The sequence below is a fragment of the Pholis gunnellus genome, assembly GCF_910591455.1.
Source record: "Pholis gunnellus genome assembly, chromosome: 8".
Taxonomy (NCBI): domain Eukaryota; kingdom Metazoa; phylum Chordata; class Actinopteri; order Perciformes; family Pholidae; genus Pholis; species Pholis gunnellus.
Window position 1 is genome coordinate 10369785 of NC_136534.1, and position 70902 is coordinate 10440686.

Genomic DNA, 70902 nt, shown 5'->3' on the forward strand with positions numbered 1-70902 from the left:
GAGTGACTACTACTGCTGTCACCAGATACAGACCTGCAGCTCACAGAGACTAGAAGAAAGAAAGACACAAACAGTGAAACAGTTAAGTAGTCAAAGCAGTCAGACCATTCTGTTAAAACACATTGCCAAAGCAGAAAACTGACAGATGAAAGTACTCTGTATCCCGTACTACAATCCCAACCAGCATACCACACACCTAGTGGAGAGGAGAGGAGACCTTAACCTACTTCTTGCTTTACCTCAGAGTGAAAGAAAGAAATGTAAGATGAAGCAAGGAGAAAGAGAAAACAAAAAAAGAGAAAAGAGCAAAGATCAATGAGGCATGACACAGGTGTCGTTCCACTGACCGAAGCACGTTATCTACACTGAGTGAAAGGAATATTTGGAACAACATTCTTTTCATGAAATACTGACAAAATGCAAAATGCTGTTGATGTGCAACTTTGCAGATAGAAAATTGAAATAAATCAAATTTAAAAACAAAACAATAAGAAGTGTTTCATGACACTTTTGCTTATAAGGCCTATCGAACCATTTATTTGTGTTTCCATGAGTCATTTCCAACTTCCAAACACTCTTCATGTACCACCTCAACTTAATCAAAGTGTTGTTGTAACAGAATCTCATTCCTCTCGCTCCTCAACACTTTTTTAAACCCATCATTCCTGTTTCACAACAAAAGACTCTTGCTGGATGTTGGCAGCCAGCCAAACACCATTATAATCCGGCCAGTCTTTGTTTTTCATCATAGTAATACAAAAACATTGATGCTTCTGTTCAGTCATGTTCATTTCTTGTAATATGGAACATTGATCCCTTGGACTTTCATGAATGCACTGCACTGTCATTTGTGCTTATTATTATAATTATTAATATGTATATATTTTTTAAATATGTATGTGTAACTAGTATATTTATACATTTATCTAAAGGTATCGAGCATCTTAAAATATCCTTCAGGATGGATAAAGTTGAAAAACCACTGTGAATTTTGATGTGTGTTGATCTGAATATTTGTGAATTAGTTTTTGGGGATAATCATTATTATTAGTAGTAGTAGTAGTATTATCAGTGTCTCTGTAATGTATTTAAGTCGCTTTCAAGTTATACAAATTAAATATGCATAGTGACAAAACTAAGCAAGTTTATACTGATCAGAAAGGTGTAGGCTTCATGTACAAACACAAACAGGGAGGGTTGCGATAAGTGTCCTAAAAGAATGTTTGTTCCAGTAGAACCAGTTAAAAAATGATTTTGTACTTTCCTCACGTGTCATGTTCTGGTAAGTTACACGGATGCCACAGTTACTGTGAGGAACTTTGACTATTAATTAAACTGTCTCAATTTAATACAGATGCTTCTATATGACCTTCAAAAGTAAACAAGACCATCAGCGAGAAAACGGCTATTTCTATATAGTTCTCATTAATGCTTGTCGGCGGTGCCACTCAGATCCACTGCAGCCTTTCGACCTGCAGTCGGAGCTCCGGTGAGAGGAGAGCAGCAGCGGCTCTTCCTCCAGCCAGGAGCAGAGGTTCGCCTTGCTGCTCCGCCAGAGCCCGCTGGCAGCAAACACAGAGCACCACGCTGCAGCGGGCCCAGGCCATGTTGCTGGGCCCGCTGGAGGATAGGGAGGCATGAGAGATCCAGGACTGCGCAGAATCAGAATGGTTTATTGCCTAGTAAGTTACACATACAAGGAATCTGACCAGGTGAATGGTGCACAACAATAAACATTAAACACAATGCAAAGGCACACTGTCAGACCCTACTCCAGTTAAATGAGAGCTTTTCTAAAGTGCATCTGGTGCTTGAAAACACTGCTGCTTTGTCTGCAGGGACGTCAAGATCAACACAAAATTAGAGTTCATCACAGCAGCTTCAAGGACTTTTTGTCCATGATGTTTCCAACAAGGGATTTGTTTTGAGACGTTGTTTTTTTAACCCTCTTTTACCCAACATGGGTGAGATGTGCTTGAAGTGTTTAGAAATTATTTATATTTTTAACATTTACATTTCCATGACAACTGGGCAAACTCTTTCTGCAAATACAGAACATGTGAAAAGAATGAAAGCTCCAGAACAGCTGCTACTAAATGGACCTTGAGGTGAGATTGCTTTAACAACTACTTTTCCAACGCTCAAGAATTAACTTTGAAATCCATTTTAGTGACCCAAAATAATTTAAAATGATGTTACACAGGTTTTAGCAGCAAATGTATCAAGAATGTCACAGCTCAATTTGAACTTAATGAGGTAATTTATGAGATACAGATTAAAGAGAGAATCACCAACTGGTTTAGGTCGGTGAATCACAATGAATGCCTTTCCCGTAAGTGCGATGCAAACTAACTTCCTGAACTGAAACTTCAAGTTGATTTTCTCTTCCTGGTTCAAATTCTAATTGTGCGCCTGCTATTGTTCAGCTGTCAGATGATGTCTAGTAGGAATGTTAGGGGATGTGTGTGCGTGCGTTGTGAGGGACGGACACATATATATAAGTGAGTGCCAGTTTCTCAGTGTCATCTCATCCTCTGCTCAGGACTTAAGCTGTTTTCAGGAGATCTAGACTTCAGGTGAGTTTCAACATCTGTATCTGCACGTTTTAACTGTGACGTTTATTAGCATTTTCATGTCGAAAGAATTATTGAAATTATAGGATGATAATGATGATGATGAATTGGTTTCTGATTCCAGTGTTGTCTCCGGACGTCTTCACACACCAGAATGTTTTCCTTCCTGATCGTCACTGTGCTCTTCGCCAGCTGCCTGGCTGGTAAGGTTTCAACCCATCTTCAGTCTTTTTATGCCAATTTCATACTTTTTACACAAACATCTCTGTAGCTTCTAATAAGATCTTTGTATATTAACAGTTCAGTCAGGTTGAGTCAAAGAGCAGTAGCTTCCTCTTGTCCATCACTTAATATCTTTGTTTTAATTCTCCAGCTCCCATGAGTTCCTACTCCTACTCTCCTTCTGTTGGAGGAGGTGCTGGCACTTCTTTCTCCACAGCAGGAGGAAACGGAAACATCCGAGCGATCAGAGTCTGGGAGATTAGTAGCGCTTACATCACTGGGTCAGTCTGTCTTCCCTCTTGTCCAGATGTGTTAAGGACTGTAAATAAATGATTAAGGGGGTGAAGGGGTCAAAAAAGAGGGAGTGTTATGTATTTTCTGTTTGAGCTGAAGGGAGGGTGGTCTGAATTTTTTTTCTCAGAGCAGGCATGTGTCATTTATTAATTGTTCTGCATTAGATTTATATCTTATTTCAGCTAGACCAGAGCCTGTAACTGACAGTGACAGGAGCTGCTCAGTTATAGCTCTTGATCAAAAGCACAGTAGCTGTAGCATTTGGTTAACAATCTATTCTATGTTCCTTATATTATCTGTGTTTAATTAATTTGGGGTTATATTGTGAAAATGAATTAATAACAAGTTAATGAAATACTATTTTGAATAATTTATTCACCCTACATTGCTATGATTAAATAAGTTGTACTAATTTAATCTTATTAGGGCCCGAGCACCGACAACGTCGGGCCGCGAGGTCCCTGTTGAAACTGTATTATTATTATTATTATTATTATTATTTTTCTCTTGAATGAAACACGTTTTAGGAGGCTTTATCATGTCCCCAACCTCCACTTATTTGGCAAGCATATCAGGACTGCAGGAAAATTTGATATTTTATGGGTCCCATGCTCGAGCATGACAAAATTGCTCGCTAGCGCCCCCTAGAAGTTGGAAAGGCAAGCCCCCTATGTGTCCAAATGACTTCAAATGTTACGGACATGAGCAACTGAATGAGTTCTACAAAAAATCCTCTTGGGACCCTAAGCTCCGCCTACCAATTATTACCACCTATTTGACATTTACATGATGTGGTCTGCACTTGATGTAGAGCAACATTATGTATGTTTGTACGTGTTTTCTAGCACCACATAGTGGATAGAGTAAGTGGTGTAATATTTGCACGAAATAATTTCCAGCATCACACAGTCCACACTGGAAAAATACGTTGAACTCCGGGACACGTTGTCCGATGGTCAAAGACATTCCCGCCCGTGAAGGTGCGAGGGCCCGTACATCGCTGCTTGCAGCTTTAATATTGCTGTATTATTATTGTTAGTTGGAAGGGTGATGCAGCTTTCTCTTCTTAGTCAAAGGGAGGGTCTATTGAAATTATTTTTTTCAAATGCTGGAGACGGTCTTGCTCTTTTGAAAAGGGAATCATATGTCTCAGCCTCTTTTTACCCAATAACCTGCTCTTTAAACATTTGCTCTATTTGTCAACTCGTTGTACGAAGATCCAGCTACATTATGACTGTGCATAATTTGTTTCTACCTGATCATGTCCTCTTCTGTATATAATCCGTGTGTTCCCTCTCTCTTGTGTCTGACCTTGCAGTATCCAGGTGCGCAACGGTGCCATTTGGGGTAAAAGAGTTGGTCGCGTAGTAGGCTCTGCACAAGAGCTGATCCTCTTTGATGGAGAGACCATTGTTCAGGTCAGAGAGTCACCGATACAAAAATATTAGTTTAGTCTGAACAGAGATAAGACAACCTCGGTAAAGAAACTTTACATTCATAGATATTTTAATGTCTTTATTATCATACACATTTTTTCATTATTCCGGTCCAAGGAATATTACTGAGTAGCATTTATTACATATTGGATATATTTTATAATATTTATATTACACTATATCCATTCATGATTATGTAATATATATCATTTTTTTACTCATCGAGGTCTAACCATATGTACCAACTGTGTTAATGAGATCTCACTGTCATGTTTCAGGTCTCTGGAAAATACCACAGCGTCTACATCTATCAGATATATTTCGTGACCTCCAGAGGGCGCACTCTGGTCGCCGGCCAGCCAACAACTGTAATTATCTTCTATCCTTTGTGTTTGTTACAATTATCAATACTAATACTCATGGTCATGTGTTAACTTTTAACTTTTGATGCTTTGTTACAGAACTCCTTTAACTTCTACCCAGCAAACCCGAAAGCAGAGCTCAAACTGCTCAGTGGCCGCTTCAATCATGCAGGAATTACTTCATTGGGTGCTCACTGGGACGTCATGGATCGAAACCAAACCACCTACGCCTGATGAACAGCAATTAATAATCCAATACTGATTAATAATCATTGTGGGAGAAGTCAACCAATATTTATATGAAGAAATTATTTAATCTATCGTGCTACATGTATTAACATATAAAGGTAATATTATACCAGAATGGTTTATTAACTAAACAAAAACAACAGAATAACTGGTGATTGTTAAAGATCAACTACTGAATACCAAATGTATGTTGAGAAATGCTAACAGTACAAGATAAATGACTGTGATTATTATTTCTGTGGGTCTTTAGTGGTGAGAAAAATGTTTTGTCCAAGCTATATTAAATGATGTGGCAACATACTCCTGTATTTCATGTAAGACACAAATTAAAATAAAATTAAAACCTTAAAATAACAGAAAACCTGATCTATGTACTAACGAAAAAGAAAAAACTATGAAACATATTTAGGGTAAATCATTTTAAATAAGCAGAATCTGGTTGTCTGTCAAACAAAGTATACTCAATGTCTCCTTTTTTTTGTCCTATTTTTTGTTTTTAACCTCACACGAGGGAACTTAAATGTACTGAAATGTACAAAAAATAAAAAGTCACTGGTAGCATCATTGTAGACAGATGACTGCTCATTCATGTGTGTGACACTACAGTACATGCAACCTCAAGCATACAACAGCAAACATGCTGAAAATATTCATTGTCATTGTGCTATTTAGCTCAGAATCCACTGTTATTTTGACTACCTCCCTCTGGAACTCACTCCCCATACACGTCCGAGACTGTACTGACCTTTCCATATTCAAATCCCAAATCGAAACCCACCTGTTCAAAACTGCTTTTAATGTGTGACCATTTTTGTGTTTTTTTGTTTTTAGTTTATAGCTTTTATATATGATGATTTTAATGTAAAGTGTCTTTGAGTACTATGAAAAGCGCTATATAAATAAAATGTATTATTATTATTATTATTATTACCCTATGTCCTCAATGAGCTAAACTTCACTACTGTTTCGTTACATAGTCCACAAAAGCTTGATGATAACTTACAAAAGGCCCCTAAAGGACTTAAAAAATAAGCAACTCATCTGTATAGCCTAATATGTACTGTGTTCTTCTACTTCAGAATGACGTTGTAGTACTATTTACCTGACAGAGAAATGTTACTGATCACGTTGCTGATTCTGATTTGACTCACAAAGTATGACAATTAAAATATATTAATTATTCTTCTTTGAACTATCCAGCATTATATTGAAATTGAATGCTCCATCTTCAATATAAATTAAATAAATGCAATTTTTGTATTAAATTGACTCAATGATGTTGGGCTCATAATATCTCTTTCACTCTTCACTTGAAGAAAAAGTTTGAACACAGGATCTTACTGCGTGGTATTCACAGTTTTAGTATTAATACTTGCCAATACCAACAATCCCAGTCAGAGAAATAGTGGAAAGTAAATTAGTCTGGGGCCCTCCACGCCCGAGTCACGGTTACTCACGGCCAGAAACTTAATGGAGGTAGGTGTAGGCTGTTAGTTGTTTATTCTGACATATAACCCCAGCATGATTAACAGTAATTAGCGGAGGAATTTTGCTGGCAGTAATTCTATTAGTGTCATAAAAGTATTGAGTCATTAGTCACGAGGTAAAAACACACCCAAGATGCTGCTAAGTATGAAGTAGGTCAGAGATTCCTTGTTTTATAGTTAGAGTGAGTGATTGTATGAAGGCGTCTTCAAAAAACACTCCACGCTGCCAGCAATTTAGTTCTTGAGGAGAAACTGATGATTAAAGTACTTTTTCCCCAGAAAAAAACTGAAATTGATTCCACTGACTGTCCCATGTGTATTTGTTCATATTTGTTCATATGAACTCCTAAGTTCATCATTCTCCAAAAACAATACCGAGGACATAAACTCGGTATACAGATTGAAGACAGTATCTGCTTGTGCACAGTGCAATCACTTTTATGCACAAATCCTAGATAACACTGCACATGTGGTTATATATTCCTCAGCTTTTCTTTGAAAACTCAGTCTCAGCCTTTGTGGCACTGCTCTTGTCTTGTGTGTACTTTGGACATACAAACTTTAGTGATGTTTTTTTTCATATACTATACAGTTCTGTTCCTTAAAGTTATCTCTGAACAGATCATATTGTCAGGTATGCTCTTACTGCAGATGCTGTCCAGCAGTTGTAGTTGTGTCGCCCCCTGGTGGCGCCACCACTACAGCTGTCTATCAACACAGATTGAACAGAATAGTTGCCACATTGGTTCTCTCACTGAAATACTGAAAAAATACTTTCAGAATCAGAATTGTTTATTACATGTCACTATACCTATAGGTATTCATTCCATCTAAATATCGCAAAAAACAATCAATCAAACCTCTATACATGTTCCCATTCCAGGAAACCATAAGACGTTGGTGTATTTGGACAGCTCATTCCTGTATTAAAGGCCAATGCCTTTAGGATGAGATGCAAGGCAGATTGTAAATGATCCTCCATGACATGCAAATGAATACAGACTTATGTGGGTATGCAGGAGTTGTTGTTACATGTCTTTATGGTGTTGCAATGTGGGCTACTGCTCCCAGTAGCGCTCTGGTTCAAGAGACTCTTGGAGGTTCATGACAGGTATAGTATGCAGCTTGCCAGTATGGCCACACCATTGCTGATCTATACAGAAGTCCTCTTGCATGGCAAAGTTCAACATGGGCCATTCATGCTCAAGTTTCAGTTCGCCATCTTTCCCAGAACAATGTAGTACTGTATACTGTAAATACTACCACCCCTGTTTGTAAGTGAGAATATATACTGCAGGATTCAGTACTTACAGAAGACTATTTTTTTCAGGGGAACAGACGATTCAAACATCAAATCACACAAAACTGTTTTGTTGTGCAGGAGTACAGATGTTTCTACATGCAGAATCCAACATCGATAGACTCAAACTGTTTTGTTATCTATCTAACAAGCTGCATTCAACAATATATATATATGTGTATATATATATATATATAATATATATATATATATATACAGTTTATAATGCTTGATGATTTTCTTAGCAGTACCACACATAAACATTTAGTGACAGTGGTAGATTGCAAAAACAAAAGTGTCAAAAGTGTGATATACAGGTCTTTCTAAGGTAAGGATAGTTCAAAAGAGTTCAGGAAGGATTTCAAAGCAAAGTGTTGAACCAACCATGGGGCCAGTCAGTTCAAGAGCATGTTACCAAGCATTCTTCATCACCACATACAATCAAACATTCCAAGCTTTCAAAGACATTAAATTGCAATGCTGATTTATATGGATATGCAAACAATAATTATGATATGCTAATTATGTATATAATATAAAGTCATACCATTGGAATTACACATAATTTTTCACTTGAAGTGATGTTGTAACTTGTACTTGCTTTTGTTTGACATCCACTTGCTTGCTAAGGTTTTATCTATATTCTGAAGCACAACTAAACAGCTGTGCATGCACGTTTACAAATCTTTAGAAGCTCATTGAGGGCGACTACTGGAGAGAGGAGGCATGACAGGACACAGTGACTAGAACACCAGTCACTTTTTTTGAATCATTCTTTCAAATGAAAACCCTGAAAAAAAAGACAGTTGTAGCAAAACTGTAAAAAGTGGCAGCGAAAGAGAAACCCTGATAAGTGTTTTGGAGACGGACTGCTTTGCTTAGTTTGTGCATTGGCATGTTACGTTGAATGCCATCAGGTGCACTGAACAGCTGTACATATTTGTGTTGGCACATGATGCATGCATGCTTGTGATTGGAGTAATACCCATGAAGTCCAGTAGAGGGCTCCGCCTGCGCTGATAGAACCAGGGTTACAATTTCAAAGAAGAAAATCAGCAAGTAAAGAAACAACGGAGGAGTTCTTTACTAGTGATGTCATCTCAAACTTTAGCCTCCTCTTTGGACCATTTCTAAAACAACCTTTGAACTTTTCCTTCCCATCTTTCCTGCGTGTGTACTTTGAGACCAACAGAGGGCATTTCATGGTTTCATGATGATGCCAGCCACTTCTGTAGGTCGACTTTGCAACACCTGACAACGTCTAGCTGCTATTTTTGAACCGACTGGTAGACAGCAGTGATCTCATTTTATTTGGAGATCCCCTGGGTGTGGTTGTCTCTGGCAACACAAACCACAAGACTTCCAACATTCTCACATGTTGTCTTGCTCATTTTCTTTATTTTTTTCATTTGTATTGCACAAGAGACAATACATAAACATAACAACAAGAGGACGACAAGACCAGTGAGACACAAGCCAGCTAACATCATATAGTCAGGGTATGGGAGAACGGTGTGATTTCAGAGTGTGTTTGTGTGTGTGTGTTTGTGTGTGTGTGTGTGTGTGTGTGTGTGTGTGTGTGTGTGTGTGCGTGCGTGCCTGAGCCTTTAATGAACCGTAAATAAATTAAAGGGCAAATTACATAAATTACAAAATAATAACATCCGTAAAAATAAAAATCGCCCCGTCCACTGGCAGCAAACCACAGGGCACCATCAGGGAGGACAGTAGGATCAGTCAGGCCGGTTCAACCGGGTTAAATATTATTTAATTTATTTAATAATTTATTTTACAACAGAAACAGCTCACCAGTGGCGGGCCGCCAGGGCCTGCAAAGCCTTCTCTGCTGGCCTAAACAGAATCACAAAGTTATAGCTATTTTATAATTTAATATTTTTTCTTAAATACATTTAATTTTTTTGTATTATAATTTATAAAAATATTTTTCCCATTATCTTATTTTCTCATTGCACAGCTACTGTGTCCTCAGTTGCTCTGCTTCCAGTGCAGCTTGTTTTAAGTAGAGCTTTTATCCAATCAGATTTCACCTCTGTGTCTCTAGTAAGAAGAGAGGCCCCAGCCTGCAGACTCACCCAGTGCTGGCATGTGCAGATTAAGTTGAATGGGGACGATATTGGTGATTGACATATTCTTCAACCAATCAGATCTTTAGTTTGGGATTCATGGACGGACAACCGACCGGCAGCAGAAGACAACAGAACTGCGGTCGAAGACGACGACCGAACTGCGGAGGAAGACGGACAACCGACCGGCGGCGGAAGACCGATGGCGACCGGCGAAATACAACTGTGGAGGCTCATACAACACTTTACAATCAAATAAACATATTTACTGTTTTCTAGACGAGAGAAGGATATGTTTGATTCTAAATACAATGTAACCTTCGAGTTGTTAACGTCTGTATGACAATATTAAATGTCTGCCGTAGTTTGTACGAGAAGTTGCACAGAACAATATGTGCGGAAAGTGTTGATGAATACTAAACAGCGTTGCCCGTATCGTCAGTAAGGCTTTGTTCTTGTGTTTCTTTTGCAGGCTATAATAATAACTCGCTAAGAATGCCTGGTGACACACCCACACACCAACACACAATAACACGATTACCGTCAGTGACGAAGAGACGGCCAAATTCCTTGCTCCTACAACAGGTTTTAAGATATTTGAGATGTAGCCAAGCCAAAGTTCTACACAAATGTCATGGTACATGTGCAATTAGACAACATCTCAGTCAAGCGAATGGACACACAGACGTCAATACATTACATGTTTATTGCCTAGTAAATTACACACACAAGGAATCTGACCAGTTGAATGGTGCACAACAATAAACATTAAACACAGTGCAATGGCACACTGTCAGACCCTGCTCCAGTTAAATGAGAGCTTTTCTAAAGTGCATCTGGTGCTTGAAAACACTGCTGCTTTGTCTGCAGGGACGTCAAGTTCAACACAAAATTAAAGTTCATCACAGCAGCTTCAAGGACTTTTGGTCCATGATGTTTCCAACAAGGGATTTGCTTTGAGACGTTGTTTTTGTAACCCTCTTTTACCCAACATGGGTGAGATGTGCTTGAAGTGTTTAGAAATTATCAAAATTTGAACATTTACATTTACATGACAACTGGGCAAACTCTTTCTGCAAATACAGATGTTGTTAAAATAATAAAAGCTCCAGAACAGCTGCTACTAAATGGACCTTGAGGTGAGATTGCTTTAACAACTACTTTTCAAACGCTCAAGAATTAACTTTGAAATCCTTAGTGACCCAAAATAATTTAAAATGATGTTACACAGGTTTTAGCAGCAAATGTATCAAGAATGTTACAGCTCTACTAATTTGAATTTAATAAGGTAATTTATGCGACACAGATTACAGAAAGATTAACCAACTGGTTTAGGTCGGTGAATCACAATGAATGCCTTTCCCGTAAGTGCGATGCAAACTAAATTCCTGACCTGAAAATTCAAGGTGATGTTCTCTTCCTGGTTCAAAATGAAATTGTGCGCCTGCTATTGTTCGGCTGTCAGATGATGTTTAGCATAGGTGCGTGCATTGTGAGGGACGGACACATATATATAAGTGAGTGCCAGTTTCTCAGTGTCATCTCATCCTCTGCTCAGGACTCAAGCTGCTTTCAGGAGATCTAGACTGCAGGTGAGTTTCAACGTATCTGCACGTTCTAACTGTGACATTTATTAGCATGTTACTGTGGCTACTGGCCCTGATCATTTAAATTCTAATGATCTTATTAACTTTTCATGTCTAAAGAATTATTGATATTATAGGATGATAATGATGATGATAAATTGGTTTCTGATTCCAGTGTTGTCTCCGGACGTCTTCACACACCAGAATGTTTTCCTTCCTGATCGTCACTGTGCTCTTCGCCAGCTGCCTGGCTGGTAAGGTTTCAACCCATCTTCAGTCTTTTTATGCCAATTTCATACTTTTTACACAAACATCTCTGTAGCTTCTAATAAGATCTTTGTATATTAACAGTTCAGTCAAGTTGAGTCAAAGAGCAGTAGCTTCCTCTTGTCCATCACTTAATATCTTTGTTTTAATTCTCCAGCTCCCATGAGTTCCTACTCCTACTCTCCTTCTGTTGGAGGAGGTTCTGGAACTTCTTTCTCCACAGAAGATGGAAACGGAAAGATCACAGGGATCAGAGTCTGGGAGACTAGTAGCGCTTACATCACTGGGTCAGTCTGTCTTCCCTCTTGTCCAGATGTGTTAAGGACTGTAAATAAATGATTAAGGGGGTGAAGGGGTCAAAAAAGAGGGAGTGTTATGTATTTTCTGTTTGAGCTGAAGGGAGGGTGGTCTGAATTTTTTTTCTCAGAGCAGGCATGTGTCATTTATTAATTGTTCTGCATTAGATTTATATCTTATTTCAGCTAGACCAGAGCCTGTAACTGACAGTGGTAAGAACTGCTCAGTTATAGCTCTCGATCAAAAGCACAGTAGCTGTAGCATTTGGTTAACAAACTATTCTATGTTCCTTATATTATCTGTGTTTAATTAATTTGGGGTTATATTGTGAAAATGAATTAATAACAAGTTAATGAAACACTATTTTGAATAATTTATTCACCCTACATTTCTATGATTAAATAAGTTGTACTAATTTAATCTTATTAGGGCCTGAGCACCGACAACGTCGGGCCACGAGGTCCCTGTTGAAACTGTATTATTATTATTATTATTATTATTATTATTATTATTATTATTCTTTTTCTCTTGAATGAAACGCGTTTTAGGAGGCTTTATCATGTCCCCAACCTCCACTTATTTGGCAAGCATATCAGGACTGCAGGAAAATTTGATATTTTATGGGTCCCATGCTCGAGCATGACAAAATTGCTCGCTAGCGCCCCCTAGAAGTTGGAAAGGCAAGCCCCCTATGTGTCCAAATGACTTCAAATGTTACGGACATGAGCAACTGAATGAGTTCTACAAAAAATCCTCTTGGGACCCTAAGCTCCGACTACCAAAATTTGACATTTACATGATGTGGTCTGCACTTGATGTAGAGCAACATTATGTATGTTTGTACGTGTTTTCTAGCACCACATAGTGGATAGAGTAAGTGGTGTAATATTTGCACTAAATCATTTCCAGTATCACACAGTCCACACTGGAAAAATACGTTGAACACGTTGGACACGTTGTCCGATGGTCAAAGACATTCCCGCCCGTGAAGGTGCGAGGGCCCGTACATCGCTGCTTGCAGCTTTAATATTGCTGTATTATTATTGTTAGTTGGAAGGGTGATGCAGCTTTCTCTTCTTAGTCAAAGGGAGGGTCTATTGAAATTATTTTTTTCAAATGCTGGAGACGGTCTTGCTCTTTTGAAAAGGGAATCATATGTTTCAGCCTCTTTTTACCCAATAACCTGCTCTTTAAACATTTGCTCTATTTGTCAACTCGTTGTACGAAGATCCAGCTACATTATGACTGTGCATAATTTGTTTCTACCTGATCATGTCCTCTTCTGTATATAATCAGTGTGTTCCCTCTCTCTTGTGTCTGACCTTGCAGTATCCAGGTGCGCAACGGTGCCATTTGGGGTAAAAGAGTTGGTCGCGTATCAGGCTCTGCACAAGAGCTGATCCTCTTTGATGGAGAGACCATTGTTCAGGTCAGAGAGTCACCGATACAAAAATATTAGTTTAGTCTGAACAGGGATAAGACAACCTCGGTAAAGAAACTTTATATTCATAGCTATTTTAATGTCTTTATTATCATACACATGTTTTCATTATACTGGTCCAAGGAATATTACTAGGAGTAGAATTTATTAAATATTTTCATGATTATGTAATATATATCGTTTTTTTACTCATCGAGGTCTAACCACACGTACCAACTGTGTTAATCGAATCTCACTGTCATGTTTCAGGTCTCTGGAAAATACCAAAGCTACTACATCTATCAGTTATATTTCGTGACCTCCAGAGGGCGCACTCTGGTCGCCGGCCAGCCATCATTTGTAATTACCTTCTATCCTTTATGTTTGTTTCAATTATCAATACTAATACTCATGGTCATGTGTTAATTTTTAACTTTTGATGCTTTGTTACAGAACTCCTTTAACTTCTACCCAGCAAACCCGAAAGCAGAGCTCAAACTGCTCAGTGGCCGCTTCACTCATGCAGGAATTACTTCATTGGGTGCTCACTGGGATGTCATGGATCAAAACTAAACCACCTACGCCTGATGAACAGCAATTAATAATCCAACACTGATTAATAATCATTATGGGAGAAATCAACCTATATTTTTATGAAGAAATGATTTAGTCTATCGTGCTACATGTATTAACATATAAAGGTAATATTATACCAGAATGGTTTATTAACTAAACAAAAACAACAGAATAACTGGTGATTGTTAAAGATCAACTCAGTTTGTGACTCTGTGTGATTCAGTTAAACACACATGATCTACTCAACGTGTACGTTATAGAGGATACTTTTATACATCAGAGGAAGGAGCTTTAACTTACAGCATTTTGCACATCTGCAGCATTGAAGGAAACAAAGCAGAGATGTACTGAATACCAAATGTATGTTGAGAAATGCTAACAGTACAAGATATTGTACAAATGACTGTGATTATTATTTCTGTGGGATTTTAGTGGTGAGAGAAATGTTTGTCCAAACTATATTAAATGATGTGGCAACATACTCTTGTATTTTATGTAAGACACTTTTATGCTATTGTGACCTAAGTGCTATCATCCAAAAATAAATAGAAAAACAAGATGAAGAAAACTTGTTGTTTGGTTGCACGAAATGATGAAGTAAAATTTTAAGAAAAATATTTTAGGAAAGTAATTTAGAAATATACTAATATGTACTGTGTCCATCTACTTCAGAATGACGTTGTAGTACTATTTACCTGACAGAGAAATGTTACTGATCACGTTGCTGATTCTGATTTGACTCACAAAGTATGACAATTAAAATATATTCATTATTCTTCATTGAACTATCCAGCATTTTAAAATTGAAAGCTCCATCTTGAATAGAAAATAAATAAATGTAATTTTTGTATTAAATTGATTCAATGATGTTGGGCTCATAATATCTCTTTCACTCTTCACTTGAAGAAAAAGTTTGAACGCAGGATCTTACTGCGTGGTATTCACAGTTTTAGTATTAATACTTGCCAATACCAACAATCCCAGTCAGAGAACGAGTGGAAAGTAAATTAGTCTGGGGCCCTCCACGCCCGAGTCACGGTTACTCACGGCCAGAAACTTAATGGAGGTAGGTGTAGGCTGTTAGTTGTTTATTCTGACATATAACCCCAGCATGATTAACAGTAATTAGCGGAGGAATTTTGCTGGCGGTAATTCTATTAGTGTCATAAAAGTATTGAGTCATTAGTCACGAGGTAAAAACACACCCAAGATGCTGCTAAGTATGAAGTAGGTCAGAGATTCCTTGTTTTATAGTTAGAGTGAGTGATTGTATGAAGGCGTCTTCAAAAAACACTCCACACTGCCAGCAATTTAGTTCTTGAGGAGAAACTGATGATTAAAGTACTTTTCCCCCAAGAAAACAACTGAAATTGATTCCACTGACTGTCCCATGTGTATTTGTTCATATGAACTCCTGAGATCATCATTCTCCAAAAACAATACCGAGGACATAAACTCGGTGTCCAGATTGAAGACAGCATCTGCTTGTGCACAGTGCAATCACTTTTATGCAGAAATCCTGGATAACACTGCACATGTGGTTATATATTCCTCAGCTTTTCTTTGAAAACTCAGTCTCAGCCTTTGTGGCACTGCTCTTGTCTTGTTGTGTGTACTTTGGACATACAAACTTTAGTGATGTTTTTTCACATACTGCATAGTTTTGTTCCTTAAACTCCTCTCTCAACAGATCATATTGTCAGGTATGCTCTTACTGCAGATGCTGTCCAGCAGTTGTAGTTGTGTCGCCCCCTGGTGGCGCCACCACTACAGCTGTCTATCAACACAGATTGAACAGAATAGTTGCCACATTGGTTCTCTCTCTGAAATACCGACAAAGTACTTTAAGGTTAATGCTTCAAACCTTCATTTATTACAGCGGATACATATTTGAAATCATGAAAAGGAGATAGATATGGGACATTATATCTAGCATTTAGAGGCTGTTGATGTGCAACTTTGCAGATAGAATATTGAAATAAATCAAACTAAAAAACAAAACAATAAGAAGTGTTTCATGACACTTTTGCTTATAAGGCCTATCGAACCATTTATTTGTGTTTCCATGAGTCATTTCCAACTTCCAAACACTCTTCATGTACCACCTCAACTTAATCAAAGTGTTGTTGTAACAGAATCTCATTCCTCTCGCTCCTCAACACTTTTTTAAACCCATCATTCCTGTTTCACAACAAAAGACTCTTGCTGGATGTTTCACTCTCACTGAAGGAAAACATTTCCTGGTGTGAAACATGACTTTAAGCAGGGTTGGTTTCTTTTCAAATAAAATCGAAGGATATCAGTTTAACATCACAATCTGCCGAATTACTGACATGTTTCAGCACACCTGATACACTTAGATCAGCATCTAATGTATCTGTGATTTCAAGTTCTGCTAATATAAAGTATGATCCCACAGTCTGTTATATAATTGTGTATGCGTGGGTCTGCAATTAGATTATACCGTTTCTTAACTTGTTGCAATCAGATTACTCCAACTGTGGTCTTCTCTGCCTCTGCATGGCAGCCAGTCAAACACCATTATAACCCGGCCAGTCTTTGTTGTTCATCATAGTAATACAAAAACATTGAAGCGTCTGTTCAGACATGTTCATTGTGTGTAATGTGTAACATTGATCCCTTAGACTTTCATGAATGCACCGCACTGCCATTTGTGCTTATTATTATATGTATTTTTTTTAAATATGAATATATAACTTGTATATTTATACATTTTTATCTAAACATATCAAGCATCTTAGGCAAATAAATGTCCATCAGGAAGAATAAAGTCGAAAAACTACTGTAAATTTTGATGTGTGTGTTGATCTGAATATTTGTGAATGAGTTTTTTGATTAGTATTATTATTATTATTATTAGTATTATCAGTATCTCTTTTTTGTTGAAATGTATTTATGTCGTTTTCAAGTTATACAAATTAAATACGCATAGTGACAAAACTAAGCAAGTTTATACTGATCAGAAAGCTGTAGGCTTCATGTACATACACAAACAGGGAGGGTTGCGATATGTGTCCTAAAAGAATGTTTGTTCCAGTAGAACCAGTTTTAAATGATGTTGTACTTTCCTCACGTGTTATGTTCTGGAATTAAGTTACACGGATGGATTCCAGGTGTTCAGGGCAGACTTTATTTAAGGGGTGGTTTCCTCTTTCAACAAGAGAAGGTTGTCAAACTGAGTGAAGTCTATCAGTTGCTAATTAATTCCTGGTTTGACAAACAATAATATTATGTGAACAAAACACCTCAACGTCCTTTTTAGTAGCTGTTCCTGGGATTTCAATCATATCACATGATCTTTGTTGTTGTGTTTTTCCCCACTTTAAAGTTACTGTGAGGAAATTTTGACTGTTAACGAAACTGTCTCAATTTAATACTGATGCTTCTATATGACCTTCAAAAGTAAACAAGACCATCAGCGAGAATACGGCTATTTCTATATAGTTTTTATTAATGCTCGTCGTCAGTGTCACCAAGTCTGATTCTGGCAAAATCCAATGAAATCACGCAGGTTCACCTGAAACTCCTTCAGTTCAGACTCCAGCGGGCCCTCCGTCAGCAGCCGGCCCACAATGGAGAGACTCAGATCTGCTGCAGCCTTTCGACCTTGCTGGGCCCGCTGGAGGAAAGGGAGGCATGAGAGAACTTGGCCAACTCTTTCTGCAAATACAGATGATGTGAAAATAATGAAAGCTCCAGAACAGCTGCTACTAAATGGACCTTGAGGTGAGATTGCTTTACCAACTTTTCAAACGCTCAAGAATTAACTTTGAAATCCATTTTAGTGACCCAAAATGAATCAAAATAATGTTACACAGGTTTTAGGAGCAAATGTATAAAGAATGTCACAGCTCTACTCATTTCAATTTAATAAAGTAGTAATGTATGAGATACAGATTAAAGAGAGATTTACCAACTGGTTTAGGTCGGTAAATCACAGTGAATGCCTTTCCCGTAAGTGCGGTGCAATCTAAATTCCTGAACTGTAACGTAAAGATAATGTTCTCTTCCTGGTTCAAAATATGTCTGCTATAGTTCAGCTGTCAGATGCTGCTTAGTAGTAATGTTAGGGGATGTATGTGCGTGCGTTGTGAGGGACGGACACATATATATAAGTGAGTGCCAGTTTCTCAGTGTCATCTCATCCTCTGCTCAGGACTCAAGCTGCTTTCAGGAGATCTAGACTGCAGGTGAGTTTCAACATCTGTATCTGCACGTTCTAACTGTGACCTTTATTAGCATTTTCATGTCGAAAGAATTATTGAAATTATAGGATGATAATGATGATGATGAATTGGTTTCTGATTCCAGTGTTTTCTCTGGACGTCTTCACACACCAGAATGTTTTCCTTCCTGATCGTCACTGTGCTCTTCGCCAGCTGCCTGGCTGGTAAGGTTTCAACCCATCTTCAGTCTTTTTATGCCAATTTCATACTTTTTACACAAACATCTCTGTAGCTTCTAATAAGATCTTTGTATATTAACAGTTAAGTCAAGTTGAGTCAAAGAGCAGTAGCTTCCTCTTGTCCATCACTTAATATCTTTGTTTTAATTCTCCAGCTCCCATGAGTTCCTACTCCTACTCTCCTTCTGTCGGAGGAGGTTCTGGCACTTCTTTCTCCACAGAAGGAGGAAACGGAAAGATCCAAGCGATCAGAGTCTGGGAGATTAGTGGCGCTTACATCACTGGGTCAGTCTGTCCTCCCTCTTGTCCAGATGTGTTCCCTACATTATCTACTGTGCAATGTGGGGTATTACACCATTTTAAATCTTTTATGCATCCTACATTTCTCTGATTAAATAAGTTGTACTAATTGAATGCTGTTGTATTATTATTGTTTGTTGGAAGGATGTTGCCGTTTCCTCTTCTTAGTCAAAGGGAGGGTCTATTGAACATGTTTTTAAATGCTGGAGAGGATCTTGCTCTTTTATAAAGTGAACCATATGGTTCAGCCTCCTCTTAATAACCTGCTCTTTATACATTTGTTCTATTGTCTACTCGTTCTTGCACAAATATCCAGCTACATTTTGTTCTACCTGATCATGTCCTCTTCTGTATATAATCAGTGTGTTCCCTCTCTCTTGTGTCTGACCTTGCAGTATCCAGGTGCGCAACGGTGCCATTTGGGGTAAAAGAGTTGGTCGCGTAGTAGGCTCTGCACAAGAGCTGATCCTCTTTGATGGAGAGACCATTGTTCAGGTCAGAGAGTCAAAGATACTAAAATATTAGTTTAGTCTGAACAGAGATAAGACAACCTCGGTAAAGAAACTTTAAAAATATATATATATTTTTCTGTGTAGTTAAATTATTTTGTTGAGGCAATGTAATGCAATATTCATTGATATTTAGAGATATTTTAATGTCTTTATTATCATACACATTTTTTCATGATACTGGTCCAAGGAGTATTACTAGGAGTAGCATTTATTACATATTGAATATATTGTACTCTAATTATATATTGTGTATACTCATCGAGGTCTAACCACATGTACCAACTGTGTTAATGAGATCTCACTGTCATGTTTCAGGTCTCTGGAAAATACCAAAGCAACTACATCTATCAGATATATTTTGTGACCTCCAGAGGGCGTTCTCTGGTCGCCGGCCAGCCAACAACTGTAATTATCTTCTATCCTTTATGTTTGTTCCAATTATCAATACTAATACTCATGGTCATGTGTTAACTTTTAACTTTTGATGCTTTGTTACAGAACTCCTTTAACTTCTACCCAGCAAACCCAAAAGCAGAGCTCAAACTGCTCAGTGGCCGCTTCACTCATGCAGGAATTACTTCATTGGGTGCTCACTGGGACGTCATGGATCAAAACCAAACCACCTACTCCTGATGAACAGCAATTAATAATCCAACACTGATTAATATTCATTATGGGAGAAGTCAACCAATATTTATATGAAGAAATGATTTAGTCTATCGTGCTACATGTATTAACATATAAAGGTAATATTATACCAGAATGGTTTATTAACTAAACAAAAACAACAGAATAACTGGTGATTGTTAAAGATCAACTCAGTTTGTGACTCTGTGTGATTCAGTTAAACACACATGATTTACTCAACGTGTACGTTATAGAGGATACTTTTATACATCAGAGGAAGGAGCTTTAACTTACAGCATTTTGCACATCTGCAGCATTGAAGGAAACAAAGCAGATGTACTGAATACCAAATGTATGTTGAGAAATGCTAACTGTACAAGATATTATACAAATGACTGTGATTATTATTTCTGTGGGTTTTTAGTGGTGAGAGAAATGTTTTGTCCAAGCTATATTAAATGATGTAGCAACATACTCTTGTATTTTATGTATGACACTTTTATGCTATTGTGTCCTAAGTGCTATCATCCAAAAATAAATAGAAAAACAAGATGAAGAAAAATGTGTTGTTTGGTTGCACGAAATGATGAAGTAAAAATTGAAGAAAAATATTTTAGGAAAGTAATTTAGAAAAGGCCGAATCTGGTCGTCTGTAACACAAAGTATATACTCAATGTCTCCTTCTTATTTGTGTGTCCGGTTACTTGTTTTTTTCTCACACTCGGAACAAAATTCACTTAGATTTAAATGAAATAAAAAGTCACTGGTAGCATCATTGTAGACAGCTGACTGCTCATTCATGTGTGTGACACTACAGTACATGCAACCTCAAGCATACAACAGCAAACATGCTGAAAATATTCATTGTCATTGTGCTATTTAGCTCAGAGTCCACTGTTATTTTGACTACCCTATGTCCTCAATGAGCTAAACTTCACTACTGTTTCGTTACATAGTCCACAAAAGCTTACAAAAGGCCCCTAAAGGACTTAAAAAATAAGCAACTCATCTGTATAGCCTAATATGTACTGTGTGCTTCTACTTCAGAATTACATTGTAGTACTATTTACCTGACAGAGAAATGTTACTGATCACGTTGCTGATTCAGATTTGACTCACAAAATATGACAATTAAAATATGTTCATTATTCATCATTGAACTATCCAGCATTATATTAAAATTGAAAGCTCCATCTTGAATAGAAATAAAATTAATAACATGTTTTAATCAAATGTACTCAATGATATTGTGCTCATAATGCCTCTCTTTCACTTTTCACTTGAAATAAAAGTTTGAACACAGGATTTTACTGCGTGGTATTCAGTTTTATTAATAATACTTTTTTTGAGTACTTTTCTGGGTTCTAACAGCCAAGATGCTCCTAAGTATGAAGTAGGTCAGATCAGCGCTTCTCAAGACGTGTGAAAGACAGAGATTCCTTTTATAGTTAGAGTGAGTGATTGTATAAAGGCTCCTTCAAAAAACACTCCATGCTGCCAGCAATTTAGTTCTTGTCGAGAGACTGATGATTAAAGTACTTTTTCCCCAAGAAAACAACTGACATTGATTCCACTGACTGTCCCAAGATCATCACTCCCCAAAAACAATACAGAGGACATAAACTCGGTGTCCAGATTGAAGATGGATAACACTGGATAACACTGCACATGTGGTTGTTATATATTCCTCCGTTTTTCTTTGAAAACTCAGTCTCAGACTTTGTGGCACTGCTCTTGTCTTGTTGTGTGTACTTTGGATATACAAACTGATGTTTTTTTTCATTTACTGTACAGTTCTGTTCCTTAAACTTCTCTCAACAGATCATATTGTCAGGCCTGCTCTTACTGCAGATGCTGGCCAGCAGTTGTAGTTGTGTCGCCCCCTGGTGGCACCTTCCTCTCGCTCCTCAACACATTTTTAAACCCAGAGACTTGCTGGATGTTTCACTATCACTGAAGGAAAACATTTTCTGGTGTGAAACATGACTTTAAGCAGGGTTGGTTTCTTTTCAAATAAAATCTAAGGATATCAATTTAACATCAGCGCACCTGTCACACTTAGATCTGCATCTAATGAATCTGTGATTTCAAGTTCTGCTCATATAAAGTATGATCCCCTCAGTCTGTGTAACCGGTTGTATATGGACCCAAATGCAACACACAAGACTCCAGGGAACTTTGGCTTTTATTTCAAATTTCCAGAAATAGCAGGCAGAATCAAACAGACAGGATCAGAAGGCTGGTGGGTTTACTGGGAGTCAGGCAAGGCGGGTAGAACAGGGACCGAAAGGGTCGGTAACAGGAGATCGGTAACAGCAGCGTCTGTCATGGAAAACCGAAGAACAATCTGTCTGTGTGTGTCTGGGAGGCAGGAGTCTAAATAGTGGCGATTAATGATCAGAGGCAGGTGAGTGAACAGGTGAAGGGAGTTTAGACTGATGAGGAGGGAGTGGAGCTGAACTGTGACAGTCTGTTATATAATTGTGTATAAGTGTGTCTGCAAATAGATTAACAGTTTCTTAACTTGTTGCAGTCCTGTTGTTTGAATCTGGCAGAATGTGTTTGGTTATCAGCAAATATGAAAAAAATGTATTGACATCAATAGAATTATTAATGTCAATAAGATTATTAACAATTATTAAAAATAACGGGACACCACCCTGAGATCAGGGACCAATAACCAAACTAGAAATGAAGTCTCATAATTAGTGTTCACTCACAATGTCAATAGTTGTCACGAATTCCCCTTCATATTAGTTTGTTTTCATCCTGCCTGCCTATTTAATTAACTCTCCTGTCATTTCAGGTCCTGCCATTCACACCCTATCATCACTTATTTCCCACACCTGGTCTTCCACGCCCATCTCAACTGCAGCCCATTCCCTCATTAGTCACTCACTATGTAGGGTCCACTCACTTGCACTTGTTCCCTGCCAGATTGTCTTGTGTGTCTCAGCCAAGCTCTCCAGCGTTATATATATCGTATTGTTCTGATCTGCCTGTTCAGACCCTGCCTTTACCTAGTAAAGAAATCTATACCTGTATTCTGTCTCTGAGTCGTGCTCTTGGGTTCCCGTACCTGTAATCCTTACAATAGTCAAAGTACTATTCCACATTCAGAGTGAACAGTGAAGGTTTGAATTCGAGCACAGGCCACATATCCAGCTATTATCACATGCACAAAGTAATTACAGAAAGCTGCTCTTTAAAGTATAACAGAGTTTATTCAATTCCAATAACATTGATCAAAATCAAGTAATATCTAAAACTAACAACTACTAAACAATTAGGATCCTACTATCTAAAATCAACAAACAATCTGTGGTGTGTGTGTGTGTGTGTATGGGTTGGGGGGAGTTAGTAAAAGAAGATGAAAAAAAAGGAAACACTCAAATTAAGGCAGATCCTCACCGCCGCAGTAAGATATGGAATCTGTTACTTTATCACACAGACACCCGACTGCCGAACTTAGATTCGGCCAGCTGGACCAGATTCTGGTCTTTTAACTGATAAAGTCACATTACCAACCTCACTCACGTGACTGATCTAACATACCACATAACGGAACTTGGCGGTCTGTGAGCATACGCAATAACACGTTATAACGGCACAGTAGACTTAAAACAAAGCAAGGTAATAAACACATTTTGACCTAACTCTCTCTGCCGAGACACAAGCCTCTTACTCTGAGATGACGTCGTAGGAGTCGATGTGGTTCTTCGAGTAAACTCGGGGTCCTCGGAAGTTAAGGGAATTCTCGTCCTTACGACCGGCAAAATGTTGACGTTAACGGGGAGAGAAGGGGGCACATAGAAGTTATCCGCTCTCTACCTCAGGATCCCAAAAAAACAGACGATAAACAGACAGTCTATTGTTCATCCAGCGAAGTTAAGACTATGACCTACGGTTTTCCTCAAAATCAACGTTGTTTCTGTACCTCCTTTCACTAACTCGAGTCAGACGGGACTGAGCTGGAGGTGACGTTGATTTTTATAGATTCAGTGATGTCAGGCCGTAGCACAGGGAATCCCTGTGGTGCCCATGGCCCTCGTCCAATGAGACCTCAGTCTTGAATTGCGACAAAGAAAATCACACCCAGGTGAGATTTAACGTATTTGGCGTGTGATTCTAGCTCAAATCAGGCTGTTGGATAACCCGTAGGCCCATGCAAGCCCAACTCTCAGCTCTCTGTGTTCCAACCACATGGTGAAGTCCCAACACTTTGCAATCAGATTACTCCAACTGTGGTCTTCTCTGCCTCTGCATGGCAGCCAGTCAAACACCATTATAATCTGGCCAGTCTTTGTTGTTCATCATAGTAATACATTAACATTGATGCTTCTGTTCAGACATGTTCATTGTGTTTAATATGGAACATTGATCCCTTGGACTTTCATTAATGCACCGCACTGTCATTTGTGCTTATTAATATATGTATTAATTAGTATGTATAATTGTTTTAATATGAATATATAACTTGTATATTTATACATTTTTATCTAAACATATCAAGCATCTTAGGCAAATAAATGTCCTTCTGGATGAATAAAGTTGAAAAACTACTGTGAATGGTGATGTGTGTGTTGATCTGAATACTTATGAATTAGTTTTTTCAATATTAGTAGTATTATATGCGTCTCTTTTTTGTTCAAATGTATTTCCGTCGTTTTCAAGTTATACAAATTGAATACGCATAGTGACAAAACTAAGCAAGTGTATACTGATCAGAAAGGTGTCGGCTTCATGTACAAACACAAAGAGGGAGGGTTGCGATAAGTGTCCTAAAAGAATGTTTGTTCCAGTAGAACTAGTTAAATGATGTACTTTCCTTACGTGTCATTTCCTGGTATTAAGTTACACGGATGGATGCCAGGTGTTTAGGGCATGCTCTATTTAATGAAGGGGTGGTTTCCTCTTTTAACAAGAGAAGACTTCCTGGTTTGACAAACAATAATATTATGTTGACCAAACACCTCAAGGTCCCTTTTAGTAGCTGTTCCTGGGATTTCAATCATATCACATGATCTCCGTTTTTTGTTTTTTTAACAACTTTAAAGTTACTGTCAGGAACTTTTGACTTTAAACAAATGAATTTAATTTAATTTGATACAGATGCTTCTATATGACCTTCAAAAGTAAACAAGACCATCAGCGAGAATTCTCGCAAAATCCAATGAAATCACGCAGGTTTACCTGAAACTCCTTCAGTTCAGACTCCAGCGGGCCCTCCGTCAGCAGCCGGCCCACAATGGAGAGACTCAGACCCGCTGCAGCCTTTCGACCTTGCTGGGCCCGCTGGAGGAAAGGGAGGCATGAGAGAACCAGAACCAGGACTGTGCAGAATCAGAATCAGGACGGTTTATTGCCTAGTAAGTTACACACACCCACACACCAACACACAATAACACGATTACCGTCAGTAACCAAGAGACGGCCAAATTCCTTGCTCCTACAACAGGTTTTAAGATATTTGAGATGTAGCCATGCCAAAGTTCTGCACAAATGTCATGGTACATGTGCAATTAGACAACATCTCAGTCAAGCGAATGGACACACAGACGTCAATACATTACATGTTTATTGCCTAGTAAATTACACACACAAGGAATCTGACCAGGTGAATGGTGCACAACAATAAACATTAAACACAGTGCAAAGGCACACTGTCAGACCCTGCTGCAGTTAAATGAGAGCTTTTCTAAAGTGCATCTGATGCTTGAAAACACTACTGCTTTGTCTGCAGGGACGTCAAGATCAACACAAAATTGAAGTTCATCACAGCAGCTTCAAGGACTTTTTGTCCATGATGTTTCCAACAAGGGATTTGCTTTGAGACGTTGTTTTTGTAACCCTCTTTTACCCAACATGGGTGAGATGTGCTTGAAGTGTTTAGAAATTATCAAAATTTTAACATTTACATTTACATGACAACTGGGCCAACTCTTTCGCCAAATACAGATGATGTGAAAATAATGAAAGCTCCAGAACAGCTGCTACTAAATGGACCTTGAGGTGAGATTGCTTTAACAACTACTTTTCAAACGCTCAAGGTACACAGGTTTTAGCAGCAAATGTATCAAGAATGTTACAGCTCTACTAATTTGAATTTAATAAGGTAATTTATGCGACACAGATTACAGAAAGATTAACCAACTGGTTTAGGTCGGTGAATCACAATGAATGCCTTTCCCGTAAGTGCGATGCAAACTAAATTCCTGAACTGGAACTTCAAGGTGATTTTCTCTCCCTGGTTCAAAATGAAATTGTGCGCCTGCTATTGTTCAGCTGTCAGATGATGTCTAGTAGGAATGTTAGGGGATGTGTGTGCGTGCATTGTGAGGGACGGACACATATATATAAGTGAGTGCCAGTTTCTCAGTGTCATCTCATCCTCTGCTCAGGACTCAAGCTGTTTTCAGGAGATCTAGACTGCAGGTGAGTTTCAACGTATCTGCACGTTCTAACTGTGACATTTATTAGCATGTTACTGTGGCTACTGGCCCTGATCATTTAAATTCTAATGATCTTATTAACTTTTCATGTCTAAAGAATTATTGAAATTATAGGATGATAATGATGATGATGAATTGGTTTCTGATTCCAGTGTTGTCTCCGGATGTCTTCACACACCAGAATGTTTTCCTTCCTGATCGTCGCTCTGCTCTGCGCCAGCTGCCTGGCTGGTAAGGTTTCAACCCATCTTCAGTCTTTTTATGCCAATTTCATACTTTTTACACAAACATCTCTGTAGCTTCTAATAAGATCTTTGTATTTGAACAGTTAAGTCAGGTTGAGTCAAAGAGCAGGAGCTTCCTCTTGTCCATCACTTAATATCTTTATTTTACTTCTCCAGCTCCCATGAGTTCCTACTCCTACTCTCCTTCTGTTGGAGGAGGTGCTGGAACTTCTTTCTCCACAGAAAATGGAAACGGAAAGATCACAGGGATCAGAGTCTGGGAGACTAGTAGCGCTTACATCACTGGGTCAGTCTGTCCTCCCTCTTGTCCAGATGTGTTCCCTACATTATCTAATGTGCAATGTGGGGTATATTGTGAAAATGATTTATTTAACAAGTTAATGACACACCATTTTAAAAAATGTATGCATCCTACATTTCTCTGATTAAATAAGTTGTACTAATTGAATGCTGTTGTATTATTATTGTTTGTTGGAAGGATGTTGCCGTTTCCTCTTCTTAGTCAAAGGGAGGGTCTATTGAACATGTTTTTAAATGCTGGAGAGGATCTTGCTCTTTTATAAAGTGAACCATATGGTTCAGCCTCCTCTTAATAACCTGCTCTTTATACATTTGCTCTATTGTCTACTCGTTCTTGCACAAATATCCAGCTACATTTTGTTCTACCTGATCATGTCCTCTTCTGTATATAATCAGTGTGTTCCCTCTCTCTTGTGTCTGACCTTGCAGTATCCAGGTGCGCAACGGTGCCATTTGGGGTAAAAGAGTTGGTCGCGTAGTAGGCTCTGCACAAGAGCTGATCCTCTTTGATGGAGAGACCATTGTTCAGGTCAGAGAATCACCGATACTAAAATATTAGTTTAGTCTGAACAGAGATAAGACAACCTCGGTAAAGAAACTTTGAAAATATTTATATATTGTTCCGTGGAGTTAAATTATTTTGATGAGGCAATGTAATGCAATATTTATTGATATTTAGAGATATTTTAATGTCTTTATTATCATACACATTTGTTCATGATACTGGTTCAAGGAATATTACTAGGAGTAGCATTTATTACATATTGAATATATTTTACTATAATTATATATTGTGTATACTCATCGAGGTCTAACCACATGTACCAACTGTGTTAATGAGATCTCACTGTCATGTTTCAGGTCTCTGGAAAGTACACCAACTACATCTATCAGATATATTTCGTGACCTCCAGAGGGCGCACTCTGGTCGCCGGCCAGCCAACAACTGTAATTATCTTCTATCCTTTGTGCTTGTTACAATTATCAATACTAATACTCATGGTCATGTGTTAACTTTTAACTTTTGATGCTTTGTTACAGAACTCCTTTAACTTCTACCCAGCAAACCCGAAAGCAGAGCTCAAACTGCTCAGTGGCCGCTTCACTTATTCAGGAATTACTTCATTGGGTGCTCACTGGGACGTCATGGATCAAAACTAAACAACCTACTCCTGATGAACAGCAATTAATAATCCAACACTGATTAATAATCATTATGGGAGAAGTCAACCTATATTTATATGAAGAAATTATTTAGTCTATTGTTATGTAAATACACTTAATCAGAGCGTTATGTGCTAATTAGCGGAGTTGCGAGTTACAGGTTATGAAGGTTTAAAACTCCAGGCGGGGCGCTCTAGCACTCGCCTGAACAAAGGAATGAGAAAACTGTAACTCTGAAGGACACGCTTGGGCAACTATAAACTGATATCTAATCTTGGAGTAAACTGCCAGCTGAGAACAGTACGTACCACAGCTTGAGATAGCAAAACATAGACGTCACACTTTGGAGCCTGTTAGGCTAGGCTTTCACAACATACACACACACTGATGACGCATCGAAGGAGGCTCCCGGACGAGAGCCAGTGTGAGCGGATATGCTCAGTGCTCCAACCAGGCCGTCTCTCTGCTAAAATCGATCCCGCCTGCAACTTGACTTTGACCAATGGCTCCTCTAAGGAGAACCTACAAAACTTACCGCGCTGCCGTGTCCAAGCGCCTTTTCACGTTGCTCTCAATCGGAGAGGAACTGTTAGGACCGTGCACGTTTAACTGCTCGGCTAATATCTCTGTGATAAATAAAACTATTGCTTGAATCTAAGTAAACGCCTCGAACTCAATTCGTTAAGTTATCTACACGACACTATTGTGCTACATGTATTAACATATAAAGGTAATATTATACCAGAATGGTTTATTAACTAAACAAAAACAACATAATAACTGGTGATTGTAAGAGATCAACTCAGTTTGTAACTCTTTGTGATTCAGTTAAACACACATGATCTACTCAAAGTGTAAGTTATAGAGGATACTTTTATACATCAGATGAAGGAGCTTTAACTTACAGCATTTTGCACATCTGCAGCATTGAAGGAAACAAAGCAGAGATGTACTGAATACCAAATGTATGTTGAGAAATGCTAACTGTACAAGATATTATACAAATGACTGTGATTATTATTTCTGTGGGTTTTTAGTGGTGAGAGAAATGTTTTAGGAAAGTAATTTAGAAAAGGCCGAATCTGGTCGTCTGTAACACAAAGTATATACTCAATGTCTCCTTCTTATTTGTGTGTCCGGTTTCTTGTTTTTTTCCCACACTCGGGACAAAATTCACTTAGATTTAAATGAAATAAAAAGTCACTGGTAGCATCATTGTAGACAGCTGACTGCTCATTCATGTGTGTGACACTACAGTACATGCAACCTCAAGCATACAACAGCAAACATGCTGAAAATATTCATTGTCATTGTGCTATTTAGCTCAGAATCCACTGTTATTTTGACTACCCTATGTCCTCAATGAGCTAAACTTCACTACTGTTTCGTTACATAGTCCACAAAAGCTTACAAAAGGCCCCTAAAAGACTTAAAAAATAAGCAACTCATCTGTATAGCCTAATATGTACTGTGTGCTTCTACTTCAGAATTACATTGTAGTACTATTTACCTGACAGAGAAATGTTACTGATCACGTTGCTGATTCAGATTTGACTCACAAAATATGACAATTAAAATATGTTCATTATTCTTCATTGAACTATCCAGCATTATATTAAAATTGAAAGCTCCATCTTGAATAGAAATAAAATTAATAACATGTTTTAATCAAATGTACTCAATGATATTGTGCTCATAATGCCTCTCTTTCACTTTTCACTTGAAATAAAAGTTTGAACACAGGATTTTACTGCGTGGTATTCAGTTTTATTAATAATACTTTTTTTGAGTACTTTTCTGGGTTCTAACAGCCAAGATGCTCCTAAGTATGAAGTAGGTCAGATCAGCGCTTCTCAAGACGTGTGAAAGACAGAGATTCCTTGTTTTATAGTTAGAGTGAGTGATTGTATAAAGGCTCCTTCAAAAAACACTCCATGCTGCCAGCAATTTAGTTCTTGTCGAGAGACTGATGATTAAAGTACTTTTTCCCCAAGAAAACAACTGAAATTGATTCCACTGACTGTCCCAAGATCATCACTCCCCAAAAACAATACCGAGGACATAAACTCGGTGTCCAAATTGAAGACAGTATCTGCTTGTGCACAGTGCAATCACTTTTATGCAGAAATCCTGGATAACACTGCACATGTGGTTGTTATATATTCCTCCGTTTTTCTTTGAAAACTCAGTCTCAGACTTTGTGGCACTGCTCTTGTCTTGTTGTGTGTACTTTGGATATACAAACTGATGTTTTTTTCATTTACTGTACAGTTCTGTTCCTTAAACTCCTCTCTCAACAGATCATATTGTCAGGCATGCTCTTACTGCAGATGCTGTCCAGCAGTTGTAGTTGTGTCGCCCCCTGGTGGCACCTTCCTCTCGCTCCTCAACACTTTTTTAAACCCATCATTCCTGTTTCACAACAAAAGACTCTTGCTGGATGTTTCACTATCACTGAAGGAAAACATTTTCTGGTGTGAAACATGACTTTAAGCAGGGTTGGTTTCTTTTCAAATAAAATCTAAGGATATCAATTTAACATCAGCGCACCTGTCACACTTAGATCTGCATCCAATGAATCTGTGATTTCAAGTTCTGCTCATATAAAGTATGATCCCCTCAGTCTGTGTAACCGGTTGTATATGGACCCAAATGCAACACACAAGACTCCAGGGAACTTTGGCTTTTATTTCAAACTTCCAGAAATAGCAGGCAGAGTCAAACAGACAGGATCAGAAGGCTGGTGGGTTTACCGGGAGTCAGGCAAGGCGGGTAGAACAGGGACCGAAAGGGTCGGTAACAGGGGGTCGGTCCGGGAGATATATAATTGTGTATAAGTGTGTCTGCAATTAGATTTACAGTTTCTTAACTTGTTGCAGTCTTGTTGTTTGAATCTGGCAGAAGTGTGTTTGGTTATCAGCAAATATGAAAAACAAAATTATTGACATCAATAGAATTATTAATGTCAATAACATAATTAACAATTATTAATAATAACGCGACACCACCCTGAGATCAGTGACCAATAACCAAACTAGAAATGAAGTCTCATAATTAGTGTTCACTCACAATGTCAATAGTTGTCACGAATTCCCCTTCATATTAGTTTGTTTTCATCCTGCCTGCCTATTTAATTAACTCTCCTGTTATTTCAGGTCCTGCCATTCACACCCTATCATCACTTATTCCCCACACCTGGTCTTCCACGCCCATCTCAACTGCAGCCCATTCCCTCATTAGTCACTCAATATGTAGGGTCCACTCACTTGCACTTGTTCCCTGCCAGATTGTCTTATGTGTCTCAGCCAAGCTCTCCAGCGTTATATATATCGTATTCAGAATCAGAACCATTTATTGCCTTGGTATATTGAACATACAAGGAATTTGACATGACGGGAAGGAACAATCAGTGCAAGAAACATATTACAATTTACAGGGAGATATAAGATCAAGTAAGATATAAAATAAAGTGAAATATAAAATAAAGATGAAATATAAAATAAAGTGAAATATAAAATAAAGTACACAAACGAACAGATAACAGGACTATAAACAAAAGAGATGTGTAGTGTAAAAGTGTCGAGTGTAATAGAAGGGATAGAAGGGATGCAGGGGAGTGACCGGTAGGAATTTGTCCTGGGGATGACAGTCAGTGTGGGTCCCGGGCTCTGTTAATGAGCCCGACTGCGGAAGGGAAGAAGCTGTTCATGTGTCGGGAGGTCTTGGTTCTGATGGACCTCAGCCTCCTGCCAGATGGGAGGGGCACGAACAGTTTTTGTCCAGGGTGAGAGGGGTCGGCTACAATCTTTCTTGCTCGCTTCAGGGTCCTTGAAGCGAACAAGTCCTGGAGGGACGACAGATTGCAGACAATCACCCTCTCGGCAGAGCGAATGATGTGCTGCAGTCTGCCCTTGTCCTTGGCAGTGGCTGCAGCGTACCAGACCGTGATGGAGGAGCAGAGGATGGACTCAATGATGGCTGTGCAGAAGTGCACCATCATTGTCTTTGGCAGGTTGAATTTCTTCAGCTGCCTCAGGAAGTACATCCTCTGCTGAGCCTTCTTTGTGATGGAGCTGATGTTCACATCCCACAGTGAGCAGACGTTTGAGAGAAATATGCCCGGCAGCGATGTGCGAAATCCACGTAAGCGGAGACGCACCAGCGCTCCGGCCCGTTTTCCACGGTGTTTTAATGCATGGGCTAAGGTGAGAGCACCTTTGACTAGAATGTCCAGTAAATCCACAGACGTTAGCAGAAAAGTTGGAACTAAGTCCGCTGGAGTTGTACCCCTGATGTTCATGAGCTCATCTCTGGTGAAAGAGCTCAGAGTATCGCAGCATAAAACTGAAATAATGACAAAAACAACACAAAACGAAGCGCACCAACACGTCAAGGCAAACGTCCGTGGCACCATCTTGAAGGTATTGTTCTGATCTGCCTGTTCAGACCCTGCCTGTCTGTTTTCTCGACCTTGGATTTTTGCCTGCCCCTTATTGGATTAGTTCGCCTTTTGGACTGACCTCCTGGTGTTGACCCTGCCTTTATCTAGTAAAGAAATCTATACCTGTATTCTGTCTCTGAGTCGTGCTCTTGGGTTCCCGTACCTGTAATCCTTACAATAGTCAAAGTACTATTCCACATTCAGAGTGAACAGTGAAGGTTTGAATTCGAGCACAGGCCACATATCCAGCTATTATCACATGCACAAAGTAATTACAGAAAGCTGCTCTTTAAAGTATAACAGAGTTTATTCAATTCCAATAACATTGATCAAAATCAAGTAATATCTAAAACTAACAACTACTAAACAATTAGGATCCTACTATCTAAAATCAACAAACAATCTGTGGTGTGTGTGTGCTTGTGTGTAAGAGGGGAGAAGCAAGAAACTACCCAACAATGGCAGATGTAGTCTCGTACGTGACCGCGCCACGCAAGATTACAAAATGGCGCAAGACTACAACATGGCGTGAGACTACTAAAATTGCGGCGGAGCCAAGTTAGAGGTCGCGTTTACCACGTGTGTCTGAGATTGGTAGCAAAACCTGTGATTGTGTGTGTGTGTGTGTGTTGGGGGGAGTTAGTAAAAGAAGAGAAAAAAAAAGGAAACACTCAAATTAAGGCAGATCCTCACCGCCGCAGTAAGATATGGAATCTGTTACTTTATCACACAGAAACCCGACTGCCGAACTTAGATTCGGCCAGCTGGACCAGATTCTGGTCTTTTAACTGATAAAGTCACATTACCAACCTCACTCACGTGACTGATCTAACATACCACATAACGGAACTTGGCAGTCTGTGAGCATACGCAATAACACGTTATAACGGCACAATAGACTTAAAACAAAACAAGGTAATAAACACATTTTGACCTAACTCTCTCTGCCGAGACACAAACCTCTTACTCTGAGATGACGTCGTAGGAGTCGATGTGGTTCTTCGAGTAAACTCTGGGTCCTCGGAAGTTAAGGGAATTCTCGTCCTTACGACCGGCAAAATGTTGACGTTAACGGGGAGAGAAGGGGGCACATAGAAGTTATCCGCTCTCTACCTCAGGATCCCAAAAAAACAGACGATAAACAGACAGTCTATTGTTCATCCAGCGAAGTTAAGACTATGACCTACGGTTTTCCTCAAAATCAACGTTGTTTCTGTACATTTGTTGTTGTGTTATTGTCTTGTCCTTGTTTGACCTGCCAAGGGACTGCAGATGCAAATTAGCTTAAGCTACAATCTGGGACAGTGTATCGAATGGAGACATTTATGTTTAAACTGTACATGGTCCCTTTTAAATAAATTTGATTAATGATAATAATACCTCCTTTCACTAACTCGAGTCAGACGGGACTGAGCTGGAGGTGACGTTGATTTTTATAGATTCAGTGATGTCAGGCCGTAGCACAGGGAATCCCTGTGGTGCCCATGGCCCTCGTCCAATGAGACCTCAGTCTTGAATTGCGACAAAGAAAATCACACCCAGGTGAGATTTAACGTATTTGGCGTGTGATTCTAGCTCAAATCAGGCTGTTGGATAACCCGTAGGCCCATGCAAGCCCAACTCTCAGCTCTCTGTGTTCCAACCACATGGTGAAGTCCCAACACTTTGCAATCAGATTACTCCAACTGTGGTCTTCTCTGCCTCTGCATGGCAGCCAGTCAAACACCATTATAATCTGGCCAGTCTTTGTTGTTCATCATAGTAATACAATAACATTGATGCTTCTGTTCAGACATGTTCATTGTGTGTAATATGGAACATTGATCCCTTGGACTTTCATTCATGCACCGCACCATCATTTGTGCGTATTATTATATGTATTTATTAGTATGTATAATTTTTTTAACATGTATATATAACTAGTATATTTATACCATTTTATCTAAATATACCAAGCATCTTAGGCAAATAAATGTCCTTCTGGATGAATAAAGTTGAAAAACTACTGTAAATGGTGATGTGTGTGTTGATCTGATAATTTGGGAATTTGTTTTTGGATTATTATTAGTATTATCAGCGTCTGTTTTTTGTTGAAATGTATTTATGTCGTTTTCAAGTTATACAAATTAAATATGCATAGTGAGAAAACAAAGCAAGTGTATAATGATCAGAAAGGTGTCGGCTTCATGTTGAAACACAAACAGGGAGGGTGTTTTAAGTCTGTCCTAAAAGAATGTTTTTTCCTGCAGAACTAGTAAAAAAATGATGCCGTACTTTCCTCGTTGGTCATTTCCTGGTATTAAATTACACGGATGGATGCCAGGTGTTTAGGACATGTTTTATTTAAGGGGTAGTTTCCTCCTTCAACAAGAGAAGGTTGTCAAACTGAGTGAAGTCTATCAGTTGCTAATTAATTCCTGGTTTGACAAACAATAATATTATGTTGACCAAACACCTCAAGCTCCTTTTTAGTAGCTGTTCCTGGGATTTCAATCATATCACATGATCTCGGTTTTTTGATTTTTTTTAACAACTTTAAAGTTACTGTTAGGAACTTTGGACTTTTAACAAATTAATTTAATTTAATTTAATACTGACGCTTCTATATGACCTTCAAAAGTAAACAAGACCAGCAGCGAGAATACGGCTATTTCTATATAGTTCTTATTAATGCTTGTCGTCTGTGTCACCAAGTCTGATTCTGGAAAAATCCGATGAAATCACGCAGGTTTACCTGAAACTCCTTCAGTTCAGACTCCAGCGGGCCCTCCATCAGCAGCCGGCCCACAATGGAGAGATTCAGACCCGCTGCAGCCTTTCGACCTTGCTGGGCCCGCTGGAGGAAAGGGAGGCATGAGAGAACCAGAACCAGGACTGTGCAGAATCAGAATGGTTTATTGCCTAGTAAGATACACACACAAGGAATCTGACCAGGTGAATGGTGCACAACAATAAACATTAAACACAGTGCAAAGGCACACTGTCAGACCCTGCTCCAGTTAAATGAGAGCTTTTCTAAAGTGCATCTGGTGCTTGAAAACACTACTGCTTTGTCTGCAGGGACGTCAAGATCAACAAAAAATTAGAGTTCATCACAGCAGCTTCAAGGACTTTTGGTCCATGATGTTTCCAACAAGGGATTTGCTTTGAGACGTTGTTTTTGTAACCCTCTTTTACCCAACATGGGTGAGATGTGCTTGAAGTGTTTAGAAATTATCAAAATTTTAACATTTACATTTACATGACAACTGGGCAAACTCTTTCGCCAAATACAGATGATGTGAAAATAATGAAAGCTCCAGAACAGCTGCTACTAAATGGACCTTGAGGTGAGATTGCTTTACCAACTTTTCAAACGCTCAAGAATTAACTTTGAAATCCTTAGTGACTCAAAATAATTTAAATATATATTACACAGGTTTTAGCAGCAAATGTATCAAGAATGTTACAGCTCTACTAATTTGAATTTAATAAGGTAGTAATGTATGAGACACAGATTAAAGAGAGATTAAACAACAGGTTTAGGTCGGTGAATCACAGTGAATGCCTTTCCTGTAAGTGCGATGCAAACTAACTTCCTGAACTAAAACTAAAACTAAAACTGAACAACAAAAATAATGTTCTCTTCCTGGTTCAAAATATGTCTGCTATTGTTCAGCTGTCAGATGATGTCTAGTAGGAATGTTAGGGGATGTATGTGCGTGCGTTGTGAGGGACGGACACATATATATAAGTGAGTGCCAGTTTCTCAGTGTCATCTCATCCTCTGCTCAGGACTCAAGCTGCTTTCAGGAGATCTAGACTGCAGGTGAGTTTCAACATCTGTATCGGCACGTTTTAACTGTGACGTTTATTAGCATTTTCATGTCGAAAGAATTATTGAAATTATAGGATGATAATGATGATGATGAATTGGTTTCTGATTCCAGTGTTGTCTCCGGACGTCTTCACACACCAGAATGTTTTCCTTCCTGATCGTCGCTCTGCTCTGCGCCAGCTGCCTGGCTGGTAAGGTTTCAACCCATCTTCAGTCTTTTTATGCCAATTTCATACTTTTTACACAAACATCTCTGTAGCTTCTAATAAGATCTTTGTATTTGAACAGTTTTAAGTCAGGTTGAGTCAAAGAGCAGTAGCTTCCTCTTGTCCATCACTTAATATCTTTATTTTACTTCTCCAGCTCCCATGAGTTCCTACTCCTACTCTACTTCTGTTGGAGGAGGTTCTGGAACTTCTTTCTCTACAGAAGAAGGAAACGGAAAGATCACAGCGATCAGAGTCTGGGAGGCTAGTAGCGCTTACATCACTGGGTCAGTCTGTCCTCCCTCTTGTCCAGATGTGTTCCCTACATTATCTAATGTGCAATTTGGGGTATATTGTGAAAATGATTTATTTAACAAGTAAATGACACACCATTTTAAAAAATGTATGCATCCTACATTTCTCTGATTAAATAAGTTGTACTAATTGAATGCTGTTGTATTATTATTGTTTGTTGGAAGGATGTTGCCGTTTCCTCTTCTTAGTCAAAGGGAGGGTCTATTGAACATGTTTTTAAATGCTGGAGAGGATCTTGCTCTTTTATAAAGTGAACCATATGGTTCAGCCTCCTCTTAATAACCTGCTCTTTATACATTTGCTCTATTGTCTACTCGTTCTTGCACAAATATCCAGCTACATTTTGTTCTACCTGATCATGTCCTCTTCTGTATATAATCAGTGTGTTCCCTCTCTCTTGTGTCTGACCTTGCAGTATCCAGGTGCGCAACGGTGCCATTTGGGGTAAAAGAGTTGGTCGCGTATTAGGCTCTGCACAAGAGCTGATCCTCTTTGATGGAGAGACCATTGTTCAGGTCAGAGAATCACCGATACTAAAATATTAGTTTAGTCTGAACAGAGATAAGACAACCTCGGTAAAGAAACTTTGAAAATATTTATATATTGTTCCGTGGAGTTAAATTATTTTGATGAGGCAATGTAATGCAATATTTATTGATATTTAGAGATATTTTAATGTCTTTATTATCATACACATTTGTTCATGATACTGGTTCAAGGAATATTACTAGGAGTAGCATTTATTACATATTGAATATATTTTACTATAATTATATATTGTGTATACTCATCGAGGTCTAACCACATGTACCAACTGTGTTAATGAGATCTCACTGTCATGTTTCAGGTCTCTGGAAAGTACACCAACTACATCTATCAGATATATTTCGTGACCTCCAGAGGGCGCACTCTGGTCGCCGGCCAGCCAACAACTGTAATTATCTTCTATCCTTTGTGCTTGTTACAATTATCAATACTAATACTCATGGTCATGTGTTAACTTTTAACTTTTGATGCTTTGTTACAGAACTCCTTTAACTTCTACCCAGCAAACCCGAAAGCAGAGCTCAAACTGCTCAGTGGCCGCTTCACTTATTCAGGAATTACTTCATTGGGTGCTCACTGGGACGTCATGGATCAAAACTAAACAACCTACTCCTGATGAACAGCAATTAATAATCCAACACTGATTAATAATCATTATGGGAGAAGTCAACCTATATTTATATGAAGAAATTATTTAGTCTATCGTTATGTAAATACACTTAATCAGAGCGTTATGTGCTAATTAGCGGAGTTGCGAGTTACAGGTTATGAAGGTTTAAAACTCCAGGCGGGGCGCTCTAGCACTCGCCTGAACAAAGGAATGAGAAAACTGTAACTCTGAAGGACACGCTTGGGCAACTATAAACTGATATCTAATCTTGGAGTAAACTGCCAGCTGAGAACAGTACGTACCACAGCTTGAGATAGCAAAACATAGACGTCACACTTTGGAGCCTGTTAGGCTAGGCTTTCACAACATACACACACACTGATGACGCATCGAAGGAGGCTCCCGGACGAGAGCCAGTGTGAGCGGATATGCTCAGTGCTCCAACCAGGCCGTCTCTCTGCTAAAATCGATCCCGCCTGCAACTTGACTTTGACCAATGGCTCCTCTAAGGAGAACCTACAAAACTTACCGCGCTGCCGTGTCCAAGCGCCTTTTCACGTTGCTCTCAATCGGAGAGGAACTGTTAGGACCGTGCACGTTTAACTGCTCGGCTAATATCTCTGTGATAAATAAAACTATTGCTTGAATCTAAGTAAACGCCTCGAACTCAATTCGTTAAGTTATCTACACGACACTATCGTGCTACATGTATTAACATATAAAGGTAATATTATACCAGAATGGTTTATTAACTAAACAAAAACAACATAATAACTGGTGATTGTAAGAGATCAACTCAGTTTGTAACTCTTTGTGATTCAGTTAAACACACATGATCTACTCAAAGTGTAAGTTATAGAGGATACTTTTATACATCAGATGAAGGAGCTTTAACTTACAGCATTTTGCACATCTGCAGCATTGAAGGAAACAAAGCAGAGATGTACTGAATACCAAATGTATGTTGAGAAATGCTAACTGTACAAGATATTATACAAATGACTGTGATTATTATTTCTGTGGGTTTTTAGTGGTGAGAGAAATGTTTTAGGAAAGTAATTTAGAAAAGGCCGAATCTGGTCGTCTGTAACACAAAGTATATACTCAATGTCTCCTTCTTATTTGTGTGTCCGGTTTCTTGTTTTTTTCCCACACTCGGGACAAAATTCACTTAGATTTAAATGAAATAAAAAGTCACTGGTAGCATCATTGTAGACAGCTGACTGCTCATTCATGTGTGTGACACTACAGTACATGCAACCTCAAGCATACAACAGCAAACATGCTGAAAATATTCATTGTCATTGTGCTATTTAGCTCAGAGTCCACTGTTATTTTGACTACCCTATGTCCTCAATGAGCTAAACTTCACTACTGTTTCGTTACATAGTCCACAAAAGCTTACAAAAGGCCCCTAAAAGACTTAAAAAATAAGCAACTCATCTGTATAGCCTAATATGTACTGTGTGCTTCTACTTCAGAATTACATTGTAGTACTATTTACCTGACAGAGAAATGTTACTGATCACGTTGCTGATTCAGATTTGACTCACAAAATATGACAATTAAAATATGTTCATTATTCTTCATTGAACTATCCAGCATTATATTAAAATTGAAAGCTCCATCTTGAATAGAAATAAAATTAATAACATGTTTTAATCAAATGTACTCAATGATATTGTGCTCATAATGCCTCTCTTTCACTTTTCACTTGAAATAAAAGTTTGAACACAGGATTTTACTGCGTGGTATTCAGTTTTATTAATAATACTTTTTTTGAGTACTTTTCTGGGTTCTAACAGCCAAGATGCTCCTAAGTATGAAGTAGGTCAGATCAGCGCTTCTCAAGACGTGTGAAAGACAGAGATTCCTTGTTTTATAGTTAGAGTGAGTGATTGTATAAAGGCTCCTTCAAAAAACACTCCATGCTGCCAGCAATTTAGTTCTTGTCGAGAGACTGATGATTAAAGTACTTTTTCCCCAAGAAAACAACTGAAATTGATTCCACTGACTGTCCCAAGATCATCACTCCCCAAAAACAATACCGAGGACATAAACTCGGTGTCCAAATTGAAGACAGTATCTGCTTGTGCACAGTGCAATCACTTTTATGCAGAAATCCTGGATAACACTGCACATGTGGTTGTTATATATTCCTCCGTTTTTCTTTGAAAACTCAGTCTCAGACTTTGTGGCACTGCTCTTGTCTTGTTGTGTGTACTTTGGATATACAAACTGATGTTTTTTTCATTTACTGTACAGTTCTGTTCCTTAAACTCCTCTCTCAACAGATCATATTGTCAGGCATGCTCTTACTGCAGATGCTGTCCAGCAGTTGTAGTTGTGTCGCCCCCTGGTGGCACCTTCCTCTCGCTCCTCAACACTTTTTTAAACCCATCATTCCTGTTTCACAACAAAAGACTCTTGCTGGATGTTTCACTATCACTGAAGGAAAACATTTTCTGGTGTGAAACATGACTTTAAGCAGGGTTGGTTTCTTTTCAAATAAAATCTAAGGATATCAATTTAACATCAGCGCACCTGTCACACTTAGATCTGCATCCAATGAATCTGTGATTTCAAGTTCTGCTCATATAAAGTATGATCCCCTCAGTCTGTGTAACCGGTTGTATATGGACCCAAATGCAACACACAAGACTCCAGGGAACTTTGGCTTTTATTTCAAACTTCCAGAAATAGCAGGCAGAGTCAAACAGACAGGATCAGAAGGCTGGTGGGTTTACCGGGAGTCAGGCAAGGCGGGTAGAACAGGGACCGAAAGGGTCGGTAACAGGGGGTCGGTCCGGGAGATATATAATTGTGTATAAGTGTGTCTGCAATTAGATTTACAGTTTCTTAACTTGTTGCAGTCTTGTTGTTTGAATCTGGCAGAAGTGTGTTTGGTTATCAGCAAATATGAAAAACAAAATTATTGACATCAATAGAATTATTAATGTCAATAACATAATTAACAATTATTAATAATAACGCGACACCACCCTGAGATCAGTGACCAATAACCAAACTAGAAATGAAGTCTCATAATTAGTGTTCACTCACAATGTCAATAGTTGTCACGAATTCCCCTTCATATTAGTTTGTTTTCATCCTGCCTGCCTATTTAATTAACTCTCCTGTTATTTCAGGTCCTGCCATTCACACCCTATCATCACTTATTCCCCACACCTGGTCTTCCACGCCCATCTCAACTGCAGCCCATTCCCTCATTAGTCACTCAATATGTAGGGTCCACTCACTTGCACTTGTTCCCTGCCAGATTGTCTTATGTGTCTCAGCCAAGCTCTCCAGCGTTATATATATCGTATTCAGAATCAGAACCATTTATTGCCTTGGTATATTGAACAAACAAGGAATTTGACATGACGGGAAGGAACAATCAGTGCAAGAAACATATTACAATTTACAGGGAGATATAAGATCAAGTAAGATATAAAATAAAGTGAAATATAAAATAAAGATGAAATATAAAATAAAGTGAAATATAAAATAAAGTACACAAACGAACAGATAACAGGACTATAAACAAAAGAGATGTGTAGTGTAAAAGTGTCGAGTGTAATAGAAGGGATAGAAGGGATGCAGGGGAGTGACCGGTAGGAATTTGTCCTGGGGATGACAGTCAGTGTGGGTCCCGGGCTCTGTTAATGAGCCCGACTGCGGAAGGGAAGAAGCTGTTCAGGTGTCGGGAGGTCTTGGTTCTGATGGACCTCAGCCTCCTGCCAGATGGGAGGGGCACGAACAGTTTTTGTCCAGGGTGAGAGGGGTCGGCTACAATCTTTCTTGCTCGCTTCAGGGTCCTTGAAGCGAACAAGTCCTGGAGGGACGACAGATTGCAGACAATCACCCTCTCGGCAGAGCGAATGATGTGCTGCAGTCTGCCCTTGTCCTTGGCAGTGGCTGCAGCGTACCAGACCGTGATGGAGGAGCAGAGGATGGACTCAATGATGGCTGTGCAGAAGTGCACCATCATTGTCTTTGGCAGGTTGAATTTCTTCAGCTGCCTCAGGAAGTACATCCTCTGCTGAGCCTTCTTTGTGATGGAGCTGATGTTCACATCCCACAGTGAGCAGACGTTTGAGAGAAATATGCCCGGCAGCGATGTGCGAAATCCACGTAAGCGGAGACGCACCAGCGCTCCGGCCCGTTTTCCACGGTGTTTTAATGCATGGGCTAAGGTGAGAGCACCTTTGACTAGAATGTCCAGTAAATCCACAGACGTTAGCAGAAAAGTTGGAACTAAGTCCGCTGGAGTTGTACCCCTGATGTTCATGAGCTCATCTCTGGTGAAAGAGCTCAGAGTATCGCAGCATAAAACTGAAATAATGACAAAAACAACACAAAACGAAGCGCACCAACACGTCAAGGCAAACGTCCGTGGCGCCATCTTGAAGGTATTGTTCTGATCTGCCTGTTCAGACCCTGCCTGTCTGTTTTCTCGACCTTGGATTTTTGCCTGCCCCTTATTGGATTAGTTCGCCTTTTGGACTGACCTCCTGGTGTTGACCCTGCCTTTATCTAGTAAAGAAATCTATACCTGTATTCTGTCTCTGAGTCGTGCTCTTGGGTTCCCGTACCTGTAATCCTTACAATAGTCAAAGTACTATTCCACATTCAGAGTGAACAGTGAAGGTTTGAATTCGAGCACAGGCCACATATCCAGCTATTATCACATGCACAAAGTAATTACAGAAAGCTGCTCTTTAAAGTATAACAGAGTTTATTCAATTCCAATAACATTGATCAAAATCAAGTAATATCTAAAACTAACAACTACTAAACAATTAGGATCCTACTATCTAAAATCAACAAACAATCTGTGGTGTGTGTGTGCTTGTGTGTAAGAGGGGAGAAGCAAGAAACTACCCAACAATGGCAGATGTAGTCTCGTACGTGACCGCGCCACGCAAGATTACAAAATGGCGCAAGACTACAACATGGCGTGAGACTACTAAAATTGCGGCGGAGCCAAGTTAGAGGTCGCGTTTACCACGTGTGTCTGAGATTGGTAGCAAAACCTGTGATTGTGTGTGTGTGTGTGTGTTGGGGGGAGTTAGTAAAAGAAGAGAAAAAAAAAGGAAACACTCAAATTAAGGCAGATCCTCACCGCCGCAGTAAGATATGGAATCTGTTACTTTATCACACAGAAACCCGACTGCCGAACTTAGATTCGGCCAGCTGGACCAGATTCTGGTCTTTTAACTGATAAAGTCACATTACCAACCTCACTCACGTGACTGATCTAACATACCACATAACGGAACTTGGCAGTCTGTGAGCATACGCAATAACACGTTATAACGGCACAATAGACTTAAAACAAAACAAGGTAATAAACACATTTTGACCTAACTCTCTCTGCCGAGACACAAACCTCTTACTCTGAGATGACGTCGTAGGAGTCGATGTGGTTCTTCGAGTAAACTCTGGGTCCTCGGAAGTTAAGGGAATTCTCGTCCTTACGACCGGCAAAATGTTGACGTTAACGGGGAGAGAAGGGGGCACATAGAAGTTATCCGCTCTCTACCTCAGGATCCCAAAAAAACAGACGATAAACAGACAGTCTATTGTTCATCCAGCGAAGTTAAGACTATGACCTACGGTTTTCCTCAAAATCAACGTTGTTTCTGTACATTTGTTGTTGTGTTATTGTCTTGTCCTTGTTTGACCTGCCAAGGGACTGCAGATGCAAATTAGCTTAAGCTACAATCTGGGACAGTGTATCGAATGGAGACATTTATGTTTAAACTGTACATGGTCCCTTTTAAATAAATTTGATTAATGATAATAATACCTCCTTTCACTAACTCGAGTCAGACGGGACTGAGCTGGAGGTGACGTTGATTTTTATAGATTCAGTGATGTCAGGCCGTAGCACAGGGAATCCCTGTGGTGCCCATGGCCCTCGTCCAATGAGACCTCAGTCTTGAATTGCGACAAAGAAAATCACACCCAGGTGAGATTTAACGTATTTGGCGTGTGATTCTAGCTCAAATCAGGCTGTTGGATAACCCGTAGGCCCATGCAAGCCCAACTCTCAGCTCTCTGTGTTCCAACCACATGGTGAAGTCCCAACACTTTGCAATCAGATTACTCCAACTGTGGTCTTCTCTGCCTCTGCATGGCAGCCAGTCAAACACCATTATAATCTGGCCAGTCTTTGTTGTTCATCATAGTAATACAATAACATTGATGCTTCTGTTCAGACATGTTCATTGTGTGTAATATGGAACATTGATCCCTTGGACTTTCATTCATGCACCGCACCATCATTTGTGCGTATTATTATATGTATTTATTAGTATGTATAATTTTTTTAACATGTATATATAACTAGTATATTTATACCATTTTATCTAAATATACCAAGCATCTTAGGCAAATAAATGTCCTTCTGGATGAATAAAGTTGAAAAACTACTGTAAATGGTGATGTGTGTGTTGATCTGATAATTTGGGAATTTGTTTTTGGATTATTATTAGTATTATCAGCGTCTGTTTTTTGTTGAAATGTATTTATGTCGTTTTCAAGTTATACAAATTAAATATGCATAGTGAGAAAACAAAGCAAGTGTACAATGATCAGAAAGGTGTCGGCTTCATGTTGAAACACAAACAGGGAGGGTGTTTTAAGTCTGTCCTAAAAGAATGTTTTTTCCTGCAGAACTAGTAAAAAAATGATGCCGTACTTTCCTCGTTGGTCATTTCCTGGTATTAAATTACACGGATGGATGCCAGGTGTTTAGGACATGTTTTATTTAAGGGGTAGTTTCCTCCTTCAACAAGAGAAGGTTGTCAAACTGAGTGAAGTCTATCAGTTGCTAATTAATTCCTGGTTTGACAAACAATAATATTATGTTGACCAAACACCTCAAGCTCCTTTTTAGTAGCTGTTCCTGGGATTTCAATCATATCACATGATCTCGGTTTTTTGATTTTTTTTAACAACTTTAAAGTTACTGTTAGGAACTTTGGACTTTTAACAAATTAATTTAATTTAATTTAATACTGACGCTTCTATATGACCTTCAAAAGTAAACAAGACCAGCAGCGAGAATACGGCTATTTCTATATAGTTCTTATTAATGCTTGTCGTCTGTGTCACCAAGTCTGATTCTGGAAAAATCCGATGAAATCACGCAGGTTTACCTGAAACTCCTTCAGTTCAGACTCCAGCGGGCCCTCCATCAGCAGCCGGCCCACAATGGAGAGATTCAGACCCGCTGCAGCCTTTCGACCTTGCTGGGCCCGCTGGAGGAAAGGGAGGCATGAGAGAACCAGAACCAGGACTGTGCAGAATCAGAATGGTTTATTGCCTAGTAAGTTACACACACAAGGAATCTGACCAGGTGAATGGTGCACAACAATAAACATTAAACACAGTGCAAAGGCACACTGTCAGACCCTGCTCCAGTTAAATGAGAGCTTTTCTAAAGTGCATCTGGTGCTTGAAAACACTACTGCTTTGTCTGCAGGGACGTCAAGATCAACACAAAATTAGAGTTCATCACAGCAGCTTCAAGGACTTTTGGTCCATGATGTTTCCAACAAGGGATTTGCTTTGAGACGTTGTTTTTGTAACCCTCTTTTACCCAACATGGGTGAGATGTGCTTGAAGTGTTTAGAAATTATCAAAATTTTAACATTTACATTTACATGACAACTGGGCAAACTCTTTCGCCAAATACAGATGATGTGAAAATAATGAAAGCTCCAGAACAGCTGCTACTAAATGGACCTTGAGGTGAGATTGCTTTACCAACTTTTCAAACGCTCAAGAATTAACTTTGAAATCCTTAGTGACCCAAAATAATTTAAATATATATTACACAGGTTTTAGCAGCAAATGTATCAAGAATGTTACAGCTCTACTAATTTGAATTTAATAAGGTAGTAATGTATGAGACACAGATTAAAGAGAGATTAAACAACAGGTTTAGGTCGGTGAATCACAGTGAATGCCTTTCCTGTAAGTGCGATGCAAACTAACTTCCTGAACTAAAACTAAAACTAAAACTGAACAACAAAAATAATGTTCTCTTCCTGGTTCAAAATATGTCTGCTATTGTTCAGCTGTCAGATGATGTCTAGTAGGAATGTTAGGGGATGTATGTGCGTGCGTTGTGAGGGACGGACACATATATATAAGTGAGTGCCAGTTTCTCAGTGTCATCTCATCCTCTGCTCAGGGCTCAAGCTGCTTTCAGGAGATCTAGACTGCAGGTGAGTTTCAACATCTGTATCGGCACGTTTTAACTGTGACGTTTATTAGCATTTTCATGTCGAAAGAATTATTGAAATTATAGGATGATAATGATGATGATGAATTGGTTTCTGATTCCAGTGTTTTCTCCGGATGTCTTCACACACCAGAATGTTTTCCTTCCTGATCGTCGCTCTGCTCTGCGCCAGCTGCCTGGCTGGTAAGGTTTCAACCCATCTTCAGTCTTTTTATGCCAATTTCATACTTTTTACACAAACATCTCTGTAGCTTCTAATAAGATCTTTGTATTTGAACAGTTTTAAGTCAGGTTGAGTCAAAGAGCAGTAGCTTCCTCTTGTCCATCACTTAATATCTTTATTTTACTTCTCCAGCTCCCATGAGTTCCTACTCCTACTCTACTTCTGTTGGAGGAGGTTCTGGAACTTCTTTCTCTACAGAAGAAGGAAACGGAAAGATCACAGCGATCAGAGTCTGGGAGGCTAGTAGCGCTTACATCACTGGGTCAGTCTGTCCTCCCTCTTGTCCAGATGTGTTCCCTACATTATCTAATGTGCAATTTGGGGTATATTGTGAAAATGATTTATTTAACAAGTAAATGACACACCATTTTAAAAAATGTATGCATCCTACATTTCTCTGATTAAATAAGTTGTACTAATTGAATGCTGTTGTATTATTATTGTTTGTTGGAAGGATGTTGCCGTTTCCTCTTCTTAGTCAAAGGGAGGGTCTATTGAACATGTTTTTAAATGCTGGAGAGGATCTTGCTCTTTTATAAAGTGAACCATATGGTTCAGCCTCCTCTTAATAACCTGCTCTTTATACATTTGCTCTATTGTCTACTCGTTCTTGCACAAATATCCAGCTACATTTGTTTCTACCTGATCATGTCCTCTTCTGTATATAATCAGTGTGTTCCCTCTCTCTTGTGTCTGACCTTGCAGTATCCAGGTGCGCAACGGTGCCATTTGGGGTAAAAGAGTTGGTCGCGTAGTAGGCTCTGCACAAGAGCTGATCCTCTTTGATGGAGAGACCATTGTTCAGGTCAGAGAGTCACCGATACTAAGATATTAGTTTTAGTCTGAACAGAGATAAGACAACCTCGGAAAATAAACTTTAAAAATATTTATATATTGTTCCGTGGAGTTAAATTATTTTGTTGAGACAATGTAATGCAATATTTATTGATATTTAGAGATATTTTAATGTCTTTATTATCATACACAATTTTTCATGGTACTGGTTCAAGGAATATTACTAGGAGTAGAATTTATTACATATTGAATATATTGTACTATAATTATATATCGTTTTTTTACTCATCGAGGTCTAACCACATGTACCAACTGTGTTAATGAGATCTCACTGTCATGTTTCAGGTCTCTGGAAAGTACACCAACTACATCTATCAGATATATTTCGTGACCTCCAGAGGGCGCACTCTGGTCGCCGGCCAGCCAACAACTGTAATTATCTTCTATCCTTTGTGCTTGTTACAATTATCAATACTAATACTCATGGTCATGTGTTAACTTTTAACTTTTGATGCTTTGTTACAGAACTCCTTTAACTTCTACCCAGCAAACCCGAAAGCAGAGCTCAAACTGCTCAGTGGCCGCTTCAATCATGCAGGAATTACTTCATTGGGTGCTCACTGGGACGTCATGGATCAAAACTAAACAACCTACTCCTGATGAACAGCAATTAATAATCCAACACTGATTAATATTCATTATGGGACAAATCAACCTATATTTTTATGAAGAAATGATTTAGTCTATCGTGCTACATGTATTAACATATAAAGGTAATATTATACCAGAATGGTTTATTAACTAAACAAAAACAACATAATAACTGGTGATTGTTAAAGATCAACTCAGTTTGTGACTCTGTGTGATTCAGTTAAACACACATGATCTACTCAACGTGTACGTTATAGAGGATACTTTTATACATCAGAGGAAGGAGCTTTAACTTACAGCATTTTGCACATCTGCAGCATTGAAGGAAACAAAGCAGAGATGTACTGAATACCAAATGTATGTTGAGAAATGCTAACAGTCCAAGATATTGTAGAAATGACTTTGATTATTATTTCTGTGGGTTTTTAGTGGTGAGAGAAATGTTTTGTCCAAGCTATATTAAATGATGTGGCAACATACTCTTGTATTTTATGTAAGACACAAATTAAAATGAAAATGAAACTTTAAAATCACAGAAAGCTTTATGTATGTACTGACAAAGAAGAAAAAACAATGAAACATATTTAAGGCAAATCATTTTAAGTAAGCAGAATCTGGTTGTCTGTTAAACAAAGTATACTCAATGTCTCCTTATTTTTTGTTTTTAACCTCACACGAGGGAAAAAATATACTTAAATGTACATGAAATAAAAAGTTACTGGTAGCATTATTGTAGACAGATGACAGCTCATTCATGTGTGTGATACTACTGTACATGCAACCTCTTACATACAACACCAAACATGCTGAAAATATTCATTGTCGTACTATTTACATCCGATGACATTTTATTTTATCAACTTCTGTCCTCAATGAGCTCAATTTCACTGTTGTTTACTTACAGAGTTCACAAAAGCTTGTTGAGAACAAAAGTGTCCCCCTCTTTGTCCACACATGATGTGCAACAAAGGGATTCCATTGCAGTTTCTTTCTAAGTTTTAATTTGACCAATGTCTTGTCCTGTTCTGAAGTTTGATCTCCATTAGACACGTTCCTCAGATAAAGCCTGAACATTGTTGCCCTCAAACAGCAAGTAATGAGACTATTGTCCTGGGGTTTTCCAGGCACAGTAGCTCAGGTAAGTGCTTTCTGCATAGAACGGTGTAATCAGAAATGCAAGAAAGCTGGTGAAAAGAAAATGGAGAGTCATGGAGACAATGAGGAGTAGAGGTGACTTTTTATATCTTAAAAACATAATTCACTCTAAACTGAAATAATAACTCATTATACACTCCTTCTAAGTCCAAGTGAAATGTGTGTAGAAAAAAGGTGGCAAAGATCACACCCCTGTGGAGTTGAGGTGGAGAAATAAGCATCACAAACAACTGATGTATTGGTAAATAAATCAGTGTCAGCAAAGAAAATGTTGGCTCTGTGCATTTGTTTGTTCAAAGGGTGCTTTATAAAGAAAGTTTGATTGATTGATTGATCCCTATGAGTCCGAATTCCAGCAGCAGAACCTCACCGCATACATTTATTGTGATGTTTAGATATGAAAAATATTTAATTATATGACTATTCTAACTCATCGTTCACTGAAATAACTTAATGCCCTCAAAGCACTTATCAAATATCCAATTCAACTGTATACTACTTATTATGTACTTCTACTTCAGAGGAAAACATTGTAGTTCTATATTTATATGACGGAGAAATGTTTCCGGTTACGTTACAGATTCACAAATGATGCATTATTTTTCATTAAACTGTCCAGCATCAAAAATGGATTGCTCCACCTTGAACAGACGTTAAGTAAATATAAGTACATTTTTCTGATAATGCCTCCCTTTCACTCTGCACTTGAGTTGAAATTAAGATTTAAGTAGCCTTCTTTCTTCTACCATTGGAAATATCAAAATTCGCAGTTGGAGAAAGGGGGAAAGTAGAGCAAGGCTCTTTGAAAACTCAGTCTCAGTCTCTCTGGCACTGGGCTGCTCTTGTCTTATTGTGTCTAATGTGAACATACAAACTTCAGGGATGTTCTTCTATACATGCAAACAATAACAAAAACATTTTTTGGGGATGAACTCTTCTCTCAACAGATCATATTGTTAGGCGTGCTCTTACTGCAGATGCTGCCCAGCAGTTGTAGTTGTGTCGCCCCCTAGTGGACTGGTTGACAACTACTGCTGTCACCAGATACAGAGCTGCAGCACTGCAGTTCAAACACAGTGACTAGAAGAAAGAAAGACACAAACAGTGAATCAGTTAAATAGTCAAAGTAGTCAGACCATTCTGGTAAAACACAAAAGCAATGCAGAGTGTGTGTGTGTGTGTGTAGGTGTGTGTGTAAGTGTAGAACCACTGGAAAGGGTGGACCCAACATTGGGGTAAAAAAGTTTGGGCCCAACAAAGGAGGAAAACGAGTATGTGTGTGTGAGTGTGTAGGTGTTACCAGTGTAGTCCAGGGGACCTGTGGTATCCTGTTGTGGGATCCATTGAGATAAATTACAAACAGGTCAACGGTCAGAACCCAGCACAAGATGGCAACAAACATCACCCAGCCTAGAGCAGACAGATGAAAATACTCTGTGCCAAATGGATCCACGCCAATGTTAGGTTCAGAACCTCTCAGAACTGTGGAAGGCCGCATGTTGAAAAGCAGCCCAGAGGAGAAGAAGCCCCCCCCCCTTTGCTCCCATTCTGATGGAGGACAGGAATCGGCAGGTCCAGATCAAAATCACAAGATATTTAATAACCAACAGAAGCCAAAACAGCTGCAAACTGAAGTACACCATGAATGATAAAACAAACATAATATTCCATAAATGTGAGACCCCGTTCAGGCCACCCAGCAAACTGGTGTGTTCACTGGATGGCCCCAAGGAAGTCTGACTCTCTCCTGGGATTCACAGCCCTTTGTCCCCCCAAAGTTACATTCCTGAGCCTATCGATCAGCTCAGTGATTGGCTCATCCAATAAGCCCCTCCTGGGCAGATGACCCATTGTTCTGTTCTTCTCACCTAGATCAGCCAGCTTCGTTCCAACCCCCGCTGGCAGACACCTCCTTACATTCTTGGGGCCAGTTCCTTTGATTGATTCGCCAAACCCCCGCTTCCAGTACACTCCTCACACCTTCCTCTTCCAGCATGAAATTACCTCTGATGATGAGATTACTTCTTGGTCTAAACTCTTACATGTAAACACACTGTAACATATAATATCAATGCTAGGAGCGCTTTAAAACTTAAATCCCTCACACCAACATACCACACACCTAGAGGAGAGGATAAGACACAATACGATACGAGACGCGAAACGACAAGAGGAGACAAGAAGAGAGAGAGGAGCTAAACATACTTCTTGATGTGCAAATTTGGCCATAGAAAATTCAAATAAATCAAACTAAAAACTGAAACAAAAAGTAATATTTCATGTAAATTCTGTTTATAAAAGCTTACTAAGCCATTTATTTGTTTTTCTATGAGACATTTCCAAATTCCAATCACTCATCATGCACCTCCACTCACTCAAAGTGTTGTGGTGAGTGACTAAATTTCGTTCCCCTCGTTCCTCAACACTATTTCAAACCCACCCTTCCTGTTTTATAACAAAAGTCTACTGGATGTTTCAATATCACAGAAGGAAAAGATTTTCTGATGTGAAACATGACTTGAAGCAGGGTTTGTTTCTTTTAAGATAAATCGAAGGATATCAATTTAACATCACAATCTGCCGATGTTTCATACACCTGTCACGTTAATTTAACCCAAAAGCCATTTGCAGTTACATAAATACAAATGTACTTATCTTATCTTGACTGCATGCTAATACATAGTATGATCCCACAATCCGTCGATATGTTATATAATTCCCAAACCAAAAAGCTTTTGAGTGTGTCTGAAGGCAGATTTAAACTTGTTGCATTGGCTTGCAATCAGATTACTCCAACTGTGGCCTGTGCGGCCTCTTCATGGCAGCCAGCCAGACTGTATTTACAGAAAGGCTGACCTGACTATTTTGATTTGGAAAGGAAGAGACACAATGAGGGAGAGGAAGGAGGATTTGCTCGTTGAGTTGTTTTTTTACTGTTTCTTCTTTTACTCTATTAAATACAGTTTATCCAAACGCAGATCAAGGTGTGTGTGTTTATGTGTGTGTGTGTGTGTGTTTCTGGATCATCTGAACTTGTTCACATAACTATCATAACTGGAACATACTTTTATTCTCTTTTAATGTCTCTCATAAGCATCATAACCAGTAGCTGCAGTTGTTCCCATCGTAACTTATTGTCATTTGATTTGTAATGGTGACATTTCATGACTGCTGAGCATTATCTAATAACACTGAACATCTTATAAAATGCATATTCACACTTACTATCTCAGCCAAGAGGAGAAGTCCTTTGGTAGTTGTGGTAAAGTGCTGGTCGAAGGCCATGGTGGAGGTTGAGATGTTGCATTCTGGTGCTGAGGGACTCCTGGGGGCCGACGCCACCGCGTCTCTCTCCATGTTACACTCGACGGTCTGCGTGCTCTCAGTCGGGTTGTCGCTGTTGCAGAGGAAGTTGTCTTCTTGTCCCGGAATCAAACAAGGACAACCCTCTATGAAGGGTTTAATTATAAATACTGTATTTCAGCTCACATACCAACTACAATTGCATCTACACTGCACAACAGGCACAAAGGTGACAATAAACAGGCTGGATATTGAGATGACGGACCCTGCAGGGGGATTCACGGCTGAGGGCAAGAAAAGTAGCACTGTGTGAAATGTACTTCAGGACACACTGATAAAGACAGTTATGCTGCTGATGATAAATGATGCGGATAGGAAAAACAAAGAAGAGATTTCAGTGTGAGGGAATAAAGTAGCGTTACACATACTTTTGAATGTTCTAGCACCCTAACAGCAATTACTGATTATTTAGGTCGATATGCTACATTTTACGCTGTCATTGTTTTCTTCAATACCATGGAAACTAATTTGCATATATTTAGTCTTGTTTGAGTTATATAATGCACCAGAATGAACAATTTATTTTTGTGGTGCATTTAAGGAAGCCTCAATATCTAACAGGTTGAAGACTGCTTAAACAGAGTGTCATCATTAGAGGACACCCCTCTGTGTTTTTAACATGTAAAATATTCTGTCTTGATTAGCAAGTTGTGTCTGACACGGCAATTCTTTGTTAAAGATTCTTTAAAAAAAAAAAAAATACATCTAGTCCTTCTCCCTCATTAAAATATGCAGAATTCCCAAATATGAAAGTATTCTTCACGTCAGACTTCACCGAAGAGTCCACTCTCAGAATGTTCACTGGCAGGTTTAAGTTTCCATATCACACTTGTGTAAGTTGCATATTGGACCACAATAAACTAGTTGTGATGTCACAAGATCCTGCTCATTTGTAGCCTGTTGAACCGAGATTCAAGTTGAGCAAAGACAAACTTTCCCCCTTCAGCCGATGACTGTGAAAACAGCCTTCTACTCAACGAGCAGTGAAGGTCAGGCATCCAGGTGAAGTAGTGAAGCAGAGGGGTACTCAAGGAGGAAACCATGCTGAGACCTTGTAGCTGCATTAACTCATGTCTGATTTTTGGCCTGATTAAAACCCTGCCACTGCTGCAGTGCAGCCATGGAGGCAGCGCGTAGCTTTGACCACTGGGGGGCAGTAGTTGCACATGTATAAACTCATTCAGAGGAAACCTCAGTGCACAAGGACAAAAGATGCAAGGTGGAGGCCATCAACGCGTGCTGGTGGGGTTAACTGTCGCCACTGTGGGCGTGTAAATTGTAGCTTTCACTCATTTATTCTTTATTTTTGTTGCTAATAAGGAGAAGGCAACCTTAACTTGGCTGAGTCCCTGAGTGCTTACTCCCTATAGAAGCAGGTTAGACAGGCCAGAAACTTGGATGACTGAATGATTCATTGTGCTGTGACCATTGCATGAACATTTATTTATAACTGCGTTTGCTGATGATCGTGTACCTCACAATCGAATAGATCAGAAAAGATTAGAACAGAGGGAACATACATTGATCAACGAAAATAACTTTTGAAGAATAAAACAGTTTTTTGCAGCTGTAACTGGGATCGGATGGAAGTTGCAAACAACTCGGTGACTATAAATTCAGACTTGATACGAAAAGTCAAATGGCAAAAAAGCCAGCAAGATTTTTGATGAGCAAACAAGCAATGACCTTCACATTAAGATACTTTGTGGTGTTCTGCTGCAGCCGATGGGCTTGGCCATGCATTTTCTGACTGGGTATTTTACATGCTTTGTCTTATGCCACATGATAGACTAATTCTGCCCTGCTGAGCATATTCTGCTCTGTACAGCAATATCTCCACTGCAGCAATCTATACGCTGTGTTACTCTTTCTCTCTCTCTCCCTTCATGCACTCAACCAACAGGCCACCTTTTCTCATCATCCTTGTGCTGGCCAGTGGCTACATGCCACCAACAAAATACAAATAAAAGAAATGTCCATTTTTGTATATGGGATCGGCAGCTTGCTCCCAGAAACATTAGTCTTTCTTTGAGACCAATAGATTTTCTATATGAGCTAATTGTCACAGCAGGACTGGGGTTATTTCACTTTCATTCTGTTAATTAAAAAGTGGAAACACAATCTCAATTGTCATTTACTAATGTCAGAGCACGGTCTTAATTATTTTGTGACAGATCGAACGTGATCATCTTCAAAAATGGGAAGATTCGTTCATTTAGGACTTCCCTTTGTCAGACAGTTTGTGTGTGTGTGTGTGTGGGGGGGGGGGGGGGGGGGATTTATTGTAAAATGTTTTGTAAAAGTGATTCCCTGATAGACTCACTGACAACCGATTTGATTTTCAGTTTGTTTGGCTTTTACAACTGCTTTTCATTGTAATATTAATAAGTTCTATCTCCCATATATGATGGGCCTATATTGTAACAGGGTGTTTTGGTCTGACATGAACAGCTGGATGTATTTGTGTTTCTACTCTGCAGAATGAATGGGGAACAATTATCTCATTTGTTATGGGTGCCCAAGAAAGTGCACTTGCACGAGCATTTGAACATAGGTGTGCTTTGCAAAATATGCTGCTAACACAGTGTCTGTATTGGACATATGAATAATGTAAGTCACCGTCGATGTGCTCACATTAGAGTGGACTCTCTTCTCAGCCTCTCACATGGGAAAACCTTGATTGATGACACGGTCAATTGGGGTTGTTCTAAAGATATTTGAGAGCTTTCTTGCTCATTGAAAACATCTCTATCTTCCTCTCCATTACCTCTTTCTCCTCCTTTCCCTCCTAGTCCTCCCACTGAAAAGCATGTCATGACTGTGCCATTATTCGTCCCCACATTAGCCTTGATAGCCACATGATGAGATTTATATTCACCAATAATAACTCACTAATATCAACTGGCATGGAGAACCGGTTGCATAAATGAATATTTTTTTTTAGTTAAAGTTTCATGTTAAAAGATATGTAGAGATGGATGGCCCACAGCTTTGATATTTCTATTAGATGTTGGAAGAACATGTACAACAGATTTAAAAAGCGTGCCAGTGGATTGGAGGAAAACATTTGAATACCAGAAAATCCTTTCATCACATGAACACTCAGGTATCAGTGGTTTGGATCATCTCGCATTGTCCTCATCATAATTAATACAGCAGGCTTTTCCACTCATCAATAACCGAGTGCCTCCTGTAGTAGCCGCTTTCTTAGGTTCTCCAAAGTGATTATTATGCTCTATTGTCCAGGCGGTTTAATTAAAGTTGGGGGTTTTTCTTTAATTCCCTGAAATACCACAAAGGCTCAGAAGCACACAGGTGATTAGTGGTTATTTCCCTGATTTTGTAATATTTGTCTCTGTATGTTTGCACACACACATGCTCATCCAATTGGTCTTGGATGATATTTTTTGATCATTTAACTAATGATAACAATGAAGATTGACAAAGATTTCACTTGGCCTATTCCTGTTAATGTTACCCATATCATTTAGTGTTATTAGGCTTTAATCAACACTATCAAGACTTAATTAAAAGGAAAGATTGATGCAGTGCACCAACCATAACCAAATGACACAATCATAATAGTAAAATTAGCATGAGACTATGTGAAAATCCAGAGAATAAAAAAAATCTAAATTAATGATATCTGTACATAAACTTTATTCTGTAGAATTTCACTTCATGTGTTGATTTAATTCATTTCAATGGAGTTAAAGTGAACCCAGTCAATGACAGCAATGATGGTCTTCATTGCTGTACTGTATTTACTCCTCTTTCCTTTCCTCTAGTTCTCTCTCTCCTGTTCTGTCGTCTTCTTCCTGGTGAGTGTTTAGATTCTGCCGCTGTGACACAAAGCCTCGCCACTGTCACACACACACACACACACACACACACACACACCAACACACACAATGCACCATTTACTGAAACTCTACATGCTAAGATGTAAATAACCTGAACTCCGCCTGAACCTCCCCATCCCCTCTACACAAATACACACACGCACACACACACACACACACACACACACTAATAAATGTGTGCAAGCCCAGATGCTGCACTGTAATTGGCCACTGTGGCTTCCCGCTGTAGAGAAGATATTTTTAATGCACACACTTAAAGACACACACACACTAATCCTTGCCTCTGCAACATCTGCCACATCCCCCAACACATGTGCTGGTTAAATGCAACCACACACTCACTCACACACACACACAGACACACACGCGTCATGCACATACCCAGTGTAACCATGCAGGCAGCCCCTCCCTGTTTAACCACCCGCCCTGACATCAGTTCTAAATAAAATGATGCGGTTGCTCACCGAAAGGCACAACCTCGCCCTCTGAGACTTCAGTTGCTGTTTTTTCATTTTCTCAGTGTTTCCCTTGGATCGTTGCCTATGCTGTGTGGAAAGGCCTTTGGAACTGTGTTTGGATCACGTGACATCTCCACTTAAACTTAAAGTGAGAGTGAAAAAATATCGTTCTGAAAAGTGCATTTGTCCTGTGACACCAGCATCGGTCCAGTACAACTAAATGAAATAATCAAGTGAAATATGTGGGATGTGGGTCACCAAATATTTTCATTTAAACAATGTATTCAGTCTTATATCAGACATCTTTTTTTTTTTTTATCTCAATTCATTTCTTGCTCTCTTACCTGCCTTCTCTCTTCTCATATCTGCCTTCTTCTGTCCTCAACTTAAGCCTTGTTAACATTACCTCATACTATGTCAACAAGACACCATTTCCCCAGTGAATAATGGAAAGAATGGCCTATTCAATTTTCTTTTACTGTGTACCACGAGTGTTACTTCCCAAATGTGGTTGGCTGAAGTAAAACAAGCTTTGATAGTAATTCTTCAATATGTAACTGCGATGTGATGGTAAACTTGCTCGTAGCTATTGGAGGTTGGAGCTCAGTGCAAAATAATAAATGCATGCCCCTAATTAGGAAATCGTTGAGGAGAAGCCGTGGCTGCTTTCACCTTGTCGACTCTGAGTTAATGACTACTGAGAGTGTGGAAGAGTGAGCTGGTATTGTTTGAAATGGCTGAAATCTTCAATTATTTTGACATCGACCATAGGCAGGTATCTTGCATATTCAATAGAAATAGTCGTATCTCCTAATAGTGGTGATGCAGCTTATGTTTTTGAAATGACATCTAAAATGGCAGGGGTTATTTATTGATTGATTATTTCAAACAATGTTAAACTAATGGCTGGTAGAAGTGGGGAACATTCATAAAATCATGGTAATGTGATCCTTCCATATTTTGGGACATCAATATATGTCATCATACCACAAATCAATAATCTATTGAGAAACGTTTTATGGATGAAAGTATACCATATCTCTTTCTGTCAAATACAGTGAATTAAATACTAGACTAATCAAGATATTCATCACATTGATGCACAAATTATATGAAAAAAATATCAGCATTGCCATACAGCAGTCCTGCTCACTGATTGCCCACTATGTACAGCATACACACAAATATCTAAGTAATAGCCAGCACGGTGTTCAATCCTTCATATATAGTCGATGGGCAAATTACTGGTTATTTCAGGATTTTTTTTCTTCTCCAAGACAATTAATTAGCATGGAAGGGGGATATGTGTGCAGAAGCCTTGATTTCTTAAAGATTTGTTATGTTTTTGGTAAAGTTATGAAACATGAGAAAACCAAATTTTTTTAGTCCGAGGGGCAGTACTGCTTTGTCCGAGTTGGTGGAGAGACCAGCCCTCCATCTTTCGATGAGCCTTTACTATCTACTAACCTTACTAGTTAAGAGAGACAGAGGGAGGGAGGGAGAGAGGGTAGAGAGGGGGTGAGCAAAAAGAGAGAGCGATGGATGTATCAAACAGCAGCCCCCTGCTGAGCGGGGAATGGAAAAGCTGCTGGCACCAACATGAATATTTCAGCAGATAGCTACAGCTCTCTGTACCACTCTCTCTCTCTCTCTCTCTTTCTCTGTCTCTCTGTCTGTCTCTCTCTCTCTCTCTCTCAGTCTCTCTCTCTCTCTTTCTCTGTCTCTCTGTCTGTCTGTCTGTCTCTCTCTCTCTCTCTCTCTCTCTCTCTCAGTCTCTCTCTCTCTCTTTCTCTGTCTCTCTGTCTGTCTCTCTCTCTCTCTCTCTCTATCACCTTTTTCCGTATTTCCACTTCCCTCCCTCTTAACCCTCCACCACCACCCACTCCCTGCTCCTTTTTACTCTCTTGTGGAGTGGACAGTGATAATGAAGAGAGTGAGAGAGATGGAAAGAGAGAGAGAGAGAGAGAGAGAGAGAGAGAGAAAGGGGGACCTGCTGAATTCTGGGTAGCCAAATCAGAAAATGGCTCCTGAATATAAATCTGGGATAGCAGCAGCCGAGTGTTGCCTCTACTTGGCTGCTTCCCCAACCCCCCTGCTAGACACTTGTGACGGTGTGGCCTTGGGTAGTTAGACAATAAAAACAGAACGAATGGAACAAAACAAATATCAGCAGGCAGGGAGTTTCTCTGGAGACCTAAATAGATTTAAACTGCTATTTTATTTTCAATAATTTAACAACTCTTTGCCTTATCTGTTCTTGAGTTTTAGCAATCTGGTTTTCTTTCGATTTAAAGGGTGTGTTTGTGTATGCGAGTCTGTAGAGCTGGTCTATGTATTGTGGCGAAGATAAAGACTAATGATTGATCAATTGAAATCCCTTGATCAGTAATAGCTAATGTTTCTGATGATTGCAAATAGCTACAATACAAAATTAGGATGCAGAACGCACAATAAAGGTGAGCTGTTGCCTTGGAGGAGCAGTCTGTGTGATCTGAACTTGTTTTGTTTTTTTTGGCAACAACAAAAAATACAGCGCTGTTGTAAATTTGTCTAGAAAGTGTATGTTTTAAGTTTGAGTAAAACAAGTCACTTGAGATTGGGAAATTCATTTGAATAATATTCAGACTTGATCTGTGTCTAGCTTGTATTTTTGGCACCATACCCAAAATAAACAAAACCCTTGGGTTGCCAGGAGTTTGTCATCAGAAACTTTTAGGGAATAGGGGATTCAATGTGTCTCATGCATCCCATTTAAAAAAGCTTCTGCCACTGATTCCTTCAGTTCTACGAGTTGAACCATTACCCTAAAAAATTGACAATGAGATTGGTTCTTTAGGATATCTATCTGATTAACGAGTAAGAAAGCAGAAACGACTATTGTATTTTTTCATTTGGGACTTTGGTGTGGTTGATGTGAGAAGAGAAATTATTCAAATTTACAATCTCCATCTTTTTCAGTCTCAAGTTGGTTCAAATGTGACACCTACAATGCCTTGAACCTATAAAAGAAAGTGGAACACCACTTTAGGCCATAATGGTTTATCATAATAGATCTATTCCCTCGCTTGGCCTGTTTTGTTATGTCAGCCTATTGTATAGGCTAATTCAGTCTGTTTCTGTTGGGACTTCAACAGAAGCGTTGCTGATCGTGCTGATGGTGCCAATATAAGCAGCCAGCCAAATAGCCTCCAACCCAGATATACCGTACAGATACAGCCTCATAATTTGTTTATTTTTCTACATCAGTGTTTGTGCCAAGGTGTCTAAAGCTGGCTGACACTTATCTGGATAGCAATAAGTGGAGCCTACTCTCCCTATGATGCAAATAATAGCATCTTTTCCCTCCCAGAACCTCCATGTCTGGAAATGCCCACATCCTTCAAACTAGAGAATACAAACAGCACCATGAGAAGTGTGTAACACTGAAGAAAGCATGAAATTCAAATCCTTGATTGCAGTAGACTCTTAATTTTAGGATTACAAATAAAGGCTTCTTTAGAATGTGCCAAAGTCTATTTTTCGGTGCGGTAAAAGGGTGACATCATCTAATGTCAAAGAAGAACTTTTGCCAAAGGTGAGCGTAGTTAGCTTCGTGAAAACCCACTCATCACCTACTTTGAGGCAGAAGTTTTAATTCAAGGTAAAGAATCACTATGGACCCCTGCCCTGCCTTGCTGCATGTAGATAATTGTTATCTAAGTGTAATGATAGTGAGATTGTAAGACAGTGCTAACGGACAGCTTCGTGGCCGAGTTCAATTTAACTTAACGATTTAGGTTATGCTGGCATGATAGTTTGTCATTCAGCGTCTGAAAATTGGAGAAAAATAATCTTGGTTTCTGTGTTTGAATTTAAACTATTATTTGGCTTTCCGACAAAACTTGTTGATAAAAATGATTTTAGCACACCCTACCTTGCGCTCTCTTTCTATCTGCCTATTTTTCACGTACACCTACATGCAGTTAAAAATGACTTCAGATTTGATCAGCATGGTAGTCTTTTTGTGGCTGCGCTGGCCTTGTTTTTGTTTGAATCGTGCCAGTTTTAATGAATATCGTTCAGACTGTTCCCAGTGTGGTTCTCTGATTCATAGTTAATAACATGTTGAGTTTGCATCATGCAAAATGAAAGGCCCCACATTGCGTCTTGCATTAATACTAAACAAAACACTCAAAGGAATCTGCAGATGTGCTGCAGAACTCGCGCTCAGTTTGAATAATTTGTGCAAAGGCAATAATTAACTTTTGATAGAAAATAATCAATGATTAAAAAGAAATGACAACAAAAGGTTGGAATTGGTTGAAATTGGGAGTAAACTGATCAACATATTGCTCTGTAAGTATCATAATATTAGTTTTATTCCTATTCTTGATCTGGACACTGGCTCCAGCGCCACAGTGCGCTGTTGACCCTGCTCCTGACCCGTCTGTTTAAAAGAAAGTTTCTTCATGAGAGCCATCACGGGGTCCTAACTCAGTATAAGCAAAGTGCTGTGTTTGAGTGTGTGCTGTGTGTGCTCGGATGGTGAGGCTCTGGCTGGTTAGTTTTCCATCTGCAGATATGCCTGACATCATACAGGCCCAAGTGCTTGCCCCTGGCTAAGATATGGACCAATGGTGACCTCTGATAACACTGCTGCTAAATATGAGTGTGTGTGAGTGCATGTATGTGTGTGCTGTGTGTAGTATAACAGATAAGAGTGAAAGTGTGTTCATATGTGGCTGTTTCTGTGCCTGTGCGCGCGTGTGTTCGTTTAATAGTCTGCTTAGTGTTTCATGGTGGTAAATCGTTCGTTCTGTCTCATCTCACACACCGCTGGACAGCAGAGTCTGCACTACCCTGATAACACACACATAGACGCACACATTGCATACACACACACAGTCTCACATGCAAGCAGTAGCTTTCTCTCACACTCTCTTAGACACACACACACACACACAAACCAACGCCATCCAAAGCCTCCCTCACCCACCTTGACTTTACAGACCAGTAAATACTGCAGCCCGTAGAGTATCAGCAAGTGCATTTGTTTGTTAGTCTGCTTACTGCCCTACCTGTCTATTCCCTGCTGCCAAGGTCAGTATTGTTTAGGAGAAGCTTGTACATCTGTTAGCAGTGAAGCTCTGTGCTGCAGTGGGGTTGTTGGGGTTATGTACATGTAATGTGAAGGCTACAACTTGGTTGACCAGCTTTAACCAGCTTTATTTTCTTCACTTGGCATTCTATACATGGAACAAAAATATGCATAAATATGACTCAGCTAACATTTTTCTTGATCAAAAGAAATCTATCTATTTGCTTCTACAGCAACTCTGAAAATCCCCATTACAAAGTGATTTGCACAAAACAGTATACAAACAAAGATGCAGGAATAAAATAATGTGCTGCAAAAAAGTATTGATAGTCTAAATGATCAAATGAGTTTCAAGACGTGGTTTAAAGGAAGATTAAGTACCTGGAACAGGTAAGGGTAGAGCAACTCTGAAATATAATCTGGATCCTGACTTTGAAGAGCTTTAAATCTTCAAATCACTCCACAACAAATGGGTACCCAGTGCAGTGATGCTACACATGGAGCAATATGAACTCTTTTCCTTGCAGCCACATTTTGTTACAGTTGGAGCCTCTGGTTGTAAATTGGTCTAATCTTGGTCATACATTTTATAAGGTAAAAACTGGAGTGGGCGCGCATGCCGATATGATTGTCGAAATGTAGGCTGCAATCAAAAAATGCTGTTAGCAATAGGCACAAACGTATGGCTTGATTGTTGCGAGTAAAAAAACAAACAAAATAGTTGCCCTGTCCAGGATCTGATGTGTATTTTGTGTTTAAATATAACAAAGAAAAAAAAAAAAACAAGAAGAACATAGATAAGCGAAGAGGAAAGATGGGAGGTTTGATAGGAGCAGAAGAGGTGGAGATGGAGGTGGAGAGCGCCCGGCTGCTAGGAGCATAAAATGGAGGCAGGAGGAGATGAGAGAGGGATAGATAGGTGAGCAGAGGAGAGAGCAATCAAATCTTTCCAACACAGAGGTTATTAAGCTATTGAAGTCACATAGAGCAGTAATAGATGGCAATGAACCGTCTGTGTGTGTGTGTGTGTGTGAGAGTGAGAGAGAGAGTGTGTGGTGTATGTATAATGGAGGGTTAATACTGCTGGCTCTTAATGGTAATTTTGGCCTGTCACTCTTCTAAAGGCCATCGCTGTGGGCCATCAGCCAGCCGCACACAACCACTGGCACCCTGCAAATGTCACCATTATCACAGTGTGTGTGTGTGTGTGTGTGTGTGTGTGTGTGTGTGCGTGCATGCTTGTTGAATTACTTTTCTGTTTTCTTCCCAATCAGTTCTTGTTTTTCTGGGTTTCACCATGTGTCTGTCTGTCTGTCTTTCTCTTTGCCCTCATCATTCACTCACCCCTCCTCTACATTGTATTGACTAGTCAGCCTGTAAATATTTACATGCACTGAAGCCCCGTCGATCGATCTCTGTCCATTTCTGTCTCACACTGACAGAGATCAGTTACATTCCCAGCTCTCTCTGTAATTGTCTCTCTCTTTTTTTCTAGCCGTTGTTCATTATTCATATTGTCTGTGTTTCCAACAACCATGGCTCCAATTTTAACATTTCTTTTAAGTAACTGACAGCCAACATTGTCTCTCATGTGTAGAAAATGTTTTATCACCATGGGGCCCGAGCTAAACCATTGATAATGCATGGCAACATGCTTGTCGAGAGAGGATTCAGTTGGTCTCTCTGGAAAAACATTGTTGTTTTAGGGTATTTTTGGAAACCCGTGGTTTCTGCAGAAAATGTACAGTACAGAGATGTTTTAAATGTCTTTTTTCCAGCTAGAGCCATTTTGCCATTTTATGAGGCATTTCAAGTCGTCTGATAGCAGGTAATATAAATATTCATATGGCAGACATCAGTCTGGAGGTTTTGTTCCCTTTAGCCCACTTGATTTTTATCCCATTCATCATTCATCGTAGAGCCTTGCCATGTGTCATGAACCTTGAACATACAAATAAAACATTTAAAACAGTCTGCATGGGTCTCACTTTGATTGTGTGGTACAAGGTCTGCAGTTTTTAAAGAAGTTCTTTTCCTTTCTCACTTGGCTGAACCATAATATTTTATTTAAATGTTCTATTCAAGAACACACTCCCACGTAAGCTGTATCCTTGGACAAAGGATTAAAAGAAAAGCTTTTAATCAAACAAACCAAGCAACAAGTGTCTCATGCAGTCTGATTCTCCATAATCAGTGTTTTGTTTAAGTCGACGTGTCATACATTTCACACAGACTGTGGAGAAATTAAACGGATGTTAGAGTAAACATGTATCAGAGTTGTGTGTGTCATACATGACAGTGAAAAGTTGGAAGCTAACCCTGCGTAAAGTAATGGTTTTAGTGCAGTTAATTAGTTAAGATAATATTAGAATTGTGCAATTATTGCCAAAAAGAAGCTGTACATGTATAGGTATTGCATTTCACACCAAGGTGTAATGTATAATGAAACAACCATAAATTAGGGTCCTTTTCTCATAGACGTCCATTCAATCGGACTTCTTTTTACAGCCAGAGGAGTCGCTCCCTGATGGCCAATCGAAAAACTGCAAGTTTGAGGGACTTCTGCATTGGCTTCACTTTTCAGACACGGCGGTTGCTGCCTGGTGACAACCTTGATGAGTGGGTGTCTGTGAAAAAAGAAGAGGATGACACAAATATAACTATAAAGCAAAGAGGGCTGTCAGCAACAGTGAAATACTGTAGATACGAAGAATGGGCAAACAGTTTTTTCTCTCATCATTTAATGTATAATTAAGGGAACAAAAGTGTTTCTGTTCTGTTATCTTCTGCTTGGTCTCGCAGCTGTTTAAGTACACCTTGCTCCTTCAATTGCTTGTTTGTTGGACCCCAATGTAAACTCTATATTAGTCTTTAACTCAGGGAGGCCACTGGACTTGAATGTTAAAAATAAATGAAAACTAAATAAAACAATATTTTGTTGACTAACCTACAGATAAACTGCTGTGTGGTGGATTCCACTTTGCCCCCATTATAAAGTGTATCACTGCAAAATGGAACTGGTTCACACCTGGCATTAACATGAGGAGTGGATGCTGAAATTTGCAGTGTATGTTATGCAAAGGTTGTGATAGTTGTGGCTTTTAGAAGCCAAAGGAACACATAGTGGTTATCTAGCCTGATGTGGTGTGTGGCATGCTGGGTAATGCTTTACGACAATGACTCTCTATCTTCCATCTGAGTGAACAGGAATTAGACTCCATTCACCACCACACCCAAAAGGTCTGACCCCTGTGTGTGAGTGTGAGTGTGTGTGCACAGGGCTGGTGGTAGCATTGCAGAGGGCCCGGTATTGTATTGTCCTCTGGGAGATCAATGACATTCCCCTCCTTTGAGTCCACAGATTATCTGTCTGCCCGCCTGTCTGAGAGTCTTTCTGTCTCTCTGCCTGCTAAGCTTTCTCTCTTCTACACGAGGGCCGTCTGTCCTGCATTCTGCTTTTCCACTGGCAGTATTTGTCTTCCTGTGTGCTTCAGTGACAGCGTGCCTATATTTCCAGACCACTTGTCAATTTTGTGAGAATTCAAAAGAAGTGAAATGAGGACATCCCAACTGATGCAAATGTTTGGATTGGAGCAAACAATGCACTTCCTGCAAGCTGCAGGTATCATAGTAATGTAAAGTACCAACACTGGCCTGCTGACAAGTACTTCTGGTTGATTTTTATTGTCTCTGAATTAAAGGTGTTCCTTTTGACTTTGGTGAAGGTGTACATAGCAAAAGCTTCCCCTTGTGACTCCATGATAATAAAAACAACAGACAAGAATGGCTTTACCCCCATGGACTAGCCAAATACGATCCAAAAACCTTACAGACCTTAAGTCAGTCAAGACTAAATCTATATCCACCATTTTACAGGGCAAAGAATCATGGGTGAAAGAGATCTAAACTGATCTCTTTTTTTGTTTGCTTTTCGTTTTACTGAGACTGTTTTGCTGGCACCAGCTCAGTAAGTGATTGTAAAAGTTACTGACATGGGTGCTAAAAGATAGACGAGTGGTTGTGACCCCTGCTTCTGCTACCACATGTGTTCTCTTTCCGCCCCGAGGATCAAATCCCTATTGCCCACCCCCTCTTCTCTCCTGGTGCTTGAGTAGAGAATTCAAATACCCATAATGACAAGATAACCCAATACTATAAAGAAAACGTTGTATATAAACTGGTCTTGAAATGTATTTACGGCGTTGACATTCTGAGTTGTGACGACGCTGAAATGTAATTTCATAATACTCCACACAAGGACACATGCAGTACTCCAAGGATGAAGACGTGACATGGCGTTAACATGCAGTAGATCCAGATGTTTCCCACAAGCCTGAACATCCACTCAATCATATTATAAATGCACAGTGATCCAATTCACATCCTCACTCCTCTTCCTGATACACACACCGGCGCTGCACAGGGGCACATGATTAAATTCAAGCAGCAGCCATTGATTTTATAATACACTTGCTAGTCACTGTGAAGAACAATATGTACCTCTGCTTGTTACAACTATTGCAAATAGAGATAATGACGTTTGCATGTGACCTGCAGAGTTACATCCTGTGTTTGTAATGTGAATAGCATGGCCAAAGGAAAGACAATATCATGCTTATAATGGGTTGTAATGAAAAGTACTGTCAGTTGAAAAGAGCAATCAATCATGACTGTTAGTGGGGTCTTTCTACATTGTAGACACATTTCGAATTAATTGAGGATTAAGAGCAGTTTAAATGGCGTAGTCTACAGGCTAACTTCATTTCTCCTTCATTTTTCTATCTCTGGTGTCATGGGAACAGAAACAAGCATCTTCACCCTTCACCTTTTGATAATGAAGGAACAAGGACTGTCCTTTTATAAAGGTGATTTCATGGTTTCTGTGCTTCATCAAACTGCTGTGGAGGAATAAGGAGAGAAAGAAAAGGCAAAAGCACAAGACAGAGCAAAAGGGTAAAGTGGGTGAGAGGAACAATGAGGTGTAAAGCCTGTACTGTTTATTTGATGCCATGTCTTCATTTTAACATCCTGTGTGAATGGGACTTTGGTGGAATGTAACTAAGTACATTCACTCACTTTTACTTTACTTGAGTATTTTCCTTTTATGCTTCTTATACTTCTACTCTGACATCTTTACATTTCAGAGGGAAATATTGTACTATTTACTCCACAAAGTTACTTTTCTGATTCAGTTTATCAATACAAAATACAAATCAACTATTAAATGATATATTATTATAGGACAATCTTCCAAGCAGTGTATAAAGTAATTACAGTTAGCCCCACCATTGTGTTACTATGCCATAAACAGAAGCATCAGATACAGACACACAGGAGACCGTATATACCACAGCAGACATTACCTCGCTAGCTGTCATTTAATATTTCCGTCTGCAACTACAGAAATATATCTTGCCTCGCTCCTTGGAATATCAAACAATCCAGCGCATGTCAACAAGGTTAAAGGAGGAGGTATGCTAGATTGATTGGTTAACTTTAGCAGTTTTTCAACAGCAAATGATCAACTAATGTCAAGATTGGTTGTTTTAGATCCAGTTATCAGAGCAGGTTTATTCACATTCCCAACAGAACTGTCGGTCAAGGCTAAATAGACATTTCTGCATCTTGTTATTCTTATTCCTTTCAAAAATACAAAATGTTAGCAATAAATAGGAAAATATTTTGTTTGCAAAAACAGACTCATTTCAGTTGAACTTTACGTCTGGTAAAAATTCTTTATTTTTCTTGTCAACAAATTCAATGAAATGACCAAAACTAACCATTAATGTATCCGACGAACAAGAATTGTCTGTATAGTCAACCCTGATATATCATATTCCTCCGTGCCATGATAGAGATCCATTGTTGTCCAAAAATAAATCACAGAACCACACTTCTGCATTGGGTGACATGTTCTTCCATTACAATGATCAGAGGCACTGCGGTTTATTTTGAGTCAATCCCACACACAGAGTCCTGCTGCTGGAAATACTCACTAGTGCACCACATTCGCAGCTGAAAATAGTCCCCAACAAATTTACCACCATTTACTCCCAAGAGTAACATTTACTGAAATCGGCAGTTCCCAGCTGGAAATGATTTACATTTGTGACCTGTTTTACATCAACAAGAGGGAGACTAACACGTTGTTGGTTTTGATTCTTTCATTGGATGTGTTGACAATAAGATAAATATAGAATATTATCCTTTAAGGTGTCACTTTCATAAACAATTGCAGCTGCTGGCCTGCAGGCTGAAACGTGCAATTTATTCGGTTAAATTTGTGGAAAATACGTGTGTGAAAGGGCCTTAAGTCGGACAAAAGGAAGGATCGAGGGATGAATGTGAGCTGAAGACAGGAAGACAGGGAGACATTGAGGAGAAGAAGAGAAGGAGGAATAGGAGGAAGGAGAGAGGGCATCTCCACAGCTGATGCTAGTCTCAGCCAGAGGGCTCCAGAAAAACACACAAAGTAGCCCTCGCTATGCACATGTGCACACACACATATTAGCCTCTTCCCCACACAGACACACACATAAACACACAAACACACGCAGGTGGGACTAAGGAGTGTAGTGTGCCAATTTGTTGTGCCCCTGGTCCCCTCTCAGGAGGCTCACAGACAGGCATCCAGCCATGCCAAGACTGGCACTAGTCCCGCTAACACACACACACACACACACACACACACCTCCACACTTACTACACTGTGGCTGCAGGCACTAGAGTATCCGGGCTTTGTGTGTGTGTGTGTGTGTGTGTGCGTGTGTGTTTGCTTCTACTTTTCTCCATTTATATAGACCACAAGAGACAAATGCCGAAGAATTGGGAGCATGTGAAAGACACGGCAGCTGTTTTAACACATGGAAAATGGAGCATTGCTTACTTCAAATATCTGTGAATGGTTGTGGTTCACACTTAAGGGTATGTTCCATTTGGACTCTTTCAACACATGGCTGCTGTGGATAGAATGTTTTTTTCCCCCTCTTGTCCACGGTGGCAGGTCGGAGCAACTTGGAAAATAATGCCATGCAGAAAGAAGAGTGTCTTAATTCTGTCACATGCTGCCCCAGGGAGGATTTTTACAAATAATTTAACAGTTGAATGATGTTTATCTCCACGCCTTTATCATTGCTGAGAGGAGGCTCATCCTCATTTCAATGGATGGACGTTCACACTGAAAAAGCCCTGTGTTAGGAAAATGCAAGTGGCAACCAATGGGGGGATGTTGCTTCAGGTAACAGTGAGAAGTTAGCACTGTATGATCCAGTGGGTCCATTTTCAGTGAGAGTGGGCGCTTATCAGATTCAAAAGCACTGGTTTACTGTACTATGAGACAGGTTTTTACAACTCTGGAAAGTTGTCATGGCAGCAGTCATTTCATCTTTTCTCACAACGATCAATGAAATGAATGTAATCGTACGGTTGACAGCATGTTGCTGTCAAGCTATCAATTAACAAGCTAATTTCACCCCATTTTAAATCTCCAGCAATGCCCACCATGTTGAGTTTGTCCTTCATAAGAGAGACTTGACACATTTCAGTGGAATAACTCAGCAGGCAGCTTCTCCATGTTCCAACTGCAGGTTCCACTCCATGCTTTGAGAAACATTTCACCGTTGTGTTCCTCAGGGACACTTCGACCTCTGAGGATGTAGTTTGCTGATCCAACAAAAGAGACTTTTTTTTTTGCCTCTCAAACCTAATTCCTAAAACAAAAACCACGAGTCCTGCTCTTCTGTTAAGCTCTTTGCGCTCTGTGCTGCTAATGTCATTGTCACTGCATGTCCTCTGGGCCAATTATGCAGCGTGTATTGTCTGATCGGGCTGCATATTGTTTCAGCAATCAGTACCGGTATCAGTAGTATCTGTGTGACTGTATGTGTAAGGGATTGTGTGTAAGTGTGTATGCATGTAATTTGCTATCTGATGTGATAAGTATCTGTGCGTTGGGGAGGATAGCAGAAATTGAAAGATAAAACGAAAAGAAAGAAAGACCTGACTCCTGCCTTTTCTGTCTTTTCAGGGGCCCGGTCTGGCTCTAATCAGGGAGCCGCGGGGCCGACTGCACTCAATTACTCACTCATTAGTCAGCAAACAGGAGAGGCTACTAAAAACGTTGTTCCCTGCACGCCACTGTCCACAGAGCACATCCCTCTGTCTGCCTTTTCATCGGCCTGTCACTCTTCAGACATGCAGTGTACTTGTTGTTACATTTGACAGATTTGGTTTCCAAACCATCACTTCCTCATTTTGACAAGCTCAGGAGCCTCATAGTGATTGTAAATGCCAAACCTGTAATGGATATTAGACGGCACTGCCAGCTGAAAACACAAGCTGAGGACCTCGACTCTGAACAAACCTGTTTCCTTTCTACACAGATTTCACCAGGACTGGGAGACTGCCGGAAATCAAGTCCTATTTGTCAGTTTTCGTTTGTTTTGGGTTCTTTTTTTATTTTATTTTATTTTTTGGGGGGGGAGGTGGAGGTGTTGTTGTTGTTGTTGTTTTTTTACTTTGACACCATCACAACTATTCAAGGGAATATAGCTAGACAGTATTGCCCTCAGCAAGGATGGTATTGGCAACTCAGACAAAATCAATGTCTGTAACACAATGGGTTGTAAGGGAGCAAAGTGTCTTGGAAAAATACTGTTGGTCATAATCGTTGGCTAAATTGTCTGTCTACTTTGTCTCCAAATGTTGTCTGGGTGCCATAGCCTTGACTTACTGCCTGTGGGAACTGTTGTTGGCCCCTCTTTTAGTTGGCATGGTTTACTGAACCCCATAGGATTCAGTGGATAGATGGACAAACGGAGAATGTGTGCTTTGCCTCCTGCAGCACAGCCTCTCGAACTATGGCCCCGAAAAAATATCTCTCTGCCGCAATAGTGATATTTTTTATTTATTAACTGCTGAACCCAGGGATGCACCCAGAGGGGC

General features: G+C 39.4%; 7 protein-coding genes across 7 annotated transcripts; 6 read left to right on the forward strand and 1 right to left on the reverse strand.

Annotated features, from left to right (window-relative positions):
* Positions 1 to 2506: 2506 nt before the first annotated feature.
* Positions 2507 to 5700, forward strand: LOC306699564 (zymogen granule membrane protein 16-like). Its single transcript, XM_079164204.1, has 6 exons — positions 2507 to 2576; positions 2698 to 2776; positions 2947 to 3076; positions 4408 to 4507; positions 4804 to 4893; positions 4987 to 5700. The coding sequence occupies exons 2-6, from the start codon at positions 2728 to 2730 to the stop codon at positions 5119 to 5121; spliced, it is 504 nt and encodes a 167-aa protein (XP_079020330.1). The 5' UTR covers positions 2507 to 2576; positions 2698 to 2727; the 3' UTR covers positions 5122 to 5700.
* Positions 5701 to 11466: 5766 nt separating this feature from the next.
* LOC306699569 (zymogen granule membrane protein 16-like) lies at positions 11467 to 15021 on the forward strand. Its single transcript, XM_079164209.1, has 6 exons — positions 11467 to 11599; positions 11769 to 11847; positions 12018 to 12147; positions 13487 to 13586; positions 13848 to 13937; positions 14031 to 15021. Exons 2-6 carry the CDS (start codon positions 11799 to 11801, stop codon positions 14148 to 14150), a joined length of 489 nt encoding a protein of 162 aa, XP_079020335.1. The 5' UTR covers positions 11467 to 11599; positions 11769 to 11798; the 3' UTR covers positions 14151 to 15021.
* A 3462-nt stretch (positions 15022 to 18483) lies between these two features.
* LOC306699708 (zymogen granule membrane protein 16-like) lies at positions 18484 to 20305 on the forward strand. Its single transcript, XM_079164429.1, has 5 exons — positions 18484 to 18564; positions 18735 to 18864; positions 19275 to 19374; positions 19707 to 19796; positions 19890 to 20305. The coding sequence occupies exons 1-5, from the start codon at positions 18516 to 18518 to the stop codon at positions 20022 to 20024; spliced, it is 504 nt and encodes a 167-aa protein (XP_079020555.1). The 5' UTR covers positions 18484 to 18515; the 3' UTR covers positions 20025 to 20305.
* A 6052-nt stretch (positions 20306 to 26357) lies between these two features.
* Positions 26358 to 29074, forward strand: LOC306699441 (zymogen granule membrane protein 16-like). The gene is made up of 6 exons (XM_079164056.1): positions 26358 to 26453; positions 26623 to 26701; positions 26872 to 27001; positions 27445 to 27544; positions 27877 to 27963; positions 28057 to 29074. Exons 2-6 carry the CDS (start codon positions 26635 to 26637, stop codon positions 28174 to 28176), a joined length of 504 nt encoding a protein of 167 aa, XP_079020182.1. The 5' UTR covers positions 26358 to 26453; positions 26623 to 26634; the 3' UTR covers positions 28177 to 29074.
* Positions 29075 to 36314: 7240 nt separating this feature from the next.
* LOC306699443 (zymogen granule membrane protein 16-like) lies at positions 36315 to 38978 on the forward strand. Its single transcript, XM_079164058.1, has 6 exons — positions 36315 to 36428; positions 36550 to 36628; positions 36801 to 36930; positions 37374 to 37473; positions 37806 to 37892; positions 37986 to 38978. Exons 2-6 carry the CDS (start codon positions 36580 to 36582, stop codon positions 38103 to 38105), a joined length of 486 nt encoding a protein of 161 aa, XP_079020184.1. The 5' UTR covers positions 36315 to 36428; positions 36550 to 36579; the 3' UTR covers positions 38106 to 38978.
* Positions 38979 to 46476: 7498 nt separating this feature from the next.
* Positions 46477 to 48688, forward strand: LOC306699442 (zymogen granule membrane protein 16-like). The gene is made up of 5 exons (XM_079164057.1): positions 46477 to 46557; positions 46730 to 46859; positions 47303 to 47402; positions 47738 to 47824; positions 47918 to 48688. Exons 1-5 carry the CDS (start codon positions 46491 to 46493, stop codon positions 48035 to 48037), a joined length of 504 nt encoding a protein of 167 aa, XP_079020183.1. The 5' UTR covers positions 46477 to 46490; the 3' UTR covers positions 48038 to 48688.
* Positions 48689 to 49145: 457 nt separating this feature from the next.
* Positions 49146 to 52555, reverse strand: cmtm8b (CKLF-like MARVEL transmembrane domain containing 8b; the record flags this gene model as incomplete). Its single annotated transcript, XM_079165411.1, has 5 exons — positions 49146 to 49226; positions 50171 to 50278; positions 50499 to 50680; positions 51314 to 51320; positions 52424 to 52555. The coding sequence occupies 5 exons, from the start codon at positions 52553 to 52555 to the stop codon at positions 49146 to 49148; spliced, it is 510 nt and encodes a 169-aa protein (XP_079021537.1).
* Positions 52556 to 70902: the final 18347 nt, after the last annotated feature.

Excerpts from the sequence above, each read along its gene's own strand:
- LOC306699441 (XM_079164056.1), top strand. The coding sequence starts at position 26,635 with ATGTCTTCACACACCAGAATGTTTTCCTTCCTGATCGTCGCTCTGCTC. Across the intron at positions 26,702-26,871 it reads CTGCGCCAGCTGCCTGGCTG|CTCCCATGAGTTCCTACTCC; the intron begins GTAAGGTTTCAA and ends TTACTTCTCCAG. Across the intron at positions 27,002-27,444 it reads AGTAGCGCTTACATCACTGG|TATCCAGGTGCGCAACGGTG; the intron begins GTCAGTCTGTCC and ends CTGACCTTGCAG.
- LOC306699442 (XM_079164057.1), top strand. The coding sequence starts at position 46,491 with ATGTCTTCACACACCAGAATGTTTTCCTTCCTGATCGTCGCTCTGCTC. Across the intron at positions 46,558-46,729 it reads CTGCGCCAGCTGCCTGGCTG|CTCCCATGAGTTCCTACTCC; the intron begins GTAAGGTTTCAA and ends TTACTTCTCCAG. Across the intron at positions 47,825-47,917 it reads TCGCCGGCCAGCCAACAACT|AACTCCTTTAACTTCTACCC; the intron begins GTAATTATCTTC and ends GCTTTGTTACAG.
- LOC306699564 (XM_079164204.1), top strand. The coding sequence starts at position 2,728 with ATGTTTTCCTTCCTGATCGTCACTGTGCTCTTCGCCAGCTGCCTGGCT. Across the intron at positions 3,077-4,407 it reads AGTAGCGCTTACATCACTGG|TATCCAGGTGCGCAACGGTG; the intron begins GTCAGTCTGTCT and ends CTGACCTTGCAG. Across the intron at positions 4,508-4,803 it reads ATGGAGAGACCATTGTTCAG|GTCTCTGGAAAATACCACAG; the intron begins GTCAGAGAGTCA and ends GTCATGTTTCAG.
- LOC306699569 (XM_079164209.1), top strand. The coding sequence starts at position 11,799 with ATGTTTTCCTTCCTGATCGTCACTGTGCTCTTCGCCAGCTGCCTGGCT. Across the intron at positions 12,148-13,486 it reads AGTAGCGCTTACATCACTGG|TATCCAGGTGCGCAACGGTG; the intron begins GTCAGTCTGTCT and ends CTGACCTTGCAG. Across the intron at positions 13,587-13,847 it reads ATGGAGAGACCATTGTTCAG|GTCTCTGGAAAATACCAAAG; the intron begins GTCAGAGAGTCA and ends GTCATGTTTCAG.
- LOC306699708 (XM_079164429.1), top strand. The coding sequence starts at position 18,516 with ATGTTTTCCTTCCTGATCGTCACTGTGCTCTTCGCCAGCTGCCTGGCT. Across the intron at positions 19,375-19,706 it reads ATGGAGAGACCATTGTTCAG|GTCTCTGGAAAATACCAAAG; the intron begins GTCAGAGAGTCA and ends GTCATGTTTCAG. Across the intron at positions 19,797-19,889 it reads TCGCCGGCCAGCCAACAACT|AACTCCTTTAACTTCTACCC; the intron begins GTAATTATCTTC and ends GCTTTGTTACAG.
- LOC306699443 (XM_079164058.1), top strand. The coding sequence starts at position 36,580 with ATGTTTTCCTTCCTGATCGTCGCTCTGCTCTGCGCCAGCTGCCTGGCT. Across the intron at positions 36,931-37,373 it reads AGTAGCGCTTACATCACTGG|TATCCAGGTGCGCAACGGTG; the intron begins GTCAGTCTGTCC and ends CTGACCTTGCAG. Across the intron at positions 37,893-37,985 it reads TCGCCGGCCAGCCAACAACT|AACTCCTTTAACTTCTACCC; the intron begins GTAATTATCTTC and ends GCTTTGTTACAG.